Here is a 72,089-nt window from a genome sequence, read left to right on the forward strand (position 1 = left end):
GAAATAGAGGAAAAGAACAGAATGGAAAAGACTAGAGATCTCTTCAAGAAAATTAGAGATACCAAGGGAACATTTCATGCAAAGATGGGCTCAATAAAGACAGAAATGGTCTGGACCTAACAGAAGCAGAAGATATTAAGAAGAGGTGGCAAGAATACAGGGAAGAACTGTACAAAAAATATCTTCACGACCCAGATAATCATGATGATGTGATCACTAATCTAAAGTCCATCTCAAGAACATAAAAATACTTCATGATTGACTCAAGTACTCAAATCCTTAGAAACAGAATGGAGACTGGTGGTTGCCAGGGTGAGGTGACGTGAAAAGAGCACTTGTATAATGGCTGTGGAGTTTCATTTTTGAAAGATGAAAAATTTCTAGAGATCTATTTCACAAGGTGCATATATTTTACATCATTGTACAAGTGAAAATTAAGATGTTATATTTTAACCACATTTTTAAAAAGAATGTCAGACTCTTTGTGACCCCATGGACTGTGCAGCCCACCAGGCGTCTCTGTCCATGGAATTTTCCAGGCAAGAATACTGGAGTGGGTTGCCATTCCCTTCTCCAGGGGATCTTCCTGACCCAGGGATGGAACCCAGATCTCCTGCATTTCAGGAAGATTCTTTACCATCTGAGCCACCAAGGAAGGCCACATGCCTAAAGATTAACACAGATTTGAAAATAAAACAGTGACCTTGATTACAAAACTAAGAATTATTAAGTAAAACAAATAATAAACTCTAAAAAAAGTTGTACTGTACAACTGATGGTAAATAATTAATCTTATTTTATATATGACATTTTAAGATATCATAGAATTAAAGGAACTAGGATTTTATAATAAATCAAAATAATATAGGTGGCTCTGGTTTGCCTTTTTATAGATCTTATAAACGTTTCTTAAAATTAAAATTTTCCCTTTACAAATTTTAATTTCTTACAATTAGCTGTAACAGAAGTCGCTACAGAATTGTTCCAAAATAGTGATGTCAAATTCACCATTTACTAGTTTGTAGGGATTTCTCAATGAAAACAGTGCTTGGAAGAAAAACTGAATAATTTACTTAATATTTATCCATATATGAGAAAAATTATAAAGGGAACAGGTTATTCTAGGCATAATTCCATAACTACCATAGATGAATTATTATAATATGTCAGATGTATCACTTTAGGTTGAAATAGATTTTTTAATTAAAATAATTAAAATGTCAAAAAAATAAAAAGAATAAACTAGAGCAGGATATATTTAAGTAGATGAATCTTTACAACATAACAATGAGTGAAAAAACAAATTTTAGAATAATGGCAATAATATATAGGTACCATCTGTATCAAGTTAAAACTACGCAAAATGTATTTTTTCACAATGTATGAAAAATGAGGAAAGTATTTTTTTAAAATATACAAGGTAGTGATACTCATGGAGTTGATAGTTATTATCTTTGCTATGATAAAATAATTGGATATAGAGGATTGCTTAGAGGTCTTTATTATTTCTAATAATCCACTTTTGTAGTAAAGAGGAATCTGAAATGAATAAGGCAAAATGTTAAAAATTTGATCAAACCACATGCCATATCAGTATCTAGATTAAATTCTACAATCAAAATACTTTATAGGAAAGATATAAATATGTCCAGTGATCTCCAGGGACCTTTCCAACCCTCCTCAAAGTATTTTTTTAAATAAAAATTTAGCGTGAAATATATCAAGCACATATGGCTAGATATTCATTTTTAAAGCACACTTTAGCATATAATTAGTATGGACTGAAAGAAGATCAAACCAATCAGTCCTAAAAGAAATCAACCCTGATGCTGAGGCTGAAGCTGTAATACTTTGGCCACCTGATGTAAAGAGCTGACTCATTAGAAAAGACTTTGATGGTGGGAAAGGAAGGCTAAAGGAAAAGAGGGCACCAGAGAATGAGATGGTTAGATAGCATCACCAACTCAATGGACATGAATTTGAGCAAACTCTGGGAGATAGTGGAGGACAGAGGAGCTTGGCCTGCAGAGAGTCAGATACGACTTAAATGACTGAACAATAACAAATTGTTTAGAGGCAATGAAGAAAAAGTATTGGATAGATGCCCATAATAGGAACACTGGATGTTTGGGGAAAAGCAGAGCATTTGAATTTGATGCCAAAGAGATCATAGAATGTGTTTGTGTTCTAATACCCATGAGCTGTTTATCAAACTTGTAAATTGGCACACTTCATGCAATGCAAGTAGCTTGAATACTTTCTGTTTTATTGTGAAGTAAATAACTGAATATAGAGAGACTTCTTTATTTTTTCCTTTTCCATGTGGATTGAAATAGTACTAATGTTCTTACTTGACTCTTGATAGATATATGAGAACACCTGTGAATACAAACATGAATGATGGAATAAGGGAAAATGAACTGTATGTAACTTTTATGTTAGGGTGGAATTTCTATTTTCCTGAAGAATTAAATATGTGCTTCTTGCCAGCAGATGACTATTATGTGTATTTATCTACTTATAGAAAATTTTCCTTGTCAAAAAAGCAATAATATTATACATATTAGGATATGCAAAATTGTAAGTCTATGTGTGTATGTGCTTGTGAGTTAATACTTTTGTTTGCACATTTGGTCAACTGGAGAATTTAGCTGAAAGATCCCTCATTTTGAATTTAAAAGGGGACCAATTCATACTTGAGTTCTCTTTATTTAATGAAATTTAGTCTTGAATATTTCTGGGTTTCACACTACAGTTAGTGAGTCAGTTTTTTTTTTCTCCTTATTTCTTTATCTAAGAAATTTAATCCCAGCTGAAATGAATTCAATTAAAAATTATTCTCTCAATAAAACAAAATATATCATAGAGATGTGATGATGGAGCATTTGGTAGGTTTAATATACATTATGAATATTGAAAAAACTACAAAAAGACAAATTCAGTCAGTTCAGTTCAGTCGCTCAGTTGTGTCCGACTCTTTGTGACCCCATGAATCACAACACGCCAGGCCTCCCTGTATATCACCAACTCCCAGAGTTCACTCAAACTCATGATCATCGAGTCGGTGATGCCATCCAGCCATCTCATCCTCTGTCATCCCCTTCTCCTCCTGCCCTCAATCAGGGCATCAGAGTCTTTTCCAATGAGTCAACTCTTCACATGAGGTGGCCAAAGTACTGGAGTTTCAGCTTTAGCATCAGTCCTTCCAAAGAACACCCTGGACTGATCACCTTCAGAATGGACTGGTTGGATCTCTTTGCAGTCCAAGGGACTCTCAGGAGTCTTCTCCAACACCACAGTTCAAAAGCATCAATTCTTCTGTGCTCAGCTTTCTTCACAGTCCAACTCTTACATCCATACATGACCACTGGAAAAACCATAGCCTTGACTAGATGGACGTTTAGGTTGGTCATAACTTTCCATCCAAGGAGTAAGCATCTTTTAATTTCATGGCTGAAATCACCATCTGCAATGGTTTTGGAGCCCCAAAAAATAAAGTCTGACCCTGTTTCCACTGTTTCCCCATCTATTTCCCATGAAGTGATGCGACTAGATACCATGATCTTCGTTTTCTGAATGTTGAGCTTTAAGCCAACTTTTTCACTCTCCTCTTTCACTTTTAAGAGGAGCCTCACAAGAGGCTTTTTAGTTCCTCTTCACTTTCTGCCATAAGGGTGGTGTCATCTGCATATCTGAGGTTATTGATATTTCTCCCGGCAGTCTTGATTCCAGCTTGTGCTTCTTCCAGCCCAATTAAAAATTATTCTTTCAATAAAACAAAATATATCATAGAGATGTGATGATGGAGCATTGGTAGGTTTAATATACATTATGAATATTTAAAAAAAAAACTACAAAAAGACAAATTAATACCAACTTATTCCAAGATGTACTATATATGGGTTTTGGTCTAGAAATCTTTGTCATCATGCTAGTTGCCTAGAAGGTCTTTCTGGAGCTCACATGTTGGGTCCTCAGTCTATTCATGGCTGCTTTCATCTCCTGATTCCTCAGAGTATAAATTATGGGGTTCAGTAAAGGTGTGATAACTGAATAAAACACAGAAAGAAATTTATCCACTGAAAAGTTACTAAATGGCCAAGCATAAATGAAGATACATGGCCCAAAGAACAGAGTGACCACTGTAATATGAGCAGATAGTGTGGACAGAGCTTTGGAGAGACCACCAGAGGATTGATGTCGAATGGTTACCAGAATGACAGTGTAGGAAATGAGCAAGAGTATGAAGGAGATGAAAGACAATAGTCCACTGTCAGCAATTACTAGCAACTCCAGAACATAGGTCTCAGTGCAGGCAAGCTTTATAACCAGTGGAAGGTCACAGAAAATATTGTCTACTATATTGGGACCACAGAAGGGCAAGGTGATGGTAAACACCATCTGGCTCATTGTATGCACAAAACCAACAGCCCATGATAGCAGCACAGAGCCTCTGAGTACCCGGTGGTTCATGATGGTTGTGTAATGAAGAGGTTTACATATTGCAAAGTACCTATCAACTGCCATAACTATGAGAAGTGTCATCTCACTACCCCCTAAAAAGTGAAGGAAGAACATCTGAGCCATACAGCCCCATAGAGAAATAGTTTTTTTCTCCCTGACAAAATCTGCAACCATCTTAGGGGTTGTGATTGTAGAAACAGACATGTCAAGAAAGGAGAGGTTTCCAAGAAGGAAGTACATTGGTGTGGAGTGCAGATGAGAGTCCAAGGTTATGGTGACCACAATGAGAAGGTTTCCTGCCATAATCACTGCATAGGCCAATAAAAATATGAAAAAAAAGAAAAGCTCAAGTTCCCAAGTGTTGGTGAGTCCTAACAAAACAAACTCAGATATCATTGAACTATTCATCATTTTCATTGTTTGTTTACGTGTTTTCAGAGAGTCTTTAAAATGAAGGTAATCCAGAAAAAGCGGTTATTTAATCTATGGCAGTTTTGAAGGTATGGGCATACAGAAAGTAGTATTTGATTCCTACAGAAAGTAGTATTTGATTCCTACAGAAAAATAAAAGGTAGATATTTCTGAAAAATACATTTTAATTGACTAATGCAAGCATATTACTTGTAGACACTTTCACATTACTGCATTTATTTTCAAACAGAAAGGCACAAAAGGGAAATTTATTGTAAAATTTTGTAAATATAGTTTGTGGGTATAGATTTTCTCTTCACATTTATTTGTTGTTTTTACCATGAGTTCATGAATTTATGAACCCTGAGTTTAATGGATCACATAATAATCAAATGGTCTTTGGTCATAAGTTAATTCAAGTGGATTAGAATATAGTCATGTAACTTTTTGGCAGCTAGTATTCAACCTTTTACCCTTTACACCTTCCTAATTTGAAATATTCCGATATGTTCATATGAGTTGAATTATATACCCACTTGGCAAATTGTTACAGTACTTTCTTCTCTCACCTATACGATATTCTCACCCTTCCCTTTTATCTCAAATATATATACCAAATGCTTTAACTTATTCCTGAAGGCTTAAACTGGCTATAGTCTGTCATGTGTCCTACCTCCCCCAAATAATAATAAAATAAGCTTCCCAGGACGTTTCTGCACAAGAACATAAATATTTCTGTGTTAATGTTTCTTTCTTCCTTGTTCTTTCCTTCTCCCTCTGTCCCTTCTGCCTTCCTTTTCTCCTTTCCTTCCTTCTATTTTCTTTCTTTTTTTTTTTTTTTTTCTTCAGTAGTGTTCTGTATCTCATACTTTGGTTCGTGAATAAAACTCTTAGCCTCTACTTTTTGTCTATTTCCCTGACTCTCTTGTTGCTGGATTCCTGGCTGGAGTTTTCTTTCTTGTCTCTGCATTCTCTGTGTAAATGGTCTCTAAACAATCATCAAATCTTTCACAAGTAGTGCTTATTTTTTCCCTTGGCTCCTAATTGCTTACTGTTTTCTGATGATTGCTTTCCTCTAACTTTTCCAACTTGTGTCCAGACTGACTCTTGATAATTCCTGGCTCAAATATCCCTGATAGTTGTACTCTGTTTTTCCACAATGAGTGGGCACTATTGGCTTACTTTCATCTACTTTTCTCTTTGATTTAGATCTTTTGGCCCCATCTTCCTGTTTCTTTTTTGCCTTTAAAAAACTATTAATGGCACATACCAACTGCACAGACACAGATACAGAATCACAGATAAACACACATATGCTTATACCAAGTTCTAGTTCTAGAGTACAAGGACAGAATGTGGAGAATTTACTCTGAATTTCCCTTTTTTTCTTTATAATTCATGAAATATTCAGAAGTTATTGCTTAGTCCAGTTATCAAAACTGGAAAACAACAACAACAATAACACTGAACCAAGAGTCAAGCATCAAATTCTAGTCCTGCCCTAACATGTACTAGGGAAATATACTCTTTAACTCTTTTCAACGTTGATTCAATTTTCTATAGAAATAAAATAATATCTACTCTTCAACCTCTCAAATTGTTATAAGACTCTAAAGGGCAACAGGTTGGTTTTGTTGTTCAGTTACTCAGTTTGTTCAACTCTTTGCAACTCCATGGACTGCAAATTCTCCCAGAGCTTGCTCAAACTCATGTCCATTGAATTGATGATGCCATCCAACCATCTCATCCTCTGTCGTCCCCTTCTCCTCCTGCCCTCAATCTTTCCCAGCATCAGTGTCTTTTCCAGTGAGTCAGCTCTTCACATCAAGTGGCCAAAGTACTGGAACTTCAGCTCCAGCATCCGTCCTTCCACTGAACATTCAGAGTCGATTTCCTTTAGGGTTGACTGGTTTGATCTCCTTGCTATCCAAGGGACTTGCAACAGTCTTCTCCAGCACCACAGTCTGAAAGCAGCAATTCTTTGGTGCTTAGCCTTCTTTATGGTCCAACTCTCACATCCATACATGACTACTGGAAAAATCATAGCTTTGACTATATAGACCTTTGTTGGCAAAGTGATGTCTCTGCTTTTTAATACACTGTCTAGGTTTGTCATAGCTTTTCTTCCAAGGAATAAGCATTTTTTAATTTCATGGCTGCAGTCACCACCTGTGTTGATTTTGGAGCCCAAGAAAATAGTCTGTCACTGTTTCCATTTTTTCCCCAAGTATTGGCCATGAGGTGATGGGACCAGATGCCATAATCTTCATTTTTTGAATGTTGAATTTTAATTCAGCTTGTTCACTCTCCTCTTTCACCTTCATCAAGAGGTTCTTTAATTCCTCTGCAATTTCTGCCACTAGGATGGTGTCATTGGCATATCCGAGGTTATTAATTATTCTCCCAGCTATCTTGAGCATTCTACCAGCATGTGCTTCATCCAGCCTGGCATATCGCATGATGTACTCTACATATAAGTTAAATAAGCAGGGTGACAATATGAAGCCTTGATGTACTCCTTTTCCAATTTTGAACCAGTCCATTGTTCCCTGTCCAGTTTTAATTGTTGTTTCTTGATCTGCATACAGCTTTCACAGGAGATGGTTAAGATGGTCTGGTATTCCCATTTCTTTAAGAATTTTCCACAGTTTGTTGTGATCCACACAGCCAAAGGCTTTAGCATAGTCAATGAAGAAGAAGTAGACGTTTTTCTGGAATTCCCTTTCTTTTTCTGTGATTGAATGGATGTTGGCAATTTGATCCCTGGTTCATCTGCCTTTCCTAAATCTAGGTTGTACATCTAGAGGTTCTTGGTTCACATATTGTTAAAGCCTAGCTTGAAGGATTTTGAGCTATATTTGTGTTATTTTATTCTACACATAGGTGCTAAATACCTATGTGCATTCCCCAAATTTTATCTTTAACATTATCTCATTTTCTCGTGATTGTGAGGATACTCAAACCAATAAGGACCACAGAAGGATTTTTACTATGAAAGATTTGGTAAAGTAGACTTAGTGTTAATGGACATGTTTTTCTTCATTAAATATAAGTGATAAAATTACCTAGGCTGTCTTCTTTAAAAGAGTTTTTGTCATCATCATTGGTATTATATTTAATGCAATAATTGAGTCTACATAATAGTTATGAAATTATCAAAATTATGCTGTCCTCGATCTCAAAATACTAACAGAAGAAAACCTTTAGAAGTAATTTTTATAGTTTATTATGTACAATTGGAAAATTAAAAGCAAAAACTATATTTATTAATTTATGCTTTTAAAAAATTTTGAAGGTGTATTTATAAAATATATCCATCTAAATGCACATAAACATAATTCAAATATGTTATAAGAGACAAAATAATTCATTTTGACAATTTTTACATATAATCAAATGTGGAATATTTTAAAAATACTTACTCTTCTACTCAGACACAGGTAAAAATGTTAGAAGCAGAAAAATAATACAGTTATTGTTAACTTGAGGCACAGTTTAAAATTCACATGAAAAAATTTAAATTTTTGAGTGGTATGTATTTATACCAATAATATTGAACTGAAAAGGAATGAAAAAATAATTGAATAACGCTCAATCAGTCAAGGCTTGGTTTTTCTCTAGCAGAAATTTCTGAGACTGGGATAGTTGCCTGAGACTGGGGAGCCTAGCTCTTTCTGTGCTGTTTATGTGACTGAATGAATAAAAATTATTAGTTCAACTGTGGTGCAAACTTGAAGAAAGAAAACTTTGTTTAATATTCTTTGTCTAGGTTCAGTAATAAAGCCTTTCTACACATTTTCATAAAAGCACTTAATGTATGTGGAGATATGCAACTGGAAGCTCTTTTGTTAAGAAAAAATAGTCTGTGAAGTTTCTATTGATCTTGAATTTTTTTAATGATTATTTGTCCTCATAGTGTTAAGCTATGAATGGATTAGATAACCCAGGGGTAATATGCACTCATCACAAAAAGTGTTTGACATTCAGATTTTCTGCCAAAATAACCATTATAACTATTTTCCTAATTAAAAAATAAGATTGTACAGTTGGTAGAAAAAGTGCCAAAATTATATGTGCCCAAAGAACTCTTTTCCCATATATTGATCAAGTTTAACACATTAAAGTTTGTATTTGTTATAAATGTAGATAGAAAGAGTGGTAAGTTTAGAAAAATTGGAAATAGTCCTTAGGTTGCAAAATCACCAAAACAAATATATTAGCAGTATAATTAGACAATCATTTTGAATAGAAGGTTTGTTACTTCAGAAAAATAAATATAGACTAGGGGAAATCTTTTAAATATTGGTTTAAATTAATCACATTTAATTTAGAATTCCATAATTGTTTTCTCAGCTGAAGTAAATATCCAATGTAGGAAAGTAAAAACATGATGAATTAAATGAAAATAAAATAAAATTAGTCAATGTTTTCCATTTTCTTGATATGCAATTTTTATTAGACTACATTTTGGATTTGTCAAAGATGTTAAATGTAGCCAAGGATGAAACTAATTTTTTTTTTACTTTATCATATTCTAAATTATTTTGTCTTTTTATCCAATAGTGGTTAAACAATAAACAGACTCAAATTTATGCTCTCAAAATACAAACTCAAATTATAAAACTGACCCCTTAGATCAGGATATCAGTGGTATTTATCCTTCACAGACTGGCTTTCTTCTTATTAAAACTGGGTAAATTTGTCCAGATGCTATCTGACCCAAGTTGTATTTTACCATTGCCTTCAAGATCAGAATAATCTGATTTTCATTAATTTCTAGGTTTCGTATACAAAGTCTCCTCCTTTATTAAAGTATATGGTTTCTGTATGTTATTAGCATTGCTATTTAAACCTACCAGTTCTAGCTGAGGAATGGTCTCTTCAAAGATACGTAGACAGAGTGAGATTCTGAATAGATATTTATCTTTTTGCCTCTGTGGATATACATGACAATCACTTGCAGGTCAGGAAAAAAAAGACACAAAACACATACATAAGGTGTATACTAGTGATTAACGCCCAGAGGGAATTATTAGAGTAAAGGTGCTAGTTAGTTGTCTCTAGAGTTCAGAGCAAGGACTTAGTCTCTCATTATTTAAGTTGATTATGAATTCACCAAGTATATGAGTTGTGTGGAGTCTCCCTAATAAGTGTTTTCCAGGAAAAAGCATTAACTTAAGTGTTTTGGTTGGTAGAGAGTAAGCAAATTAGAGCTACCATAGATGATGGACTTGAGAAAACTATAATTCTATTCATTTGACTTTACCAGTCTGAATATTTATAATTTGATAATTGAATGCATTTATTCAATTAGAATTAAAATAAATAGACCCACACAGAGCAAGACATATAAGGAAATTCATAGACTATAGACTAGTTCTTAGCACAGAGAAAACTTTCCTTTTACTCTGTAAGGGAATAAGAGAGAGAAAGAAACACACACACTCTTAAGCTAGAACAGCAGAAGAGGCTTTCACCAGTGAAGTGAAGTGAAGACGCTCAGTTGTGTCCGACTCTGCGACGCCATGGGCTGTACCCTACTAGTGTCCTCCATCCATGGGTACTGGAGTGGGTTGCCGTTTCCTTCTCCAGAAGATCTTCCAGATCCAGGAACCGAACCCAGGTCTCCCACATTGTAGGCAGATGCCCTACTGTCTGAGCCACCAGGGAAACCCTGGCCTTCACCAGGGTAATCAATAAATGATTTATGGTACTCAAGAAGTGATTAGTTAGTGGAGTTTAGCAGAGAAGGCACTGGCACCCCACTCCAGTACTCTTGCCTGGAAAATTCCATGGATGGAGGAGCCTGGTGGGCTGCAGTCCATGGGGTCGCACAGAGTCGGACACGACTGAGCAACTTCACTTTCACTTTTCACATGCATTGGAGAAGGAAATGGCAACCCACTCCAGTATTCTTGCCTGGAGAATCCCAAAGACGAGGGAGCCTAGTAGGCTGCCATCTATGGGGTCGCAGAGTCGGACACGACTGAAGTGACTTAGCAGTAGCAGCAGATTTGGAATTTCATGTAGTCTTTTACAATTATGTTTAATTTCATGATAGATCAACAGTATTAAAAGAATATTATGGAGGTTGCTACAGTAAAACTTTTATGGTAAAACATAATTAAGCAGGTAAATTTCTAAGGGCTATCTGAGTAGCAGTACATGACTGCAGAGGATTTCACCTATTTGAGGAATTTTTCTGTCTTTATTCTTTATATGTAACTCTGCCATGTCTCCTCAATTACAATCCTCTTGAAAAGGTTACAAGAAAGTGAGGGTTGTAAATATGTGATAAATATGATTCATTTCCAAAGCCCATAGTAGATATTGCTAATAAATTTCTTATTCTTTCTAACTGAACCTCAGAATTTTTTTCAATATAGTTCTCCAGGCAACTGCTAGCAATTAGAATTGCCATTAAAAAAATATTTCAGCTAAGGTGATATATACCTCAACATAGCATGACCTTTGAAGGGATGTTTGCAAGAGAGCAGAGCATTCTTAAAAATAGAAATTAGAAGGATAATATGAGCACAGTATTGATATCCAGATGAGATTACCCATACCAGTGCTTAAGGATGGTGTGCATATAATTTTTCAGAATAAACTGAAATATTAGGTGCACAATGTCTAAGGTCAGACTAAAACTGGGCAGTGTCTTGCTTCTTATCCTGTTCGTGATGCCAATTGTCTAGCTATTCATACTGTGTGCTCTGTTCCTTGAACCCATGATAGACAAGGTGCAAGTGGGGAAGCTGGAAGAAAACCACAGCACAACCTCTTTCTTGGCTGGCAAGCGGCCGTAACTGTATTCTCTCCTGGCTGATGCGGCAGTGGTATAAGCGGACACGCTACCTTCTCTCCTGTCGTGGCTTACCCAACGGACACAGCTGTGATGTAGCAGTAATGCCACTGCTCTCTAGGTGGAGTTCAGATATCTGTATCACACGAAGTAGCCCACAGGCAAGCAGGACCTGGTGATGTGAATGCGCAGTGCTCCAAGTGATCAGAGCTGTTACATAATCATTATTTGCAAAATGTGGGGCAAGAGCACGAGGCTGTAGGGTGAGAGAGCCTGACCATGTCATCTTGGCTAATTTGCTCTTTCCCTACAGGCAGATACAATCTAACACAGGGGAACAAACAAATAAGATGAAAATAAGGACAGTAAATATGCCTTATTCCAGGTTCCTTGTTTTGCAATATGTTAATAAAATACATGAAAAGAGGTGGTCCCAAAGATGTTTGCATAATTTAGGTTTCCAGTAAGTCTTTAGAGGGACTCTTTGCAATGTTTCCATAAACTCACTGAATCATTAATTAATTCAGATTTGTAACCTGAAATAGCCGACTATTTTCTCTGCATTCATTTCTATAAAATTTATTCTCCACTTAAGAAGACAAACCTTCATGACACTTTAGAAGTATGTTGAATCTATTCTCAAACCTCCCATTCTCAAAACTCTTTAATTGCTTTATATTGCTAAAAACTAGGATTCACAAGGCCTCAATACTCTGGTCTCTACCTTTCTATATAATCTCTGCATAGGTCTTTCTTCCTTTTATTCATCAACCTCCTTCGTAAATGTCTGTATTTGGTACCTAAAATGACTTTCTCACTTTACAATATCCATATAAACTGGCCCATCTGCCTGGAAGGCTCTTTTTCCCACTCAAATATCTATTCTTTAGCTTTCTTAATGTGTTTCTGTGAAGATTTCTCCTTAACATGATCTTCTAACATTACCATGCCTAATATGGATGACTCCTCATTATTATCTGCAAGGCAGAGAGCAGTGTTGTGTGATAACCATGTATGTATATTATGTTTTTTGAACATTCATAAGGGTTCCCTTGAATTCCAAGACAAGGAGGTAAAGGAGGTAGTGAATGCAAGCTTATTTATGTATTACATTTGTGCAAAGAATATTTTCCAATAAAATAAAAAGATATCTTAATATTCCTCACATTTTGTAAGGTGGAAATTTAATATTATTTAACATTTGATTTCAATTATTTGAAGAAATAGTTAAATGGTCTTCCCTGGTGTCTCAGCCATTAGAATCTACCTGCCAGTCTAGGAAACATGGGTTTGATTTAACCCTGGATAAAGATGTCCCAGAGGAGGATTTGGTAACCCACTCTATGGACAGTGGAGCCTCTTGGGCTACCATTCATGGGGCTGCAAAGAGTCGGACAACACTGAGCAACTAAACAATAACAATAACAACCCCCAAATTGCAGAGAACAAAAAACAATCAATAGACAATATTTAGGGGTTGAGCCAGGAACCAATATGCTGGTTGCTCAGTCTCTTAATGGCTGCCTTCATTTCCTGATTCCTCAGAGTGTAAATAAGTGGATTAAGGAGAGGAGTGATGATAGAGTAAAACATAGAAAGAAATTTATCTACAGAGTAACGGTTAAATGGGAAAGCATAGATGAAGATGGCAGGGCCAAAGGAGAGAGTGACCACAGTGATGTGAGCAGAGAGTGTGGACAGAGCCTTAGAGGATGCACTGGAGGAGTGCTGCCAGATGGTGACCAGCATGACAACATAGGATATGAGCAAGAGAATGAAGCAGATCAGGGACAAGAGCCCACTGTTCACGACCACCAGGAGCTCTAGGATGTAAGTTTCAGTGCAGGCAAGCTTGATGACCAGGGGGAGGTCGCAAAAAAAGCTGTCCAATACATTGGGACCACAGAAGGGCAAACCCACCGTAAAAACCATCTGGCTTGTAGTATGGATGAGCCCAATCACCCATGAGAGCAGTAGAGACCCAGTGAGCACCCTGTGACTCATGATGGTCTTGTAGTGCAAGGGTTTGCATATGGCGACATACCTGTCGATGTCCATAGCTATCAGAAGAGCCATCTCTCCACCCCCAAAGAAGTGCATAAAGAACATCTGGGTCATGCAGCCCCACCAGGAGATGGTCTTGTGTTTTCTAAGGAAGTCTGAAATCACTTTGGGAGTTGCAGCAGAAGAAAGACATAAATCAAAAAAGGATAAATTTGCCAGAAAGAAATACATGGGGGAGTGAAGATGGCTATCAACTATCACAGAGATGACAATGAGGAGATTTCCTACTATGATGGCAACATAGAGAAGAAAGAAGATAGCAAAAAAGGATACTTGAATTTCTTGAGAAGCAGAAAGTCCCACAAAAATGAACTCAGAAACGCTTGATCTGTTATTCAGGAGATCCATTCATCCTTCTGCAGAAGCTTTCTGAAAAGGAAAGCAAACAGTATGTGATAGGGACTAGCAGGTCAGGGAATCTAGTCTTAATCATCCTATTTCTTATTCAGAAAAGTAACCCTTTTTATAACATGACTGCTTTGTAGATATGTTACAATTGGAGATATCTTACAGAACCACAAGACCATAAAAGTGTGGTGGGTATGAAACCAACTAGATTACATTTTTCTCTTGGTTAGTGCAAGTCAAGATCAGATAGACATTGAGCAAACTTGTCTTCTTTAGTGTTTCAGCTCCAGATCACACTCGTATAACCACTTAATTTATTAGAGTTTTCAAAAGCATTAGGGGAATAGATTTTTTCTTTTGTGGGTTTCATATAATATATTTACTGACATATTTTCTTACATCCTACATTGGTGCTTCCATGGTGGCACAGTGGTAAAGACTCTGCCTGCCAATTCAGGAGATGCAGGTTTGATCCATGGGTTGGAAAGATCCCCTGAAGCAGGAAAGGGAAAGCCACTCCAGCATTCTTGCCTAGAAAATTCCACTGACAGAGGAGTCTGACAGGCTATAGTCTATGGGATCACACAGAGTCAGACACGACAGAGTGAAAGAGCTTGCATACGCTATGTAGTAAAATGTGTACCATATTAAAGAGATACTGCTAAAGCTGCATGGAAAGTGAAGTCGCTCAGTCGTGTCCGACTCTTTGTGACCCCGTGGACTGTAGCCCACCAGGCTCCTCTGTCCATGGGATTCTCCAGGCAAGAATACTGGAGTGGGTTGCCATTTCCTTCTCCAGGGGATCTTTCCGACCCAGGGATCAATCCCAGGTCTCCTGCATTGCAGGCAGATGCTTTAACCTCTGAGCCACCTGGGAAGCCTGAAGAGGACTAATGATGAGTATGACTGTGACTATATTATGATAGAAAGTTGAGTTATGAGACAGCTATATAATAGTTAATGAAATTTTTGAGATTTTAGTTTGAATGACTTAGATTGACTCTCAAAATATCAGATGTTCATCTCACTTATTTGCCTAACTCTTCAGTCTATGTGGTCAGACAAGTAAGTGTATCTTATTGGTGCATTCTCAGCCAATTGTTACAAAATTGAATCAAATGACCATTTTAACTGATATTTCCTTTCAATTCATATATTTTCACATATAATGAGTCTATAGAAATACCAAAATAACCATCATTAAGACTATAAACTAGTGAAGATTCCATGGTACTCTTGTTCAACTTGTCTGTCTTAAAGAGGTGTAAGGAGTAAGGGGAATACTTTATCATTGTGATTCTAAACTCAAAAAAGTTAATGATGTATTGTTTGAGCAGAGTAGTATTTTCAGGTTAATTTCTTATCCTCTTTGGACCTATGTTCCTCACAGTAATCTACCTTAAGTTTCATTCAAATGACATTTAACCTTGTCAAGGATAGATAGACTCATAATATTGTGTTACTGACTGAGGTGAACTCAGCTAAACTAAATTTAAAAATTTCAAATACACACTTACACGGAAGGGGAAAAGGTCAGTGCTCAGTCCACATAAAGTTACTTATTTCAATGCCTCCCCTGCTTATCTGATTTTAGATACATTTTTCAAATCTTATTCCAGGCTTGTTGATCATCTTCAGTGCTTTTCTGGCCTTCTTCAGAGCCTAGAGCCAAACCTAAGGCCAAAATGAGAACACAAAATAGGGTATATTTGATAATCCATGTACCCTTAGCCTTTCCATCACACTGTTTAAATGTTAGAAGTACAGTATATATAGTTAACCATAATGAACATTTAATTATATACACTTATGTATGTAAGTTTACTTACATTAAGACACACGTTTGATCATAAGTGGCCCGTACTGTAACCATTATGCTTGACTTCATCACTCTGAGTAGCATAAAACTTCTTGTTTTCACATAATAATGGAATGGAAAATGAAAATCTATATTCTTCTTTGTGCTTTGTACTCTTACCACAAGACAATGATTTTATCTTATCCAAGCTACAGTCTTGGATGGCTTTGTTTTTCTAAAGTTTGCAAATAAATAGATTTATAGGTACAATGAGCTGGGCAAAGACAAGATCTCAGACAAGGTGATTTCTCTCAGCTTTTTTTTAACCAATTAATATTTGTTTAAATATATGGCTATTTTCAGACTGTTAGAAGATAGTTGTATATTCCTCTCTAAAATTTCTGACAAGCGTAATGATAGCATCAGTATTTTGGAAGTGGTGACTTTCTATGATTTTTTTCAAGCCATGAATCAGGCGTTTTATCCTTGCAGTTTTCTTAACTCTCGTTTAATAATTGCATCCCTAGAAACAAATATGCAATTTTCTCTACACTATGCAATAATTCAAAGTCTGATAAGTATAACCAGTCTGATAAGTATAGCCAAACAATTTAAGCTTGCCCAGATCCTTTTTCTGTACACATAAATTATTTAGCCCAGATTGCTGTATTATTTTCTTAATTCCCTGTAAACATCATTAGAGTGACTTTTGTATCTTTTTTCCATTTTTATAAAAATCAGTTTTTTTCCAGTTTAAGGTCTCCTTTCCCTCCCTTCTTTCATTTATTATTTTGACATTTGAATTCATCAGTATGGACGGACACAGTTACATTGCAAATGAAATTTGTGATAGGTGTGGTATATAGGCAGGAAAATATGTCAGGATTATGTAACCTACCTGTTGGACTTCAGAGGTAAAGTCAATATGAAATCCTGAATGCTTATCTTCATCATCCAAAGATTTTCCTCTCTGAACTTCAAAAGACAACAGTATATAAAAGTATCCCTTGATGGGTGACATAAAGGAGAAACCTCATTTGGTTGTTTCAGAGTCCTCAGAGACTGGCCATAAGAAGTAATTGGGATTGTTAAAAGACACTTTTGCCACTGCAGAACATAAGAAATATTTTTTCACCTCTCAAATTGACAATACTTTAAAGATATCAATAAATAATCAAGAAAGTATTGAAAGATATCACTAGCTGTGAATTGTGTTTTTTAAGATGATGTTTTGTCTTGGCTGTAGTTTCTTTTCTACAGTAAATATTTATGATTGTTCTATTCAGGCAAAATATGAATATTCAGTTGATAATTTTAATTCTAAATCTTATTAAAAGTGAACTTTTCCCATGTTTTAACTTTAATCTCTTGGAATTTATTGATAAAGGATGTGAGATAATTATTTATATCATTGTAATTAGATAAGTTAATTCCACTGAATTTTATATTTCTTTTTCCATTTAAAGATATGTGTAGACAAGTCTGCTTCAAGCTTACCTATTTTTCTGCTTTTTTAAAAATAAACTTTATTTTTTAGAACAGGTTTAGGTTCACGGCAATATTGAGAAAATGGTATTTTCCATACACATGGTATTTTCCTTCACACATGCATAACCTCCCCTATTATCAACATCTTGCACTATGGTGAATTTGTTACAAATGATGAACCTACGCTGACATATAGCTGTCACTCAAAATCCATACTTCACACTATAGTTAACTCCTGATTGCACATTGGATGGATTGGGACAAATCTATAATGATATATAGACATTATTATAGAATCATATGGGTTAGTTTCATTGCCATAAAATCCCCTCTGTTCCATCTAGTCTTTCTTTTTCCCCCCATTCACTGACAGCTAGAGACCTTTCCCCTGTCTCCATAGTTTTTCCTTTTGCAGAATATCACATGATTAGACTTACACAATATGTAAACTTTTTAGATTGGCTTTTCATTTATCAATATGCATTTTTCTCCAAGCTTTTTCACGGCTTCATAGCTTGTTTAACACTGAATAAAATTCCATTGTCTAGATGTATCATAGTTTATTTAACCATAAGCCTACTGAAGAACATCTTGGTTGATTTCAAGTTTGGGTGCTTATAAAGAAAACTGCTCTGAACATCTGTGTGAACTTTTTTCTGGATAGTTTTCAGTGCATTTGGGTAAATACAAAGGAACATAACTGCTGAAGCATACTGTAAAAATATGCTTAGTTTTGTAAGAAACCACCAATTGTCTTCTGAGGTGGCTGTACCATTAGCATTCCCACCAGCAGTGAATGAGAACTCTTCTGTTTCCACATCCTTGCCAGAACTTGGTGTCATTGGTATTCTGGAATTTGACCATTCTCATAATGGTATAGTAGTGTTTTATTACTGTTTAATTTGCATGATCCTAATGATACATGATGTATGACTTCTTTGGTGAGGTGTTAGTTAAGGTCTTTGCCCATTTTCAGAATAGGATTGTTTATTTTCTTATTTTGAGTTTTAAGAGTTCTTTTTATATTTTGGATAGTGGTCCCTTTCGGATACGTATTTCACAAATCTGTTCTTCATCTGTGGCAAGTGGTTTCATTCTCTTGACATTGCCATTCAGAGAGTAGCATTTTTTTTTTAAATTTTAATCAATCCAGCTTACCAGTTCTGTCAGAGGCTGTGCCTTTAGTGAGATATCTGAGAAGTCATTGCCTAACCCAAGTCATCTAGATTTCCTCCTATGTTATCTTCCATGAATTTTATAATTTTATATTTTATGTTGAATTCTGTGATCTATTTTGAGTTAATTATTGTGACAAGTGTAAAGTTTCTGTTTAGATTTTTTTTGTATGTGAATGTCCATTTGTTGAAAGTCTATCTTGTATTACATCTGCTCACTTGTAAAATAAGTTGACTATATTTATGCGGGTCTATCATATTCCACTGATCTACCTATTCTCTCTCAAATTGTTACCACAAGTTTTCATTTTACTCATTGTATTTTACAGTGCATTTTAATATCAGGAAAGATATGTTGATGCTTTAGTCATTCAGAATTTTCTTAGATATTCTGTATTTTTTAATGAAATAGAATTATTTTCTGAAGTTAAAACAAGTCCCAGTGGGATCAATCAATGCAATATTAGAAACTCATGATAAACATAGGAGAAATGAACAGCTTTACAAAATTGAGCATTTTTATCCCTAAAGAATTTATGTACTTTTAAATCTGTCATCTTTTATAGCTTACAACAAAGTTTTATCATCTTGATTATATGAATAATGCAAAATTTTTATTAAATGAAATGTTACATATTTTGTAACATTTGTTCCTATAAAGTAATCTTTTTCCTTAACAAAAATAGAGTCATATGAAATGTTATTATGTCTATATAACAAGCAAATGTCAGCACACTGAAATTTAATTTTTAATTTTATTTTTATAAGGAAATTCATAGACCACAGGCAGTTGTATCATAGGCAAAAATCTTCTTTACCATATGAAGGCTCTTTGAGAGAGGAAGAGATGGGGGAGGCATGAAAGCTGTGAAGGAAAGAAGGTAGGGAGAAATAGAAAAGTGCAAGAAGAGAGACAAAGAGGCAGAGAGAAAGGAGAAGGAGGAGAAGGCTCTTTTCACCATATTGAAAGCTCTTTATAGATGAATGGCAATTAATTAATGATTAATTAGTGGAGTTGAGTGGTCATCACTCTAAAATTTTCAGATTCTGCTATGTCCTTTGTGTAAATCTTTCAGAGGTTAAAAACTTTTAATGTTCAAAATATTTTAAAAATTCAATCATAAATATCTGAATTTAGTTAAAAGAATATTAGTATTCAAGCTGTCAGGTATAGCAAGATACAATGAGCAGTTTATGATTTTGATCTTCAATATTTCAGATAATATAGTGTTGAGAAAACTATTTGGGTTGCCAAAGAAAGTTTTGAAATATTATTTTCTAACTACATGATACATTCTACTAAAGATGATTAGCTTATTGAAGCTATACAGTGAAAAATTATTTTTCAAATTGTCATTCAAATCATAACTCCTCTGTGAAGCTTCTATATGGTTGACATATATTGGTAGATTAATACCTGGTAAATTACTACATACAACATGAAAACTAAAAGTCACGCTAAACATCATATAATGTGTTTTCATTAAAATTTCATATTTTTATAGATTGATTCACTAAAATATTTTTATAAGAATAATTTTATTCATGGATTTTTATACATAAGAAAATTTATATTATTTAAATATTTACTTATAATATTTTTATATATACCTAAGACTCACTACCCCAAATATATTGCTCTGGAGGAGGAAATTGTAACCCTTACCAGTATTCTTGCCTGGAAAATCCCATGGACAGTGGAGCCTATTGGGCTACAGTCTACGGGGTAGCAAAAAGTTGGACATGACTGAAGCAGCTTACACACAGACACACACACACACAGACAAATAGCAGAGAATATAAAACAATTGTTTGTAACAGACAATATTTAGTGGGCGAGCCCAGCACCAATATGCTGGTTGCCCAGTCTCTTAATGGCTGCCTTCATTTCCTGATTCCTCAGAGTATAAATAATTGGATTAAGGAGAGGAGTGATGATAGAGTAAAACATAGAAAGAAATTTATCTACAGAGTAACGGTTAAATGGGAAAGCATAGATGAAGATGGCAGGGCCAAAGAAGAGAGTGACTACAGTGATGTGAGCAGAGAGTGTGGACAGAGCCTTAGAGGATGCACTGGAGGAGTGCTGCCAGATGGTGACCAGCATGACAACGTAGGATATGAGCAAGAGAATGAAGCAGATCAGGGACAAGAGCCCACTGTTCACGACCACCAGGAGCTCTAGGATGTAAGTTTCAGTGCAGGCAAGCTTGATGACCAGGGGGAGGTCGCAAAAAAAGCTGTCCAATACATTGGGACCACAGAAGGGCAAACCCACCGTAAAAACCATCTGGCTTGTAGTATGGATGAGCCCAATCACCCATGAGAGCAGTAGAGACCCAGTGAGCACCCTGTGACTCATGATGGTCTTGTAGTGCAAGGGTTTGCATATGGCGACATACCTGTCGATGGCCATAGCTATCAGAAGAGCCATCTCTCCACCCCCAAAGAAGTGCATAAAGAACATCTGGGTCATGCAGCCCCGCCAGGAGATGGTCTTGTGTTTTCTAAGGAAGTCTGAAATCACTTTGGGAGTTGCAGCAGAAGAAAGACATAAATCAAAAAAGGATAAATTTGCCAGAAAGAAATACATGGGGGAGTGAAGATGGTTATCAACTATCACAGAGATGACAATGAGGAGGTTTCCTACTATGATGGCGACATAGACAAGAAAGAAGATTGCAAAAAAGAATACTCGAGTTTCTTGAGAAGCAGAAAGTCCCACAAAAATGAACTCAGAAACACTTGATCTGTTATTCAGGAGATCCATTCATCCTTCTGCAGAAGCTGTCTGAAAATGGAAGACAAACAGGGTATGATAGGGACTAACAGGTCAGGGAACTTCATATTTACGTAAGCATTTTGCCTTTTATTCAGGGAAATGACAGTTTGGCAGTAGGACTGCTTTGTAGGTATTTTGCAGTTGGAGGTACTTCACAGGACCATGAGACCATAAAAATGTGATGACTATGGACCAAATTAAATCAAATTTTCTCATGGTTAGTGCAAATCAAGTTCAGTTAGACACAGAAAACATGTCTCCTTTCATGTTCAGTCCAGATCACACTGTGTAGAAACACTTAAACTATTAGAGTGACAAAGGAGAGTTATAAAAATCTCCTGGAGGTAGATTTTTACCTTTTGTGGATCTCAAGAAGTATATTATGATATCCTCAGTATGCAGTAATAAGTTTACCTTACTAAAAAAGATATTATGAAAACCAATTCAAGCCTAAAGCAACATGAAGAAAATAAATAACAAAAATTATAGCAAAAATTAAATGTGGAATTCAGAGAAAGATAACAAAGGAAACCAGTGAAACCAAGACCTGGTTGTTTAAAAAAAAATGAATTAAAGCAATGATACTCTAAATAGGCTAAGAAAAAAGAGAAGATGCAATTAAGCAAAATCAGAAATGAAAGAGAATTCATCACTACTGGTCTACTCATCCTATAAACATTATGAGGATAGTAAATAGAAAATAAATAAAAAATTATTGCCAAAAATCACATTATGTGCATTATGCTTCCTGAAGTATATTGATTAAAGGCATGTATTGTTGATAGAAAGTTAAGTATTGAGACAGCTCCATGGTTTACTTAGATCAAACCCCATTCATTTACACCTGAAACACCAGATTAACTCTCAAAAGTGCAGATACTCATTCACCTATTTTCCTAAATCTTCCCTTTATGTGGCTATGTAAATAAGCTTATTCCATCTGTGCATTCTTACCCTGCATGCTGCATGCTGTCACTTCAGCTGTGTTCAACTCTGTGCGACCCTGTGGACGGTAGCCTGCCAAGCAACAATACTGGAGTGGGTTGCTTTGCCTTCCTCCAGAGGATCTTTCTGATCCAGGGATATCAATTGCATCTCCTGCATTAGCAGGCAAGTGTTGCAAAATCCATGACCATTTTTATCTGATATTTGCTCTTTAACTCACATATTTTCATAAATACAATGAGTATGTAGAAATACCAAAAATACTCTTACTAAGATCATGAGCTAGTGATGTAACCAAGGTAGTCCTGTTCAACTTTTCACTCAAAGAGATGTAAGGAGCAGGGTGACTGAATTATTTACAATTGTGCATCTAAACAAACAAGCTAAAAGTATGATGAACTGTTTGAACAGAGTAGCATCTTTGGATAGCTACTTCTCACCTTTGAAACTGTTTCCTCTCATTGATTTTCCTTAAGGTTCCTTTAACCTTTAACTTTGTTAAGGATAGACAGAAGTCATAGATACTGTAGTGCTGATTGAGGTGGACTCTGCTAAGCTAAATTATTTTTAAAAAATACAAATAAAAGGAAAAGAATATTTCATCTACATAAATTCACTTATTTCATTGCCTCCCCTGTTGATCTGATTTTAGCTCTATTGTTCAAGTTTAATTACAGGCTCAATGATCATCTCTAGTGCTTTTATTGCCTTTTTCAGAGCCTAGAGTCAGACCTAATGCCAAAAAGAGAATAAAATAGAATATATTTGATTATTTGTGTACCTTTAACATGTTAATCACACAGTACAGTTTTCAGAGACATAGTATATCCAGTTGACCATAATGAACATTACGTACACTTAGGTATGTAAGATTAATATCAGTGAGACACACATTTGATAAGTGGCCGTACTCTAACCATTATGTTTGACACCATTACTTAGAGTAGCATAGAAACTTCATTCTTTCACGTGGTAGTCAGATAGAAAATGGAAATCTTTGATATGTGACTCATCATTCCTTCTTTGTGCTTTGTACTCTTAATGCAAGACAGTGATTTTATCTAAGCTACAGCCACTGGATCTTCTGTGTTTTTCTGAAGTATGCAAATAAGTAGATTTGAAGGTGCTCATTGACTTGGCAAACATCACATCCTAGACAGGATGATTCTTCTCTCTCTCTCTTTTTTTTTTTTTTTTACAAACTCAGTTCAGTTCAGTTCAGTTCAGTTCAGTCACTCAGTCGTGTGCGACTCTTTGTGACTCCATGAACCTCAGCATGCCAGGCCTCCCTGTCCATCACCAACTCCCGGAGTTTACCCAAACTCATGTCCATTGAGTCAGTGAAGCGATCCAATCATCTCATCCTCTGTCGACCCCTTCTCCCCCTGGCCTCAATCTTTCCCAACATCAGGGTCTTTTCAAATGAGTCAGCTCTTTGCATCAGGTGGCCAAAGTATTGGAGTTTCAGCTTCAACATCAGTCCTCCCAATGAACACCCAGGACTGATCTCCTTTAGGACGGACTGATTGGATCTCCTTGCAGTCCAACGGACTCTCAAGAGTCTTCTCCAACACCACAGTTCAAAAGTATCAATTCTTTGGTGCTCAGCTTTCTTTATAGTCCAACTCTCATACCCATTCATGACCACTGGAAAAACTATGTTTGTTTAAATACATGGCCATTTTCAGACTGCTGTCACTGGATAGTTTGTCATAAATTCCTCTCCATAATTCTAAACAAGTGTAATGAAACCATCAATATTTTGTATGTGTTGAAACTCTATGATTGTCCAAGCCATGAATCAGGCATTTTATTCTTTCAGTTTTGTTATCTATCTCCCTTAAAAAATAACTGCATCCCTAAAAACAAGTATTCAAATTCCTCTATATTATGTAGTAGCTCAAAGAATAAAGTCATTTAATCTGATCAGGGTAGCCAAACAATTAAAATATCTTGAAAACATAAAAAAGAATAATTGTTCTCTAAGAAGTTATTCTCTAAGAATAATATTCTAAGAATATTATTCTCTAAGAATAATTTCTTTGGCCTGGATTGCTGCCTTGATGCTGCTGCTAAGTTGCTTCAGTCGTGTCAGACTCTGTGCAACCCCATAGACGGCAGCCCACTAGGCTCCTCTGTCCCTGGGATTCTTCAGGCAAGAAAGAATACGGGAGTGGGTTGCCATTTCCTTCTCCAATGCATGAAAGTGAAAAGTGAAAGTGAAGTCGCTCAGTCGTGCCCGACTCTTAGCGACCCCATGGGCTGCAGCCCACCAGGCTCCTCCGTCCATGGGATTTTCCAGGCAAGAGTATTGGAGTGGGTTGCCATTGCCTTCTCTGATTGAAGCCTTGCTGCTGCTGCTGCTAAGTCACTTCAGTCGTGTCCGACTCTGTGAGACCCCATAGATGGCAGCCCATCAGACTCCACCCTCCCTGGGATTCTCCAGGCAAGAGTACTGGAGTGGGTTGGCATTGCCTTCTCCGATCGCTGCCTTAATTCCCAGTAAATATGATTAGAGTGATTTTTATATTTTTTTCCACTTATATAAAGATAAGATTTTTTCCAGTGCAGTTTCACTCTTCAACCCTCACCTGTTATTATCTTGGCATTTAATTTTGTCATTTACTGACACATTTATATCATAAATGAACTAGCGTGATAGGTGTGTTGTGTAAGTAGAGTAACACATCAGGATTATGTAACCTACCAGTTGCACTTGTACTTTAGAAGTAACGTCACTATGAAATCCTGAATGCTCGGTTATTATCCAGTGATTCTATTTTCTGCTCTGGACTTCAAACTGCTCAATATATAAATATATCCCTTAATAGGAGGTATAAAGGAGAAAACTCCCTTGATTGTTTCAGAGTCCTCAGAGACTGGCAGTAAAAAGTAACTGGGATTGTTAAAAGAGACTTTTGCCATTACATAAATTGAGACACCATTTTTCAATTCTCAAATTGACAATTCTTTAAAGGCTGCAGTAGATAATCAAGGGGGTTTTGGAAGCTGTCACTAGTTGTGAAGTGTGGAATTTTTGTATAGTGTTGTTGTTGTTGTTGTTGTACTTTAATGTCTAAAATAAGCGTTAAGAAATGCTATATTTAGGCAAATATATATATTCTAGGTGACTTTAACTGTTGAAAATTATTAAGGTTGAGAATGTCACATTTAAACTCAAATCTGTTGAAATTTATTGAGAAATGATATAAGGAAATTTTCCATCATTCCAATGAAATAGTACTCCACTAACAATTTGTTATGCATGTATACACACACAAATTTGTAGATGGATCAGGTTCTTTTTTGGGTCTGCTCATTTTATTCCTTGTCTTGGCTGGTAACTTTTGAGGAAGTCCTATGCACTTTATTTTAACTCATTATGTTTGATGGTATATTTTAGTGTTAGAAAGCACATGTCCTTTCTTATTGCTTTATTCATTCAAAGAGTTCTTGTATGTTTTTATATCTTTTTATTCTAAATTAAGTTGATTTATTTTCTAAAATTAAAACAAGTTCTACTAGTCATTTTGATATCACAATATTAAACTTATAAAATGTAGAAAAAATAAGGAGAATTACAAAATTGAGTATTCTAGGAAATTCTTACATCCCTTTAAATATTTATTATCATGACACAGCAAAATTTTGTCATATTTGTTATTTCAACACATTTTTTGGTAACACATTTTCATTAAATCTAATTGTGCATATTTCGTACTTAAGTGCTACACTTAATACTGGGTTTTCCTCTAACATGATTGATCTTACTCTTACTGTTTTTGGTTTACATATATAGGTGGTAAATGGTATCATTGCTGACATCTTATTTCTGATAGTTTTTCTACTACTTTCTCTTCTTTGTGTTAGGTTAATGATAAAATGATCTCCAAATATTAATATTTTTTCTATTACTTATCTTGTTAACTAAAATTTTCTAGTAATACTGAATAACAGTGACAACAACTGCTATGGGCAAAACTTGTTAGCTTCCCAACCATGACTTTCTTTTTTCTTGATAATGACACCTCATTTTCTTGGGATTAGTTGCCTATGTACTTCCATGAGGCCTCAAACTCTATAAAAAGCTGCATCTCACTAACCAAGGTCAATCCCACTCGACTATTCTCCTCACCAGTGTCTAGTTTACCCATGACTGTAGACCATGTAGCAGAGACTGCTATTATCTGCTGTGTGGCCTTCTCCTGTTCTTCATTTGTAATGGATACCTGAATTCATGTAGAGACATTGTACAGCCTCCCTTGTAATTAGAATTGGTAAATAGCATGAAATAAAACAATATTATCATCTGGCTACTTGGTTGAAATTCCCTATAAGGGCTGACTCACCAAAAAGTTATGCTCTTTGCCTCTTGCTAACCCTATATAATCCAAGTCTATGACCTGAACAGTAATGCTGAATAAGCTGGAGTTGAATGGTTCTATGAAGATTACAAGACGTTCTAGAATTAACACCCCCAAAAGATGTCCATTTCATTATAGGGGACTTGAATACAAAAGTAGGAAGTCAAGACACACCTGGAGTAACAGGCATTGGCCTGGAAGTACAGAATAAGCAGGGCAAAGGCTAATAGAGTTTTGCCAAGAGAACATACTAGTCATAGAAAACACCCTCTTCCAACAACACAAGAGAAGACTCTCCACATGGACATCACCAGATGGCCAACACCGAAATCAGATTGATTATATTCTTTGCAGCCAAAGATGGAGAAGCTCTATACAGTCATCAAAAACAAGAGCAGGAGCTGACTGTGGCTCAGATCATGAACTCCTTATTGCCAAATTCAGACTTAAATTGAAGAAAGTGGGGAAAACCACTAGACCATTCAGGTATGACCTAAATCAAATCCCTTATGATTATACAGTGGAAGAGAGAAATAGATTTAAGGGACAGAGTGCTTGATGAACTTTAGATGGAGGTTCGTGACATTGTACAGGAGACAGAGATCAAGACCATCCCCAAGAAAAAGAAAGCAAAAAACCAAAATGACTGTCTGAGAAGACCTTACAAATAGCTGTGAAAAGAAGAGAAGCAAAAAGTAAAGGAGAAAAGGAAAGATATACGCATTTGAATGCAGAGTTCCAAAGAATAGCAAGGAGAGATAAGAAAGCCTTCCTCAGTAATCAATGCAAAGAAATAGAGGAAAACAATAGAATGGGAAAGACTAGATATCTCTTCAAGAAAATTAGAGATACCAAGGGAACATTTCATGCAAAGATGGGCTCGATAAAGGACAGAAATGGTATGGACCTAACAGAAGCAGAAGATATTAAGAAGAGGTGGCAAGAATACACAGAAGAACCATACAAAAAGATCTTCATGACCCAGATAATCATGATGGTGTGATCAATCACCTAGAGCCAGACATCTTGGAATGTGAAGTCAAGTGGGCCTTAGGAAGCATCACTATGCACAAAGTTAGTGGAGGTGATGGAATTCCACCTGAGTTATCTCAAATTCTGGAAGATGATGCTGTGAAAGTGCTGCACTCAATATGCCAGCAAATTTGGAAAACTCAGCAGTGCCCACAAGACTGGAAAAGGTCAGTTTTCATTCTAATCGCAAAGAAAGGCAATGCCAAAGAATGCTCAAACTACTGCACAATTGCACTTATCTTACATGCTAATAAAGTAATGCTTAAAATTCTCCATGCCAGGCTTCAGCAGTATGTGAACCATGAACTTCCAGATGTTCAAGCTGGTTTTAGAAAAGGCAGAGGAACCAGAGATCAAATTGCCAACATCTGCTGGATCATCGAAAAAGCAAGAGAATTCCAGAAAAACATCGATTTCTGCTTTATTGACTATGCCAAAGCCTTTGACTGTGTGGATCACAATAAAGTGTGGAAAATTCTGAAAGAGATGGGAATACCAGACCACCTCACCTGCCTCTTGAGAAACCTGTATGCAGGTCAGGAAGCAATAGTTAGAACTGGACATGGAACAACAGACTGGTTCCAAATTGGAAAAGGAGTACGTCAAGGCTGTATATTGTCACCCTGCTCATTTAACTTATATGCAGAGTACATCATGAGAAACACTGGACTGGAAGAAGCAGAAGCTGGAATCAAGATTGCCAGGGGAAATATCAATAACCTCTGATATGCAGATAACACCGCCCTTATGGTAGAAAGTGAGGAAAAACTAAAGAGCTTCTTGATGAAAGTGAAAGAGGAGAGTGCAACAGTTGGCTTAAAGCTCAACATTCAGAAAATGAAGATCATGGCATCCAGTCCCATTATTTCATGGTAAATAGATTAGAAAACAGTGGAAACAGTGTCAGACTTTATTTTGGGGGGCTCCAAAATCACTGCAGATGGTGACTGCAGCCATGAAATTAAAAGACGCTTACTCCTTGGAAGGAAAGTTATGACCAACCTAGACAGCATATTCAAAAGCAAAGACATTACTTTGTCAACAAAGGTCCTTCTAGTCAAGGCTATGGTTTTTCCAGTAGTCATGTATGGATGTGAGAGTTGTACTATAAAGAAAGCTGAGCATCAAAGAATTGATGCTTTTGAACTGTGATGTTGGAGAAGACAAGATCTTGAGAGTCCCTTGGACTGCAAAGAGATCCAATCAGTCTATCCTAAAGGAGATCAGTCCTGGGTGTTCATTGGAAGGACTGATGTTGAAGCTGAAAGCAATACTTTGGCCACCTGATACAAAGAACTGACTCATTTGAAAAGACCCTGATGCTGGGAAAGACTGAGGGCAGGAGGAAAAGGGGTGACAGAGGATGAGATGGTTGGATTGCATCACCAACTGAATGGACATGAGTTTGGGTAAACTCCGTGAGTTGTTGACGGACAGAGAGGCCTGGCTTGCTGAGGTTCACGGGATTGCAGAGAGTCGGAAATGACTGAACAAATGAACTGAATTGAACCCTGTTTTCTCAGGTCTAATTTGGAAAAGTGTTTGTCTTAAAGCTAATCTGAAACACTGTAAATATTTATAGTCAAATAATGTTAATAAATATTTTAAGCAGAATTAATTTGATTACTCAAGTGGCACAATGACTGAGATGATAAGAGACTTTGACCATCATTACTCTTGAGGACATATGAAATGTTCAAAATAAGACGAGTTTTATTATGATATGTTAGTTAGTTAAGCTTAGTTTTCAGCAAGAGATTCAAGAGTTGACTAATGAGCAGATATCTACTGGCCTTATCATTTACTGCATAACAGAGAAGGTACTGTGCTGGCTGGTAGAGCATTAGAGTAATCATTTGCTATCACATTTTATTTATTTATTTATTTATTTTTGCTATCACATTTGAACCATCCATTTCTATATTGCATCCCGCTGTCTTGGGATAGCATTCTCTAACATACACTCTTAACCAGTGATTATTATGTCATTTTGTCCTAAGTTCCCCTATAGGAAGAATCTGTAGAATTTGTATTTTTTCCCCCCACAACTTTAGACTCTGTAGTTCTGGAAGCTCTGGGACATGCTTTCACCAGAAGATGCATTAAGATTTCTCTTAACTTCAACTTATTGCTGCCACTCAGTAACTACATTTTCCTTTCCCAAAGACTCAAAGGCAAGGAAAGGTGCCACAGCCTTATAAAGAGTAATTTACCTTGGTCATCAAGAGAAGCAGTAGTACTACAGTATAAATGGTTGAGTCATTGAGGATATTCAAAAAGTCCTAATTGAAACATGGGATTGAACTATTCTGTTTGTGAGATGGAAATGCATTGAATGGTATTAATGACAGAGATGACATTTCAGAAAAAAGATTAGTGCACTTGAAATTACCAATAGAACTATAACATGGAGAGAATAAAAGATAATTTTTATTATATGTCTCTTTAAAAAGTAAATAATTTTGCAAAGAAAAAGTAATAATAATGTGTTGTTGAATGTATTAGCTCAGTAAGAAAATAGTAGACATTGAATATACAACACAATTATAAAAGCAGTGAGGAGGTAAATGGAAGTATACTGCTGTAACTTTCTTATATGACACACAGAAATATATAATTTCCAAATTAGACAATGATAAGATGTACAGTATATATTTATAATCCCAAATAACCACTAAAAACCACAGGAAAAAGATAACTAAGTCAACATTATTAATATGAATAAATATAAATTAATAATAGAAAATACTTAAATATTTCCCCCAAAACAGAAAGGACAAAATCAGAATAAATGGGTGAAACAAATACAAAATAGAATGTTTTGTTAGTTTTAACCAAACTGCACCTATAATCATAATATATATAAATGGCTTCAGTTCAGTTCAGTTCAGTTCAGTCCCTCAGTCGTGTCCGACTCTTTGCGACCCCATGAGTTGCAGCACGCAAGGCCTCCCTGTCCATCATCAACTCCTGGAGTTCACTCAAACTCACATCCATCAAGTCGGTGATGCCATCCAGCCATCTCATCCTCTATTGTCCCCTTCTCCTCCTGCCCCCAATCCCTCTCAGCATCAGTCTTTTCCAATGAGTCAACACTTTGCATGAGGTGGCCAAAGTACTGGAGTTTTGGCTTTAACACCATTCCTTCCAAAGAACACCCAGGACTGATCTCCAGAATGGACTGGTTGGACCTCCTTGCAGTCCAAGGGACTCTCAAGAGTCTTCTCCAACACCACAGTTCAAAAGCATCAATTCTTTGGGGCTCAGCTTTCTTCACAGTCCAACAAATGGCTTAATAACCCAATTAAACACAGAGATTGTCATATTGGATAAAATATATGTTACAGACAAGAAGCCATCATTAAAATAAAGATACATAGATTAAAAGTAAAAGGACAGAAAAAGAAAACTATACTAATATGTTATTATTTAATTAAACTGTGATGTGCTGCTTTACTCCTGCTGCTATAAAAAATTACCACAGACTTAGCAACTTAAAATAGCCATAACTGATTATCTTACAATTTTTAGGTCAGAAATCTGATGCAGTTTCACTGGGTTAAATTCATAGGGTTGGCAGAGTTGCATTTCTTTCTGTAAGATATAGGAGAGAATTCATTTCCTTGTGTGTGTGTGTGTCTGTGTGTGTGTGTGTGTGTGTGTGTGTGTGTGTGTGTGTGTTAGTAACTCAGTCTGACTCTTTGCCACCCAAGGACAGTAGCCCTCCAGGCCTCAGCCTCTCTGTCCATGGAATTCTCCAGTCATAATACTGGAGTGGGTTACCATTCCTTTCTCCAAAGGATCTATCTTCCCCACCCAGGGGTCGAATGCATTCTCCCACATTGCAGGCAGATTCTTTACCATCTGAGCTGCCAGGGAAGCCCTCATTTCTTTGCCTTTTTCAATTAAACCAAAAGAAAGCAGAAAAAATAGAGCAAAAACAACAACAACAAAAAAACATCTGGCAGGAAAACAAATTGTAATCTAACCATATCAATAATAATATCATTAAATATAAGTGATCTTTCATTTTTCACTATTGTACTGCATTTATACATGTATATACATATGTTGTGTATATAAGTCCCATGAGATAGCTACTACTTTTTATACAGTCAGTTTTTAGTGTGTACTTATTTTAACATGTATCAACATAGTTGACAATCTGCTTCTATATCCCCCAGCTTTATAATTGTTATGAGCACAGTATCTTGTTTTATATAGCAATTTGTTGGCAATGTTTTGGGATTATCACTGAGTACCATACCAAAATATACCTTTACAGCACTTTCCATGATTTTGTAAGCACCTAATCCCTTATATTACCTTATTTAAAATATAACCAGAAAAGTTAATTATCTGTAACCAAATAATGACTTATACACCAAATACCTATCATTATTGCATTAAGTGAAAAGATTTTGCATGAACTCAAATTCCTTTCTAAGATTAAAAAAAAAAAACCATTATTAATAACCACAAAACTTTCCAAAACTTTGAAATATGAAGTTAAACTGTTTCGTGACCATTTTCCATAGGATATAACAGCTTTCGTTACTTCACTCCACCAAATTAGGAACAAAAAACTACATCTTTAAGTGTCCATTAAAATCATGTAACAGCATGATACTTTGTACTTAATGATATTTTACTACACAAAACTCTCTATAGAATCACGAGAATCCTGCTTTAAATCAAATAGGAAACATTAGTCACTTTTTTACTTAATACATTTTTTGGCCTCTCTTTGAAATTTGAATAGATTGAACATCTTTTTATCACTTAAAATATGTGATTTTCTTGTACCAATCTCTCTAGCTTCAATTTCTGCCACTTTCACACTAACTATGCTACAGCTGGTCTATTTTTCTTTATGATTTTCAAATGTATCAGACTTATAAGATCTTTGTGTCCTTGTATTAGTCATCCTCTCTGCCTAAAAATATTTAGTCCCCATGGTTATTGCATGGTTGTTTCTTTCAGATCATCTGGATATCAGCTAAATAACACTCAATATCTTGCTTAACAACCAAAAATAAAGTAACTATCATCTCTCAGTCAAACTCTAACATGACATTATTTTTAATTAGCTTCACAGTATTATATCTTTCAGATATTGTGTTTGTTTTTTTTTTTCAGTTTAATAGTATAACCTATCTTTATCCACTCAAATATAGTCCCAGCAGATCTGGAATCTTACCTCTCCTGTTCATATACTTAGAATAAAGCCTGAAACCTGAAAGTGTCTAAAAAATTCATTATTTGCTAAATGATTGATTGATTCTGTGCATTAATAAATAAATAACTTATTTAATTCCAAATGAACTTACTCCCCTCCTTGGTTTTCCAGTCTTTCCATTGCATTCAGCAAACCATGTGATGACTCAACAACTTTCTCATGGAAGCCTTTACTTCCTGATTGCGAAGGGTATAAATCACAGGGTTCATCAAAGGAAAGATTACGGTGTGAAAGAGAGAAACCACTTTGTCAGCTGGGAAGGCTCTGAAGGGGCGGGTGTAGATGAAGATGGCAGGTCCAAACATGAGAAACACGATGATAATGTGTGTGGTGCACGTGGACAACGCCTTGCTCTTCCCCTCAGAGGAGTGCCCCTTTACACGGCAGAGGATGACTGCATAGGAGGCCAGAAGGCCCAGAAAGCACAGCAGGGTGAGCAGGCCACTGTTGGAGACCATCAGGAGCTCCACCACAAAGGTGTCCGTGCAGGCCAGCTTGATGACCTGTGGCACGTCGCAGAAGAAGTTGTCCAGTCGGTTTGGGCCACAGAAGGGCAAGTGGATAATGAGAGCCACTTGAACAATGGAATGAGTAAATCCCCCAAGCCACAGAGCCAACAGCAAGGCATAGCAGGCTCTAGGGTTCATGACAGTCGAATAGTGTAAAGGACGACAGATGGCAATGTAGCGGTCAAAGGCCATCACAACAAGAAGGAACATCTCCCCTGCCCCAAGAAAGTGCAAAAAAAACAGCTGAGTGATGCAGCCTCTATAGGAGATCACCTTCATCTCTGAGAGGAAGTCCACCAGCATCCTGGGAGCCACAATGAAGGAGTAGGATGCATCCAAGAAGGCCAGGTTGCCCAGGAAGAAGTAGAGGGGGGCCGTGAGGCCGGGGTCTGACCTGATGGTGAGGATGATGAGGACATTTCCAGGGAGGATGATGAGGTAGAAAATTAAGACTAGTGTGAAGACCAGGAGCTGAACATCTTGAGACTGGGTCAGACCAAGTAGGATGAATTCTGTCACCTCAGTGCTGTTCTCCCTCTCCATCACTCCTCAGTCTGTGGAACAACAAAGAGGAGAATAGCATCTGTTATAACCACCTTTTCATCTATCCCCTAGCTCTTCTCCAAATAAAAATAATATTTTCCACACCCAGCACTTTGCCAGCTGAATGCACTTCACACATCATAGCTCTCCTGTGTTTTCAGTTAAACTTCCTACCTTTCATTTTCCTGATTCTCCAAGACACTGATCTTATGGCCACACCACTTGCACTCCTATTTAAGCATGTGTTTCTATATATTGTGTTCCTAAGCTATTTTGCTTGAAGTATACTAGAAAATTCCTGATTAAAGCAAAACTGTCATTATTAAGGTTGTCAGATTGTTGCGGCTCTTGTTGTTGTCGGTGGTGCACTGTCTCTAATGCTTAGATTAGTTGCTGAGTTTTTGTCCCCTTCTTCATCTCCACAGAGCAAAGATATTATGCAGATGCTTCTTTCCTCCAGTTCCTGTAGAATTCCCAGTTCCTGATTTGCAGCTATGTGCTTCACTTTCTCTTTTTACCTTCATGCATTGGAGAAGGAAATGGCAACCCACTCCAGTGTTCTTGCCTGGAGAATCCCAGGGACGGGAAGTCTGGTGGGCTGCCGTCTATGGGCACTCACAGAGTTGGACACGACTGAAGCGACTTAGCAGCAGCAGCCTTGTTTTCAGAATTTGTTCCGCCTTAGTTCCATCACAGTGTTTTGCTTTGGTGCCCTTGTGTAACCTTACTCCATTTAGTCACCTGGATCTCAGCAAGTACACTACATTACATCTAACTTAGAAGTATCCCCTTAGTTGGGGCATCCCAGGTGACTCAGTGGTAACGAATTCACCTGCCAATGCAGGAAATACTGGAGATGCAAATTCAGTCCCTGGATCAGAAAGATCCCCTGGAGGAGGTAATGGCAACCCACTCCAGCTTTCTTGCCTGGATAATTCCATGGACAGAGGAGCTACAATCCACTGGGTCACAAAGAGTCAGACATGACTGAGCAACTAAGCACACATTCCCCTATTTACACCTCTGATTGGTCCCCAACCCTGCATGTGTTCCACACCCTGTCCTTAAATCCTAATTGATACTAGTCCAGTCTTACTTGCTCACCATATATATCTACAGTCTACTTTTCCCTCAGATCTCAGGATGATAGCCAAATGCTATTCCCACAAATATTTTCTTGTAATGTAAAGCTTACTAGAATATATAAAATATTTTGACTATCTCAACTAATAAAATCACAGCTAGATCTGGAAATGACCATATAGAACAGGTAGTCTAATATATCATTTAGCAGATGAGAAAAATAGAGTAATTTCAGTTAAGATTCTTAAATTTGCAATGACTTTTCTTTTTAATTCTAATTAGTAAGTGATAGGGGTGAAAAGGTATGTGTTCCTCTGTTTAAACAGATTGTGTGTGTGTGTGTTCAGCTATGTCTGATTCTTTGCAACCCCATGGACTGTAGCCCATCAGGCTCCTCTGTCTATGGGACTTTCTATGTGATAAAGTTACTAATTAGTCCCCCCATCAACTTGTATGATTTTATTTAGGCGCTTAAATAATTACTATCTGCTTATGTAAATACTTCGTCCTTGTGGGCTATAATCTGATCTAAAGAAGAATTCTGTTCATGACATCCAGAATTAAGGTTTAGTCTATATAGGGGTCTCCAAAATGGAGTATGCTCATCGCAGTGGATAAACAAGATAATCCATTAGGGTGCATAAAAACAATGGAACTTCTCCTTTTATTATTATAAATCATGCTTTGAATTTTTAAAAGTATTTGTGATTGCTTTCTAAGTGTTACATTAGTATAATTGTAGAATATCCTATAAATAAACATTCATTATGTGATATTTGTGCATATTTGGTGAGGTGAATGATGTGAAAGAAGGTTGTTGACTATAACAAAATATTATAATGTGACATATAGCAATATTTCCCTTGATTTTAAATTATACACAATGTTGATTTTCAAAAATGCTATGCATACAGTGGAATGCAATTTAGCAATGAAAAGGAATGGAGTACTGATATATGTTACAACATGGATATAACTCAAAACCATTATGCTATATAAAAGGAGCCAGTCACAAAGGACCACATATTTTATAATTCAATTTATGCAAAATGTCCAGACAAGGCAAATCTGTAGATATACAAAGTAAAAGAGTGGTTGCCAAGGAATAGGGATGGGATAGGACTGACTGTTAATGAGTATGAGATTTCTTGGGGAGTGACAGAATGTTTTAAAATTATATCATTTTATGCTTACATAGCTCATTAAATACACTTAGCACTGAATAATATGGTCTAAATGGTAAATTTTATAATATGTTTTTTATATCTCAATAAATATTATTTGCACCGTGCTCAATCGCTCTAGTTGTGTCTGACTCTGTGACCCCATGGACTGTAGCCTGCCAGGCTCCTCTGTCCATGGGATTTTCCCAGCAAGAATACTGGAGTGGGTTGCCATTTCCTTCTCCAAATTTCTTTAACTATTATTTAATGTGGCAAAGAAGAGTAAAGAGGAAAATTTTCTAATTGAAATTTGACATAATTATTACTAGCATCCCTGGAAAGAGGACAAGACAAAAAGAGTACAGGAAGATCAGCCTTAACAAGTCTGTATAGGGAACTCAAGGGAAATTCACACAATCCACCAGTATTTTAGGCATACTTATTAGGCAACATCAGAACATGTGTTCTGTGTGATTAGTAACATCTGTAAGGAGCAGCCAAATGTGACAAAGAAGTTGTTTATAACTCATGGATGGGCTTCCCTCATAGCTCAATCGGTAAAGAATCTGCCTGCTAATGCAGGAGACCTGGGTTCGATTCCTGGGTCAGGAAGATCCCCAGAGAAGGAATGGCAACCCACTCCCATATTCTTGCTTGGAGAATCCTATGGACAGAGGAGCCTGGCAGGCTACAGTCTGTGGGTCGCAAGAGTCGGATACGACTTAGGAACTAAACCAACCATACCATAACTCATGGGCGCATGTTTGTGCATAAAAATACATATTCACACATTGTGAGTCTAAGAAAATTGAAATAGAAAAAAAAATATCTTTGGTGACCTTCAAATTAGTTTAGGAGCTTCTTTCTTTCTTTTATCCACTTAAACACTGATTTGTCTCCACATTCATTCCTCGTTCTGCCTGTAGAAACCTACTCTTAGGAAAGTAAGTCAACAGCTACCTCTATCTTTTCTTAAGTTTTGTGCATTTCAGGTGCTCAAGGTTATTTCTTTGGGTTCCAGGAGAGAGGGATCACTATGAGTTACAGGCTCTTCCACTCTACCTTTGCTTTTATTTTCTATCATCCACCTCTACTCCCTATTTGTTATTAACAAATGAAAATCTATACCATTTAATACTTTAAATTCACTACTCTTGTCCCATTCTCATGTACATACCTTTTATTCCAGTGATTCTCAAATTCTGCTCTTCATAGAGATAAAGGACAGACGTGCCTTGGATGACTATTTCTCTGTGGAAAAAAAAAGAAAAAAGAATGAATTCTGAAAAGAAAAAAAAAAGCCCCAAACAATGGATCTTAGATGGACAAGCTTTTGTCCTAATCCTATAAAGCAAAGAAGTAACTGTCAGTGTAGGCTAAGATGTAGATCTGAATGCTCTCATCTCTAATATTCCTTGTTATTTCAGCTGGTACAAAAACACACCTAGAACTGAAGATGCATGGGTAGAGATGTCTATTTCTTTTCCTTCTTTCTGCGAGTGCAGACCCGCAACATCCATCCACAAGCAATATCGAGCATGCCTAGTTTCCAGCTGCTATCAGATCAGCTCCCCTCTGGGGGCCTGATTACCATCCTGGCATCTCACTCGTTAATCTTTCCCCATTTATTTCCTGCTCTTGTTTTTTATAATTTCCCATTTTCTTCCTGTTAATTCTACCTTAATACATTCATTTTCTCAATTATTCTTTTTATATTTATATTTTCTTTAGCTTCTTTTATTTTCAATTTTATTCTTTTATTTTTTCTTGCAATTTCTCTTCCTTGTTATATCTCTTGCTTTCCCATCTTCCTTGCTTCCTTTCTTATCATTCTCTTTCTTTTCCCTCTTTTTGCCCAAATTCTTTCAGTGTTAAATCTTTCTCACCTTCTTCTCTATATGTATTCTATTTCATCGTGTTCCATGCCTGTCTTTCCATTAATTCTGAGGTAGTAGATTGTTTTTCTCATTCCATGGTAGAGGGAGCATGGTAGGTGCTTCCTATATGTTCACTTAGAGTGGATTTTCTACAGACTGAAAATTCTTAACTTGGTCTTCAGTGCTATGCCTTTTCTCCTGAATACTATCCTCTGAAATTTACTCAGTCTCAATCACACATTAGTCACTCAGTCACAGATTCTCTCACATATTTTGTCTGCTTTTAACTCATTCTGATATATATGAAATGACTTTGTGCTCTAAAACTAATCTCCTTGATACCACCCTTACCAAGATGAAAGTTCAAATATGACAATGTGGTTTCTGATAATGTATTGATTTCTATATTTTATTACAATATATTGTTACTATTACCACAAGTTTTAAAAAATTTGGATCAGGCAGAAAAATAAGAACATTTAATTGATAGTAGAGTTGTTCAGTTCAGTTCAGTTCAGTTCAGTTGCTCAGTCGTGTCCGACTCTTTGAGACCCCATGAATCACAGCACACCAGGCCTCCCTGTCCATCACCAACTCCCGAAGTTCACTCAGACTCATGTCCATTGAGTCAGTGATGCCATCTAGCCATCTCATCCTCTGTCATCCCCTTCTCCTTCCGCCCCCAATCCTTCCCAGCATCAGAGTCTTTTTCAATGAGTCAACTCTTCACATGAGGTGGCCAAAGTACTGGAGCTTCAGCTTTAGCATCATTCCTTCCAAAGAAATCCCAGGGCTGATCTTCTTCAAAATGGACGGGTTGGATCTGCTTGCAGTCCAAGGGACTCTCAAGAGTCTTCCCCAACACCACAGGTCAAATGCATCAGTTCTTCGGCACTCAGCCTTCTTCACAGTCCAACTCTCACATCCATACATTGACCACTGGAAAAACCATAGCCTTGACTAGATGGACCTTAGTCGGCAAAGTAATGTCTCTGCTTTTGAATATGCTATCTAGGTTGATCATAACTTTTTTTCCAAGGAGTAAGTGTCTTTTAATTTCATGGCTGCAATCACCATCTGCAGTGATTTTGGAGCCCCCCAAAATAAAGTCTGACACTGTTTCCACTGTTTCCCCATCTATTTGCCATGAAGTGGTGGGACCAGATGCCATCATCTTAGTTTTCTGAATGTTGAGCTTTAAGCCAACTTTTTCACTCTCCACTTTCACTTTCATCAAGAGGTTTTTTAGTTCCTCTTCACTTTCTGGCATAAGGGTGGTATCATCCACATATCTGAGGTTATTGATAAGAGGATTATGTAAAATTTTATTCAGTTGCACAAATCTTCACCCATACAATATCTTATAAATTAAATGAAATAGTTAAATTAGATAATAGAAATTTGTATTTTCTTTTAATACTCCAAGATTTTATATAGTATTAGGAATATTATTTGAAGATATTTTACTTAATATAAGTGACTATTTCTATAGTTTGGTAACTGTATAACCTTGGGCAAGTTATTTAGTGTTTTAAAATCATTTTTTTTTATCTAAAAAGGAGAAATAATATATCCCATCTTTTTGTTCCACAGGGTCAAATGAGATGATCAGTAGCCAGTTCACATCTACTTAGACTGAACTAAAACACCCAGTAATTAGACAAATGTAGATCTCACCTTTTCTCTGTTCCTGCAACATTATCCTATTAGCATGCATTTTCAGGCAGCAAATGTCCCAGACAGTTATAATGTGAATTGTTTTCTATTTTCTTCTTCCTTTCAATTTCTTTCAAATATGAAGACTGAGCAAAATTTTCACCTCACCAGGTGTTCAGTGTGACTCTCAAACAAATGGCTATTATCTTCCTCCTGATAAAAAGGGGATTAACTGATCATTCCAGAATTTTTCCTTAAATATATATTCTCATGGTGAAACATGATGAATTCTAAATCTGTTCTACAACTTATAATGCAATAAGGGGTGTATGGGGTATTATAGCTACTTTAAGCCTACAGAGTACTTCCAGTGGGAATATTAGAATGTCATCTAGAACTAGAGGAAAAGATGAGAATACTTTAAGGATTAATTGTTCAAAAAACTGTACCAGCTAGGGCCACACAGGTCTTGTTAGGATTTAGAATTTGACAGTTTATTAGTGACAGTGATAATGGAATGGCACATATGTTTATTAAGCATAATGAAAGTAGAAAGTCTAGGGAGATTATTTTAGATCTTATTATACAATTCATACAAGTGATGAAAATGCATGGTTGGTTAATAAGAAATTAAATAGTGAAAATAAATCAATGATAAGTATGTTACTACCTTCATTTCTTTGTATAGAAGAGTTTGATAGAGAATATATTATGCTCAAAATGTTTTTCAAGAATAATTCTCCTTAAATAAGAGACCTTCATGATGTCTTGTAGAATAGTCTCTCTAGGGATATGCTGTCTCAAATAAAAGAATTATTATTCTGTGATTTTTGTATCTATAGTTATTCACTTTTTTGAATGTGTGTTCAGCTGTAGCAAAATGAAGAATTTTTAGTTTCTAAATTAATGTTATATGGAAGAAAAAATACTTAATTGTAAGAAATTAATTTGACTTTTTGTTTAAGAAGTGAAATAAATCTATCACATTAAAATTAAAATAACAAACATCTTTTTCAAAAGGAAAACAATATATGATCAAGTGTACTTTCATTCAAATTTATATCCAATTCAGCCAGAGATGCAGTAGGAGATAAAAAGTTGGAGAAAGAGGTAAAGAGATGAAAATAATGTTATTTATTTTTTCCTATTATAATCTGTGCTGCAAATAAATAACTTTGAATATATGTCATTTTGCTTGGATAAAATTAATATAACAATATAAATTTCCAGAAAGACAGATTGAAATGTAATTGGAAACTACAGGAGAAAAGAGGGAAAAAAATGGAAAGACATAATGGAAAAAAAGAGAAGAAAAGATGTAGAGACAAACAAACCATGCCCACAGAGATGCCTGTGCCACAAAGTCATGTATGCAGATACAAGAAAAGGAGGAGAGAGAGGACAAAGAGAGAGGAGAGAGTGTCAAGAGAGAGGAAATATCCCTGGAAATGCAGTGCCTTTTATTGTGATTTTTGGGTTTTATTGTTTTTTTTATATAATTACAGATTTCTCAGGGATTTCAGTTTTCAGTAGTGATTGATAAGATAGATTCTATTTCTTTGAGAAGCCTCTGAGAAGTTGAGGTGTTAGGTGCATGTATTGATTCTTTCCCTCCCCAGGGAGAAATGAGAGTTAAGGTTTTTAATCACCAAGTAGTATTCTTTTTTAAAAATATATAAATTTATTTATTTTAATTGGAGGTTAATTACTTTACAATATTGTATTGGTTTTGCCATACATCAACATGAATCTGACACAGGTATACACGTGTTCCCCATCCTGAACCCCCCTCCCTCCTCCCTCCCTGTACCATCCCTCTGGGTCATCTCAGTGCACCAGCCCCAAGCATCCAGTATCATGCATCAAACCTGGACTGGTGATTCGTTTCTTACATGATATTACACATGTTTCAATGCCATTCTCCCAAATCATCCCACCCTCTTCCTCTCCCACAGAGTCCAAAAGACTATTCTATACATCTGTGTCTCCTTTGCTTTCTCGCATACAGGGTTATCATTACCATCTTTCTAAATTACATATATATGCATTAGTATACTGTATTGGTGTTTTTCTTTCTGGCTTACTTCACTCTGTATAGTCGGCTCCAGTTTCATCCACCTCATTAGAACTGATTCAAATGTATTCTTTTTAATGGCTGAGTAATACTCCATTGTGTAGATGTACCACAGCTTTCTTAAACATTCATCTGCTGATGGACATCTAGGTTGTTTCCATGTCCTGGCTATTATAAACAGTGCTGTGATGAACATTGGGGTACACATGTCTCTTTCAATTCTGGTTTCCTCGATGTGTATGCCCAGCAGTGGGATTGCTGGGTCATAAGGCAGTTCTATTTTCAGTTTTTAAAGGAATCTCCACACTGTTCTCCATAGTGGCTGTACTAGTTTGCATTCCCACCAACAGTGTAAGAGGGTTCCCTTTTCTCCACACCCAGCTTCATGTTCATCTCACTCATAGTATCTTTCTGGCAGATGAGCTTTTCTACCTGACATGAATTGTTTAATAAGCCAATTAGATCTGCAAATTTACTCAGTTGAATTTTGTATTTTAACAGGTGTTTCAAACCACAGTATTTTCAGTGAACATGTGTTTTCTTCTACCAAATACTCAAGCCCATCACTTTGAAGTTGCAAGTTAAAAGAAAATTATCACCTTGATGTTTCAGGACATACAAAGAATTTGATGACAAGCCAAACCCTTGTTAGGGAAGCACTTATTTTCATCTCCACTAAAAATCAAGTTTGAGAGACTTTTTTTTTTTTTTCCTTGCTGCCTGCTTCTGCTGGGCAAGCTTTCTTCTGATTTTTTCTCTTTTTTTTCCCAGACTCTGAGCTCTCATTCAGGTGAAGTCTGAGCCATCCCTGTTCAGGCTTAAAGTCTAGTCCATAGTGCTCTCCCAAATTCAGTTTTACTAGCAGGCTCTAGGCAGTGGTATTCTATAGATGTTCTCAAAGTAGGCAATGGTTCCATGGTGGTGTATTTTTCTGGAATGCCATTGAAAGTTCAAACTAGAGTTCAGGTGTGATTTTTTAAAATTTCTTTTTAAAATCATTAATTTTAAAAATATTTTAAATGATTTTGACAATTCTATATGTTTTGTCAGCCGAGGGACTGAACAAATGACATACAATTCATCTACCACTGAATGTATACTTTACCTTGCAATTAGTTAAGATTCCTTTAATATCAGGTGTGCTATATTGTAGGGCTGAGATATTTTTGTTTACTATGGAGAAATAGAGTTGAATATAATTCTTATGGCAAATATTCTTAAATTATGATATATAACATAAAATCAAACAGTGTACTTCTTTTTTTTAATTTATGTTTGAAAGTCAACTCTTTATACTTATGAGCATGTGGTTTCAAGGCTGCTCTTTGTAGTTCTATTGAAATTGTCCTTCCATTTTTTCTTTTTCCTTTCTGGTATCTTATATTCCTTCTGTCATCTTATATTAACTATACTATCAAATTTATTTATCTCATTGGTTCAAGAGGTTGGAATTAAATTTTTGCCTTTGCTGTTAGCATTCTTTAAATCATGATTTATTCAGGGTACCACATTTATGGTAATATAAATTAGTGATAATCATTAGCAATCTATATTAAAATAAGCTCTAATAGTACCACTACATATTTTTAAAATTATCTCTTCACTAATAAATAAATATTGACTATATCATAAAGTATTTAATGACATTATATGTCTGTTTTGCTGTAAATAACTATCATTATGTGTTATAACAGCATTAACTGTGAATTTAAAGCATTTTATCATTAATTTTTTCTGCACCCAGTTATGATTCTAAAATAAAAGAGTAAAACCATGTATTACATATAACATATTCAAATTATGTTAGCCTTATATTTGAAAGCTGGATTACTTACACAGTTCTAAAATCTAAAAGTTCTATGTGGAGCTAACATTTTGGAACCTTAATTTTTTCATGGCCTCTTGCATTTTCTGATTTCTCAAGGTGTAAATAATAGGATTCAGTAAGGGTGTGATAACAGTGTAAAATACAGCAAGCACTTTATTTCTGGCAAAACTCTTGAAAGGCCAGGCATAGATGAAGATACACGGCCCAAATGACCACAGTGATGTGGGCAGACAGTGTAGACAGAGCTTTGGAGAGGCCTCCAGATGATCTTCGTTGCACAGTGGCCAGGATGACCATGTAGGAGACAAGCAGGAGGAGGAAACACATGAGGGACAACAGCCCACTGTCAGCAATGACAAATAGTTCCAGGGTGTATGTCTCTACACACGCAAGCTTAATCACAAGGGGAAGGTCACAGAATATACTGTCTATGATGCGGGGGCCACAGAAAGGCAGGTGTACCGTTAATACCATCTGACTCATGGTGTGTGTAAAACCAATTGTCCATGAGAGTACAACAAACCCGTTCAGCAACCTGTGGTTCATGATTTTCCTGTAGTGCAGGGGTTTACATACGGCCACATATCTGTCAAAAGCCATGGCTACCAGCAGAGTCATCTCAGCACCTCCAAACAAGTGCATAAAGAACATCTGAGCCGTGCATCCCCTTATAGAGATGGTCTTGTGTTCAGTGAGCAAGTCTCTGATCATCTTGGGTGTGGTGACCGAGGAGAGACACATGTCCAAAAAGGAGAGGTTTCCAAGGAGGAAGTACATGGGAGAATGAAGGGTGGGACTGCATGTCACTGTGACCATAATGAGAGTGTTTCCCAGTACAGTAGCCCCATAGATCAAGGAGAATGTCATGAAGAAGACAATCTGAAGTCCCCATCCTGCAGAAAATCCTTGTAAAATAAACTCAGTCACTTCAGATCCATTTTTCAGATCCATTTACTCAACTCAAAAGAAGTTCCAGAAGTTCTTTCTTATCTCGGATATTTTCAAGAAATGATTAGTGCCTACAAATTAGAGAAAATAAAATGAAAATAATGTTCCTGTAAGTTAGCCTCCAGAAGTATACAGAGTGTATACTAAAATGTTGACGGTGGACCTGGGAGTACACAGAAGACAGAACCACACTTAGCCTTCTATGAAGAGTTGTGCTACACAAATAACATGTAAATGAGCAGAAATATTACTGTTGACACTTTTGTGACAGTAAATGCAATAATTACATGCACTATGGAGAAACGACAAAGCTTGACAACTATTAACATGAAAACCAACTATAATTTGGGGACGATTGCCTTTGTCACATGGATTTATTTTTTTTTACTTCCAGAATTATATTTTCTTATTTTTTAAAACTAAACATAAAGATAAGTTTCTATTGTAAATGCTACTGTTAATGAGAAAGGGACTATACCTCACATAGTTCCTATGGTACATGGAATTTTACAACCCATGATACAATTAACAAAAGAAAAATCTGAATATGAAATTAATTCAATTAAGCAGAAATTGATTAAAAAGACTGATTTTGGCCTTTTACTTTATTTCAGAGGGAAAGATGGCATTCATTTAAGTTGATGACTTTCCCAGCGCTTGTGTCTCTTATTCTTCTTCCTGACCAAGTCTTCTCAAAATATTTATTTCTACACTTAATAGACCTGTTCTTCTATTATGAATACAAAGGCAATTTAAATGAAAGGAAAGAAATTATTTTATAGCTTAGACAACAAAATGTATTGGTAAAGAATCTTTTATTCCTCTTGAATAATTAATTGCCAATAAGATTTTATTGCTTTCACTCAATTTATTATCCACTTTGGAGAAAATTGAAGGTAGAAAAATAATACATTAGCACTAGGATAGAACTTTCTAATCATTTTTTCTCCAAATCTTATTTAGTAAATGATTTCCCTGAGTCCTAAAGGCAAGACCACTCCCAAGAATGTGTAGTGAGTATTAGATCGGATAGCATATGTATAAGCTCCTGGTTTGGCACAGAATGAGCGCCGAGAAGGCATATATTGAGTCAGTTATTCATGTAAATCCAAGATTAAAGTCTGAGAATAATTTACATAAATCCCTGTTAGAAAAGTAATAAAACAAGGCTTGTTTTATTAAGTTATCAGATATGAACATTTCCACTCTTGCTCATGTGTATACAATACAGATTACTTAATGTAACAAGTAAATCTTTTCTTTCCCTTTCATATAGACATTTTAAGAAAACAAACATAATTTCAGTATTGATGGATTTTATACTTTTTAAAACCTATGCACACATCCTAGACAAACCTCAAAAACTAAGTAAAAGAGACCTAACACAAAAGACCACATGTTATATAATTTCATTTATATGAAATATTTAAAATAAAAAATCCATAAAGACAGAAATTATATTAGTAGTCCCCTTGAGTTGAGATGTGAATGCCAATGAGCACTGCTGATGATAATGACTTAAATCAGATTGTGGTGATAGGTACACAAATATATGAGCGTAATAATAATCACTTACGTGTGTACTTAAAAAGGGTAAATGTATACTATGTGAATTATATTCAATAAAATGTAAACCATTATACATTTTTAACTTTTATTCATGTTAAAATTTGGTGTTTGTAAATTATAGTTTTCTAGTACTGTACAGCTGCTAATACTAAAATATACTTCATTGTGAGATAATTAATGACCTACTGGAGTCCAATCGAATCTACTTATAAATGTATTAATACCCCTATTTGAATTTATATTTTTGGCTATGTTTAGTATTTGGAAACTTGCTCTTCTCTGTTCTTGCTAAACAGTTTTCTTCATACTTTTCATACTATTTTGAATACTCATAATTAGTTTCCTGGAATATTCAAAATTTCCTTCAATCCAGAGTTCCAAAGAAAAGCAAGGAGAGATAAGAAAGCCTTCCTCAGAGATCAATGCAAAGAAATAGAGGAAAACAAGAGAATGGGAAAAACTAGAGATCTCTTCAAGAAAATTAGAGACACCAAGGGAACACTTATTCAGAGATGGGCTCAGTAAAGGACAGAAATAGTAGGGACCTAATGGAAGCAGAAGATATTAAGAAGAGGTGGCAAGAATACACAAAAGAACTGTACAAAAAAGATATTCACAACCCAGATAATCAAGATGGTGTGATCACTCACCTAGAGCCAGACATGTGAAGTCAAGTGGGCCTTAGAAAGCATCACTATGAACAAAACTAGTGGAGGTGATGGAATTCCTGTCGAACTATTTCAAATCCTGAAAGATGATGCTGTGAAAGTGCTGCACACAATATGCCAGCAAATTTGGAAAACTCAGCAGTGGCCACAGGACTGGAAAAGGTCAGTTTTCATTCCAATCCCAAAGAAAGGCAATGCCAAAGAATGCTCAAACTACTGCACAACTGCACTCATCTCACATGCTAGTAAAGTAATGCTAAAAATTCTCCATGCCAGGCTTCAGCAATATGTGAACCATGAACTCCCTGATGTTCAAGCTGGTTTTAGAAAAGACAGAGGAACCAGAGATCAAATTGCCAACACCTGTTGGATCATGGAAAAGGCAAGAGAATTCCAGAAAAACATCTCTTTCTGCTTTATTGACTATGCCAAAGCCTTTGACAGTGTGGGTCACAATAAACTGTGGAAAATTCTGAAAGAGATGGGAATGCCAGACCACCTGACCTGCCTCTTGAGAAACCTGTAGGCAGGTCAGGAAGCAACAGTTAGAACTAGACAGGGAACAACAGACTGGTTCCAAATAGGAAAAGGAGTACATCAAGGCTGTATATTGTCACCCTGCTTATTTAACTTACATGCAGAGTACCTCATGAGAAACACTAGGCTGGAGGAAGCACAAGCTGGAATCAAGATTGCCGGGAGAAATATCAATAACCTCAGATATGAAGATGACACCACTCATGGCAGAAAGTGAAGAGGAACTAAAGAGCTTCTTGATGAAAGTGAAAGAGGAGAGTGAAAAAGTTGGCTTAAAGCTCAGCATTCAGAAAACGAAGATCATGGCATCTGGCCCCATCACTTCATGGGAAATAGATGGGGAAACAGTGGAAACAGTGGCTGACTTTATTTTTCTGGGCTCCAAAATCACTGCAGATGGTGATTGCAGCCATGAAATTAAAAGACACTTAGTCCTTGGAAAGAAAGTTATGACAAACCTAGACAGTATATTCAAAAGCAGAGACATTACTTTGCCAACAAAGGTCCGTCTAGTCAAGCCTATGGTTTTTCCAGTGGTCATGTATGGATGTGATAGTTGGACTATAAAGACAGCTGAGCACTGAAGAATTGATGCTTTTGACCTGTGGTGTTGGAGAAGACTCTTGAGAGTCCCTTAGACTGCAAGGAGATCCAACCAGTCCATCCTAAAGAGATCAGTCCTGGGTGTCCATTGTAAGGACTGATGTTGAAGCTGAAACTCCAATACTTTGGCCACCTGATGCGAAAAGCTGACTCACTGGAAAAGACCCTGATGCTGGGGAAGATTGAGGGCAGGAGGAGAAGGGGTCAACAGAGGATGAGATGATTGCATGGCATCACTGACTCAATGGACATGGGTTTGGGTCGACTCCGGGAGTTGGTGATGGACAGGGAGGCCCAGTGTACTGCAGTTCATGGGGTCACAAAGAGTCGAATACGACTGAGTGACTGAAATGAACTGAACTACACTCTTGAATATGAAGGGTTTTCCTGGTGGCTCAGACAGTAAAAAAAATCTTCCTGCAATGCAGGAGACCCTGGTTCCATCCCTCAGTCAAGATGAGCCCCTGGAGAATGAAATGGCAACCCACTCCAGTATTCTTGCCTGAAGAATCCCATGGACAGAGGAGCCTGGCAGGCTGCAGTTCATAGGGTTGCAGAGAGCTGGACACTACTGAAGCGACTTCGCACTTTAATACAAACATCCTGTAGGGACTTCTCACTCTTTCAGATTTATTTAAAATCTCATTGTATTAATGGTACGTTTTATACAGAGATTTTCTAAATACCTAGTTTGTCTACCTAACTCTACCTTGCCAACTCCTGCTTCAACTGTCATTATGTATGCATATTTACATTTTCTGCCAACACTTGAAACTTGATCCCTATTCTGCAGAAAATGTCATGAGTTTCTAGGTTTTCCTTTATTTTATTTGATAGTATGAATTATTTGGATACTCAGGATTTACTTTGGAGAAGGTGATGGCACCCCACTCTATTTTCTTGCCTGGAAAATCCCATGGACGGAGGAGCCTGGTGGGCTGCAGTCCATGGGGTCGTGAAGAGTCGGACATGACTGAGCGACTTCACTTTCGCTTTTCACTTTCATGCATTGGAGAAGTAAATGGCAACCCACTCCGGTGTTCTTGCCTGGAGAATCCCAGGGACGGGGGAGCCTGGTGGGCTGCCGACTATGGGGTCGCACAGAGTCAGACATGACTGAAGCGACTTAGCAAGCAAGCAAGCAAGCAAGCAAGCAGGATTTACTTTTCTTAATTTTAGTCATGATTCCTAATCACATCATCTATTGCCATATCTTACTTTGCAATATCATTTTAAGAATATATACCTTTTAAATTTTCATGAAAATTGCTGGTTATATTTCAGTGTGAAATAGGTATGTGATTTCATATCTTAAAATCCATAGCCTTTTCCTTTCAGCCAACACAGAATTAATTAAAATACCATTTTCAGTGTATGAACCTTGCAATGAATTAGCTCTCTGTAACATTTTCTCTTACCTGTTCTAAAGGCACAGTATTAGGAACAGCATGTTCAGGAGTTTACTCAAAATGACAAATCTACTTTTCACTCTCTGTGAGTCCCTTCATATGATTCTGGGTGCTATTTTAGGCCTGTTTTATAAAGATGTGACCCACATTGGAGGCAGATTTGTTGGATCTCTGGGAATCCAAATTTTAGTGGAAGTAGTTAAACACCGAGGCTTCTACCATAGTGTGACCAGGAAAGATGTTCACACTTAATTTCTGATCCTGGAATATGAAGTCACTCTCTGGTCATTTCCTGGAGTATTCAAATTTTCCTTTATTCTCTTGAATATGAGGGGCTTCCCTGGTGGGAAGTTGGAATGATTAAAATAGGCATGAGAGTGTTGGTGGATTGTGATATAGTAAGCGTAGACAGCTTTGATTTAACACAGACTTCATTTTCCTCACTTTACTCCCAAGAAATTTTCTTACATTCCTTCTAAGAACTCTGCAGTAATTTTTGAGATGAATAATTGAAAAACCTTTCTGTCCACCAAAACCTTAATATAAAAATGGATCTACACATATTGCATAAAAGTACATCTTATGTATATGTTTACATATTCCAGAAGTAGAAATTTTAAAAAATAAAATTGAAATAAATTATGTTAAATTATTTAAAATTGATAAAGAGTCAGACATGATTGAGCGACTGAACTGAACTGATATGCACATCATATAGAAATGATGCTAAAGCTGAAACTCCAGTATTTCGGCCACCTCATGCGAAGAGTTGACTCATTGGAAAAGACTCTGATGCTGGGAGGGATTGGGGGCAGGAGGAGAAGGGGACGACAGAGGATGAGATGTCTGGACGGCATCACTGACTCTACGGATGTGAGTCTGAGTGAACTCCAGGAGTTGGTGATGGACAGGGAGGCCTGGCGTGCTGCGAAGAGTCGAACACAACTGAGCAACTGAACTGAACTGAACTGAATGATATTTCTGCTTTAAGCTAACTAAAATATAGCTATTTTCGTTATCCAGGTATCTTTCTATGAGATTTTAAGAGAATATTTGTACTTGGCACAAAATAGTTTCATAATCATTTCTGGTGCTTCTGTGTTGTGTGCTCGGTTGTGCCTGACTCTGTGACCCCATGGACTGTATGCTGCCAGGTTTCTATGTCCGTGGAATCTTCCAGGCAAGAATACTGGAGTGGGTGCCATTTCCTACTTGGGGATCTCCCAGACCCAGGGATCAAACATGCATCTCTTGCTTTGACAGGGGGATTCTTACCACTGTGCCACCTAGGAAACCCTTTCATAATCATTATCTTTTTAAAAATAAAATATAATAAATTCTTGTTTTGTAAGTTGTTCCTTTTGCTAAAGTAATCATATTGATATTTCTGGTATACTCTGCAACACAGGCTTCAAATTCTGTTTTGATAACTTGACAACAAGGGATGCTCTGAATAACTTTTGAATTGGTTGACATCTCTGTTCCTTATCTCCAAATCTTTATTTAATTCTAGTCAAATTCATCATTTAACCCATGGTTTAATACAGAGTTTTTGCATGCTGCTGCTGCTGCTAAGTCGCTTCAGTCGTGTCCGACTCTGTGCAACCCCATAGACAGCAGCCCACTAGGCTCCTCTGTCCCTGGGATTCTCCAGGCAAGAATACTGGAGTGGGTTGCCATTTCCTTCTCCAATGCATGAAAGTGAAAAGTGAAAGTGAAGTCGCTCAGTCGTGCCCGACTCTTAGCGACCCCATGGACTACAGCCTACCAGGCTCCTCCGTCCATGGAATTTTCCAGGCAAGAGTATTGGAGTGGGGTGCCATTGCCTTCTCCAAGAGTTTTTGCATAGATATTGCTTTTTTCCAAGAGTCATTGTGGTTGATGGGAATTTCTCATATACAGATGTTAAAATCTCCCATAGTCTTACAATGAGCAAAATTCCTTTCCACAAGACTTAATTTATTCTATCACTATATTTGCAAGCATTAGAAATGGTTTGTGTTCACCTTTCCATGGTGTTTGCTGATAAAGAATGCATTTTATTTATTGTCATATTGTTCATCTTACCCATGTTTACAGAATAGCAGAAAAACAAGTATTTTCTCAGTGAAATATGGCTTTGTTAATTTGCTATTAATAAGAAACATTCTAAAACACTTTTTATTATATAAAGTGAAAAATTTAAAGCCTTCCATTGATTATTATATGACTATTAATATTCCAAAGAAATATCAGTAGTTTCATTATGGCATTATTGGAAAAGGTGTTTGATATATTTTAAATCTTCTTATGTTTATTGAGACTTATTTTATTGCCTAACTTGATATCTACCCTAGAGAGTGTTCTATGTGAAATTGAAAAAATATATATTCTATTGATCTTGGATGGAATGTTCAATAAATATCTGTTAAGTTTTTCTGTTCTAATTTGTCATTAAAGACCAATATTTCTTTATGATTTTCTGTCTGGAAGAAAATCCCCTGATATAAGTAGTGTGTTAAAGGCCCCCTACCATTATTGTACTGTCCTTTTATGTCTGTTATTATTTGCTTTACGTATTTAGAAGTTCCTATGCTGAGTGCATAAGTACTTACAAGTGCTATTTCTATTTTGAAAAATGAATGATTTTCATTTTTACAAGATGTAATACTAGTCAATCTTGTTTATATCCAGGTTAGCAAATAAGGCATGAATAGCTGCAAAGAGATTTTAATATTTTAGTAAATTCACAGAGTACTTGATAGTGTAACACAACTTGTAACTTAAAACTGTATTTCATTTAAGCATAAATTTCTGATATTTAAAGCAGAAGATAATCAGCAGCTTAGAAAATAACAGAGAAGAAACCAAAAAAAAAATAAAAATTTAAAGGAGAGACAGGGGACATAGAGGGGCTACTTGGTAAGTTTGGTGTCTCAGTGGCAAGTTTACTGGATGACTTGAAGGCAGAAATACAAAATAAAAAGCAGCCATGAGATTGTTCTCTGATACCTGTTTCTCCTGCACTACCCTGCTTTTTCAAAGCTTCTGCTCCAGCCATGTCTTCCATGATTCAGGCTTGCTCGTTGTTTCCTAACATTCCAGAAACTTATTTCTCTTTCTTCTATTTTAGTTCCTAAATTTATGTTATTTTAAACTTAGAAATATTTCATTACTCTGCAATTATTTGCTTGTTCTTGTTTATTCCTAGCTGAAATTTTTGAAGAAAATATTCCTCTGTAGTAGCATTCAGTTCAGTTCAGTTACTCAGTTGTGTCCTACCCTTTGTAACCCCATGAATCGCAGCACACCAGGCCTCCCCGTCCATCACCAACTCCCAGAGTTCACTCAGACTCACGTCCATCGAGTCAGTGATACCATCCAACCATCTCATCCTCTATCATCCCCTTCTCTTCCTGCCCCAATCCCTCCCAGCATCAGAGTCTTTTCCAATGAGTCAACTCTTCGCATGAGGTAGCCAAAGTACTGGAGTTTCAGCTTTAGCATCATTCCCTCCAAAGAAATCGCAGGGCTGATCTCCTTCAGAATGGACTGGTTGGATCTCCTTGCAGTCCAAGTGACTCTCAAGAGTCTTCTCCAACACCACAGTTCAAAAGCATCAATTCTTCAGTGCTCAGCTTTCTTCACAATCCAACTCTCACATCCATACATGACCACTGGAAAAACCATAGCCTTGACTAGTAGCATTACACTAGTTCAATTCAGTTCCATTACTCAGTGATGTCTGACTCTCTGCAACCTCATGGACTGCAGCACTCCAGGCTTCTCTGTCCATCGCCAACTCCTGAAGCCTGTTCATGTCCATCAATTTGGTCATGCCATCCAATCATCTCATCCTCTGTCATCCCCTTCTCCTCCTGCCTTCAATCTTTCCCAGCATCAGGGTCTTTTCCAGTGAGTCAGCTCTTCACATCAGGTGGCCAAAGAACTGGAGTTTCAGCTTCAGCATCAGTCCTTCCAGTGAATATTCAAGACTGATTTCCTTTAGGATGGACTGGTTGGATCTCCTTACTGTCCAAAGGACTCTCAAGAGTTTTCTCCAAGACCACAGTTCAAAAGCATCAATTGTTTGGCACTCAGCCTTCTTTATGGTCCACCTCTCACATCTGTACATGACTTACTGGAAAAACCATGGCTTTGACTATATGGACCTTTGTCGGCAAAGTGATGTCTCTGCTTTATAATACAATGTCTAGGTTTGTCGTAGCTTTTCTTTCAAGGAGCAAGCGCTTTTATATTTTGTGGCTGCAGTCACCATCCACAGTGATATTGGAGCCCAATAAAATAAAGTGTCTCACTGTTTCCATTGTTTCCCCATCTATTTGCCATGAAGTGATGGGACTGGATGCCATGATCTTAGTTTTTTGAATGTTGAATTTTAGGCCAGCTTTTTCACTGTCCTCTTTCATCCTCATCAAGAGGCTATTTAGTTCCTCTTGCTTCCTGATATTAGAGTGACTATCATCTGCATTTCTGAGGTTGTTATTTCTCCTAGCAATCTTGATTCCAGCCTGTGAGTCATCCAGCCTGGCATTTCAAATGATGTATTCTGCATAGAAGTTAAATAAGCAGGATGACAGTATACAGCCTTCACATATTCTGTTCCAAGTTTTGAACCAATCAGCTGTTCCATGTAAGGTTAGAAATACTGCTTCTTGTCCTGCATACAAGTTTCTCAGAAGACAGGTAAGGTGATCTGTTATCTCATCTCTTTAAGAATTCTCCACAGTTTTGTTATGATCCACATGGTCAAAGGCTTATATTGAGGAAATAAGCAGATCATCAAAGGAGATAATTCAGTATAAAAAAAGAACCCTATATACCACCATTCATCATTGGATCTTGATTGCCAACTATGTTCTCAATTAATAACTTGATACTTTAAAATAAATGGAACCCTTGGGATACTTCTTATTAAACAGTCAAAGAAAAACGCTGAAGCTCTCTCTCATCACATGAAATAGCCCACGTCTTTGATGACTAATTTTCTTCAGTTTGAACTGAGAAGTTCATATATACATACTAATATAATCTAAAAGTCAAATGTTCTAAACTATGTTTTAATTTAAAAAAGATGGTCACTTATGGTGCTCTTAGTGTTTGGGAAAAGGAAAGAATAAGGCAATAAGTAATTTACTAGTGAATTACATCTATTTTTCTGAAAAAAATAGAAAACTTGAAAAGCTATTAATTTTAGTGCACTACTAGTTTAATTTTAACATAATAGGAAAAATTAGAGACAAATATAACATACAAAAATGCCAAAAAGTAGAGAATATAAAAAAAGCAATAAAATATCTATTAGGACCAGTAAAACCAGAGCTTCTCTCTGCCATGCCTACTTTTACCTTGGAAAATGAATTAGACATTGGCTTTAAGAGCTTATAGCTGCATCCCAGGAGAAGGAGAAAAAGGGTTTTGGTAAGAAAACAAATCAAGATACTGCTCTATTATAATTAATATTATTTCCATAAAGCACTCTCAAATTTTCTTTTATTAACTATTGAAAGAATACCATACCCAATAACTTTATTTGATATTTTTGCTATTTTTTAAAGCCAATCTTTAAATTCTGTTATCTACATGATAAATAATTTATAGATGTTAAGATGAACAAATCTTAAATGTGTAGTTTGAAAATTTTGTTTCCCTTTTGCAGGCATCTATGAAACTACCACACTTGTCAAATTTCTAAATATTTTTCTCACACCAAAAATTTCCCTTCGACTGCTTTGCAATAAACATTCACCAGCAGAGATAAGGACTATTCTCATTTCTCTCGCATAATATCAGTTTTGTCTATTGCTGAATTTCTTTTAAATAAAATCTTACAATGTGTATGCTTTTGAGTATCTTCTCTCTAAAATAAGTCTTTAAGAGATGTATCCAGAGTGTTTAATGTACAAGTTTGAAATTTTTTAAATGTATTACCGAGTTTTATTCCACTATGTGAATGTACTATGAATGTAACCTCATCTTGGTATCCATTTCTCAGAAGACCTAAATTAACATAGTTGGTACCAGGAGTGGTCTGAGAAACAGATGAAAATGGGGATTTGTAGCTGGCTCATCACCTGGTGGCCAATAAGATTCCACTGCAAATGGTAGGGTTCCCACGTGGCTCAGTGATAAAGAATCCACCTGCCAATGCAGGAGACACAGGCTCAATTCCTGGCTCAGGATGATCTCCTGGAGGAGGAAATGGCAACCCTCTCCAGTATTCTTGCCTGGAAATTTACATGGACAGAAGAGCCTGGCAGGCTAGAGTCCATGGGGTCGTAAAGAATTGGCTATGACTTAGTGAGTGAGCATGCATTCACACAAGGGGTAGATGGGACACAGGTCCTGGCTTAGAGTAGTTGGCTGATGGCTAAATATTTCATGGGTGGTGATCTGGGAATACAACCTGTTGGAAAGGAATGCTATCGCAGGTGAATGATTCTTTTATTTGAAAGAAAGAGAAGAGAAGTTCCTACAAAGAGAGCAGTTGTTTGCTTATTGTAAGTTGCATTGATGCCTTGAAATAAAAAGAAATTGAAAGCCATTAACTAGCAGACGTTAAAGGTTAGGTATTTAAAAGATTTAAAAACTCTTTGGTAGTTTTCAAAGAGTTCCTTGTCTCCTGATTAAGTAGACACAGACAAGCAAGACTCTGAAGATCTAACAGAGTTAGAGTACCTATAGAGTTAGTATACCTATAGAAGATCCTTCATCTTTGAAACTGTTAGTTTCTCAGTAGTGTCTGACTCTGCAACCCCATGGACTGTTGCCCACCAGCCTCCTCTGCCCATGGAATTCTCTAGGCAAGAATACTGAAGTGTGTTGCCATTCCCTTCTCTAGGGGATCTTCCACAGCTACAGAGATCCAAACAAGTGCAAACACTCTAGGCATGTGTGTCATGATAAGGTCAGAGCACTGGTAGGGAAAAATTTAGAACCCTGAAATATGGAATGAGTACATCTGGATAAATGCCCTGGCAGACTTTAGCTCTACAGAGTCGTCAACATCAGTAAGAACTTGAACTTTCTCCTGCTCAAGGAGCTTCAGAGGCCTCGCCTCTGCAAGGAAATAGGTCATCTTTTAGGCCTGGACTAACTTCCTCTTGTACATAATAACTAGAGTAGAAGCTCAGCATAATCCCTGGGATACGCTGGGCCTGAAAAAAATGAAAGAGACTATATACTAAAGTAATTGTGACATTTCACTGTCATGTTCTGGCAGGAGCCATGAGACTATTATTGAAGGGAGTATTCATGCATTGTTCTCTTCATTCCAAAGGGAATCTTTATGACAGTTATTTTTAATTCTCAGTCAGGTAAATCATGAACTCTGTTTCGTTAGTGTCAGTTTCTGGAGATTTACCTTGCTTCTTTATTTAGAACATCTTTGCCTGGTTCTCTGTTGATGCTCTGTGTTGGTCTCTAAACATTACACCATGCAGGCACCTCTGACAGTCTTCACAAATTGGCCTTGTAGAGGAGGGGGCCCTCACCAATGAACCTGAACAGAGGTTCTGGAGACCTCTGCCAATGGTTTCCCACCTCAGGAGGAAGCATTCCTCTTGGCAGTGATTTTTGTTTTCTCACTCTGTGGACAGATTGTGGTGGGGTATGTGGTGAAGCTCTGGCAACTAGAAGCCCAAACTGCCAACCCAGTTGTTCATCTGACTCTATCAGAACCATCACAGCCCCTGCCTGATGAGATAAGTACTAGTTCTTTGGGAATCTTCTGTGAAGTCGGGATGCTAGATCCATAAATTGACTCTTTTCCTTTACAGGTGGAAGCTGAGAGCTGGAATTTTTTATCCACTCATTCTTTGCTGAGTTATGGAGAATCAATTATATAGCTGGCCCAGCTAACTGCCTCTGTCTTCCCCCAGACAGCCAGACTGTGACAGACCTGACAGAGCTCCAAGACTAGCAAGACTTGAATCTCTTTGCCTGATTTGGTGAGTCTAATTTTTCATCCCCCAGGGGTAAAAGAGACTTTCAATTGGTTTCAAAGTTCTCGCAAAGAAAATCTATCACAAATTGCTGTTAAATTGGTGTGTTTGTTGGAGAGCAATGGTCCAGGGATTCCTCCTCTCACGTTGCTCATGTCACTCTTAGCATCAAGAAGTGAGGTAAGCTGTGATGTGAATGAGTCTTGAAAACATCCAAGAGAAGCCAGGCTATAAAGACCACATCCTTGCTTCCCTCACACTCCTGGCTCTAGGCAACCATTAGTCCACTTTCTACTTCTAAGGTTTTGCCTATAAAGGACATTTCATACAAATGGACTCATGTAAGGTGTAGTTTTTAGAGACTTATTTCTTTAACTTAGCCAAGTGTTTTCAAGATTCATACATAGTGCAGCATATACCGTGGTGTTGGAGAAGACTCTTGAGAGTCCCTTGGACTGCAAGGAGATCCAACCAGTCCATTCTGAAGGAGATCAGCCCTGGGATTTCTTTGGAAGGAATGATGCTAAAGATGAAACTCCAGAACTTTGGCCACCTCATGTGAAGAGTTGACTCATTGGAAAAGACTCTGATGCTGGGAAGGATTGGGGGCAGGAGGAGAAGGGGACGACAGAGGATGAGATGGGTGGATGGTATCACTGACTCGTTGGATGTGAGTCTGAGTGAACTTCCGGAGTTGGTGATGGACAGGGAGGCCTGGCGTGCTGCAATTCATGGGGTCGCAAAGAGTTAGACACGACTGAGCAACTGAACTGAACTGTAGCATACACCAGTACCTGATTCATTTTTACTGCCAAATAATATTCCAATGTTTGGATATAACATGTTTTATTTATCCATTCCTTAGTTGAAGAACATTTGGGTTGTTTTAATATTTTTACTAGTATGATGAAAGTTGCTACCATCATTTTTTATAACTTTGGGGGTGTACATGTGCCTTAATTTCTTTCGAGGGTGTATTTGAAATGAAGTAACTAGGGCAAGTGGAGAGTGAAAAAGTTGGCTTAAAGCTCAACATTCAAAAAATGAAGATCATGGCATCTGGTCCCATCACTTCATGGGAAATAGATGGGGAAACAGTGGAAACAGTGTCAGACTTTATTTTGGGGGGCTCCAAAATCACTGCAGATGGTGACTGCAGCCATGAAATTAAAAGATGCTTACTCCTTGGAAGAAAAGTTATGACCAACCTAGATAGCATGTTGAAAAGCAGAGACATTACTTTGCCAACAAAGGTCCGTCTAGTCAGGGCTATGGTTTTTCCAGTAGTCATGTATGGATGTGAGAGTTGGACTGTGAAGAAAGCTGAGCACCAAAGAATTGATGCTTTTGAACTGTGGTGTTGGAGAAGATTCTTGAGAGTCCCTTGGACTGCAAGGAGATCCAACCAGTCCATTCCGAAGGAGATCAGCCCTGCGATTTCTTTGGAAGGAATGATGCTAAAGCTGAAACTCCAGTACTTTGGCCACCTCATGCGAAGAGTTGACTCATTGGAAAAAACTCTGATGCTGGGAAGGATTGGGGGCAGGAGGAGAAGGGGACGACAGAGGATGAGATGGCTGGATGGCATCACAGACTCTATGGACGTGAGTCTGAGTGAACTCCGGGAGTTGGTGATGGACAGGGAGGCCTGGTGTGCTGCGACTCATGGGGTTGCAAAGAGTCTGACACGACTGAGCGACTGAACTGAACTGCACTGACCTGAACTAGGGCACATGGTAATTCTATATTTAACATTTTTGAGGAACTGCCAAAATTCTCTCCAAAATGGTTACACCATTTTGTATTCCGTCAGCAGTATATGAGGGTTCCAATTATTCTACATCCTTGTCAACCCTTGTTATTTGTCACCTTTTTGATTATAGCCATCTTTGAGAAATAATCATAATTTTTATGGGACAATTTTAGGTATAGTATAGAACTTTTTCACTGGTAATTTTTTATGAGCATTCTGGTCAATAATGTGTTTAGGTTATTTTGACATTTGTGAACTACTAAGCATGAATTTAGCATGTCATACAGTTTAAAGAAACAAGCTACCAACATGCTGTAAAGAATCCAAGCAATGTGTTTTAACAGCATCACTCTGGATGAACTTGAGGATACACTGAATGGAGAAGAAAGTCTATATGCTTCTTTAGGATTAACTTCAAAACTATTGCCTAGAACAAGAAGAAATATTTAGTCTCTTGAATTGGGGAAGAATACTTAAGATTAGCCATCAATAAGTTTAGGATTCTGAATTCAGCAAGAAATGCCCCCTACCCCTTAACACTAACAAGCAAATGTTAATTTGCTTATAATTACAATAAAAATTGCAAGCTTAACAAAGACAATTAAACCATAGTTTAAGCACTTGGAAAAAACAAGTTACGTGGTATATTACATAAAATTTAAAAAGTGTGCTACTACTTTAATTTCCTTAGGTTTGAAAGTCAACTGTGCATACAGATGGAATTTCTTAGAGCATTTGACTTCAAGGCTGCTCTGTGCAGTTCTATTGAAATTGCCCTTCTATTTGTTTTTCCCTTTGGCATATTATGTTCTATCTAGCATTTCATATTTATGATGCTGTCAAATATAATTTTTTATTCTTACATTTTCTCTCATTGGTTCAAATTCTTTCAATCATTTGTTCAGGGTGTCTCATTTAATGATAATATAAATGACTGTCATTTGTACAAATGACTGAGAATAAATGATAGTATTATGACTGTCATTAACAACCCATTTCAATTGAAGTAATCTCTTAACAGTAATCACTGTGTTTTCATATTTATTTCTTCACTAACAAATATATTGCCTGTATCATAAAGTATTTAATGATTTTTATATGTCTGTTTTGCTGAGATCACCAATTATCATATGTTATAACAGCACTGTATAAATTTAAAATATATTATCATTAATTTTTATGCATCAGTTATGATTCTAAAAGGAGTAAAACCATGTATTGCATATATATTCAAATTATATTTGCATTATATTTGCATTATATTTGAAAGCTGGATTACTTGTACAATTCTAAAATCTAAAAGTTCTATGTGGAGCTAACATTTTGGAACCTTAATTTTTTCATGGCCTCTTGCATTTTCTGATTTCTCAAGGTGTAAATAATAGGATTCAATAAGGGTGTGATAACAGTGTAAAATACAGCAAGCACTTTATTTCTGGCAAAACTCTTGAAAGGCCAGGCATAGATGAAGATACACGGCCCAAAGAACAGACTGACCACAGTGATGTGGGCAGACAGTGTGGACAGAGCTTTGGAGAGGCCTCCAGATGACCTTCGTTGCACAGTGGCCAGGATGACCGTGTAGGAGACAAGCAGGAGGAGAAAACACGTGAGGGACAACAGCCCACTGTCAGCAATGACAAATAGTTCCAGGGTGTATGTCTCTACACACGCAAGCTTAATCACAAGGGGAAGGTCACAGAATATACTGTCTATGACACAGGGGCCACAGAAAGGCAGGTTTACAGTTAATACCATCTGACTCATGGTGTGTGTAAAACCAATTGTCCATGAGAGTACAACAAACCCGTTCAGTAACCTGTGGTTCATGATTTTCCTGTAGTGCAGGGGTTTACATACGGCCACATATCTGTCAAAAGCCATGGCTACCAGAAGAGTCATCTCAGCACCTCCAAACAAGTGCATAAAGAACATCTGAGCCATGCATCCCCTTATAGAGATGGTCTTGTGTTCAGTGAGCAAGTCTCTGATCATCTTGGGTGTGGTGACCGAGGAGAGACACATGTCCAAAAAGGAGAGGTTTCCAAGGAGGAAGTACATGGGAGAATGAAGGGTGGGACTGCATGTCACTGTGACCATAATGAGAGCGTTGCCCAGCACAGTAGCCCCATAGATCAAGGAGAATGTCACGAAGAAGACAATCTGAAGTCCCCATCCTGCAGAAAATCCTTGTAAAATAAACTCAGTCACTACAGATCCATTTTTCAGATCCATTTACTCAACTCAGGAAGATTCTAGATGTTCTTTATATACAAAGAGAATTTTTTTAAAAGCCACAGTTAGCACTGACATGGGGTCACAGAGTCAAACACGACTTATCAAATGAACTTCAACAAAAACACCAACATTTTTTGATTTCTATTTGATGAGTAACTATTGGTGCTATGAGAATAGATAGTCTTAAATCTCAGATCTTAATTGGAGATGTTTTCCCAAATCCTTTTATCATCATTGTTCACAGTGAAAAGTTTGTGTGTTGTGTGCAAACTTTTGGTATGTTGTGGTTTAGAAGTAAATAGTGAAATGATTCATTCCTAATGTATAGATATTGCTTTGGTTGCAATATATCACACTAAATTTTCTTTGCTGAGCTTTTTAGATTTCATTCTTAGGATGTAGAGTGATCAAAATTAGTTATAATTATATGATCACTACGTGATAAGCTGTGTTGTATTTCACATATGTTAACAAGCTTTACTGTTATGGGCATAACAATCCCATTATTATAATTATCCTAATTTTGTATTAAAGGAAACTTGGCATAGATGTTTTAAATGACTTACTCACACCAGTATCTGGGCTTATAGCAAAACACCATATTTCCTCCAAACATAAAGGAATGTATATTTATGGTCAGATTATTAAATATTGATTGAAGTAATATGTTCCATTTATATGAGCATAACAGATATGATTCAACAAGTATTTGTAATCCTTCTAGGTAATTAACTGCACTTTTTTTTCTTATACAAAAAGAATCAGAACCTGGTATCTCAGGAGTTTACCATCTAGAGATTAATTGTCAATCAAAAATTAGCAATGAGACATGTAACAAAATATTTAATTTAGCACATGATTTGTGAAAAATGTTGTAAGATTTTTTTAAATTGGCAACCAATTCCAAGTGTCACTTTTAAGACACAGCTTCAAGCTTGTTTGTTATTTATCTTCAAATCATTTTAAAAAATTTAAAAAAAAGTATTCATGGTCAGTAAATAAAAAGGACAAGGCATAAAGACTGAAGATTTATAAGAAGAATTGATAACAGTGAGTAGAAAGAGTGGTGTATTTGGAAAAGTGACTGAATTAAGTTTTAAAGATGCTTAGGAAATATTTGTTTTCCAATGACCTGTAAATCTCTCCTTGTTTTCAGCTCTGCTCGGTCTTTTGTCAAAACTTCTTATCACCGTTATACAACCTTAATTATCTCAATTGTTATCCTACCTCTGATATTTTTAAGAAATAGTCAGTGTCTACAAACTAGGGGAAATAAAAGTGAAAAATGATGTAGTTCCTGTAGGTCATCCTCCAGGAGTGTACAGAGTGGATGCTAAATGGTGTACTGCGGGCCTGGAGGGGCATGCAGAGGACAGTCTCCACACCATGCCTTCTATAACGACTGTGTTACATGACTATCATGAGAGTGACCAGAAATATTGCTGTTGAGACTTTTGTGACAGAAACTGCAATAACTGCATGCACTCTGGAGAAGTGACATGGCTTGATAACTGTTAGAAAATAATGAATATGCCAGCTATAATTTGGGAACCAATACCCTTGAATTTTATTTCCCACAATAAAGTAAAAACAGAACAACATGCAAATGAAATTAATTTAGTTAAACATAATTGATTAAGAAAGATTTATTTTGGCCTTTTATGTCAGAGGGAAAGCTGGAATTTACTGTGTTGATGACTTTCCCTGCATTTCTGTCTCTTAGTCCTCTCTTTCACTTTTAAGCAAGCTTTCTGAAAATATTTATTTGGTTCTGCACTTAGTATACCTGCTTCTATATTATGAAGGTAAAAAGACTATGCAAATGAAAAGAAATAAGTTATCATATAGGTTAGACAAAAATCCTATCAATGAAGAAAATTGTCTTCCTCTTAAATAATTGCACATTTTGTGTTAGTTACCTTTACTCGATTTATGATGCACTTTGCAGGAATTTGAAGACAAAATCACAGTATATTAGAGTTAGGATGGAACTTTGTAATTAGTTGTTCTCTTTAGTAAATGAAAAATCAAGACTCCCATAATTAATTAAATTTTCCCAAGTCTTAGAGGTAGGACCACCCTGAGGAAATGTAGTGATTATTAGGTGAGATGGTGTATGTATAAGCTCATGGCTGGACACAGAATGGGCACAGAGAGGGAATGTGTTGAATCTGAGTCACTCATATAAATCTTATATAACCCTGAGACTTTTCCATATAAATCTCTATTAGGAAAGGAAGGAGTCAAGACTTGTTTTAGTAAATTGTGGAAAATAAATATTTCTACTCTTGCTCATGTGTGTATAAGACATAAATTACTTAATATAACAAAAAAAGAAGGGGGTAGCAGAGGATGAGATGGTTAAATAGCATCACCAAATCAATAGACATGAATCTGAGCAAACTTTAGGAGATAGTGAAGAACAGGGGAGCCCTGTGTGCCGTGTGCGACAGGGTCGCAAGAGTCAGACACAACTTAGCAGCTGAACAACAAGCACTATAAGCAAAACTAACTCAAGTAAATATGTTCCCCCATTTTCATTATAGACATTTAAATAAACTAAGCATAATTTCTACCTTGACTAATTTCACCTTTTTCTAAAACTATACATATTTATCTTAAAATACAGATGAAATCAAAAAATATGCTTAATAAAAGAAGCTGGACACGAAAGACTATATGCTTTGTAACTTCACTTATATTAAATGTCTAGAAAAAGCAAATCTTTGAAAAAAGAATGCATATTGGTGGCCCTTCAGCTGAGGATCGATTGGAGATGGGCGTGAATTTTCTTTTTGCAGTGGTGAAAATGATTTAAAATAAGATTGTGTAAAATAAGATTGTGGTGATCCTTGCATAGCTATGTGAATAGAATAATAATCATTAAAATGTGTATTAAATGGGTGATTTTATATAAGGTGATTATATTCGATAAAACTATTATGCATTTTTGCTTTTATTATTGAATTAAAATTATCTTTAATATTTTAATTTAGTGTTTTTAAATAGGGTTTTCTAGTACTGTCTAGCTGCTTGTCCTCAAATTTATTTTACCAGGAGACAGTTATTGTCACACTGCAATCCAGTACAATCTAGCTTTAAACTTTTCTTAAAGTCTCCTATTTAAATTTATGGTTTTGAATGACATCTATTTGGAAGCTTGCTCTTCTCTATTTTGTTAAATAGTTTTCTTGATTATTGTTACTATTTTGAATACTCATAATGAGATTCCTGAAGTATTCACTTTTTCCTTCATTCTCCTGAATATGAACATCCTGTAAGAGCTTATTTGTCTTTATTCTTTAAAATGCCCTATGTATATATGGAATAACCATAAGTTTCAAACAGTGATTTTCTAAATACCTAGTTCTAAATACCTAAATATCTAGTTCATTAATTCTCCCTTGTCAGCTTCTTTTCCAACTGTAATCATGCTATTCTTATTTATATGTCCTGGGTATACCTGAAATTTATTAAAAGAAATCTATCACTATACTACAAAAAATAATATGAGTTTCTAGCTTTTCCACTATTTTCAATGATAGTATGAATTATCTGGATGCTCAGGAATTTATGTTTCTTAATTTTATTCATTATTCTTAATCATTTACCATATACCACCAAAATTATTTGCAATATCATTTTGAGAGCATATACCTTTTCAATTTTCATGGAAATTGTTGATTATAGTCCATTGTAAAATAAGTATGTAATTCCATGTCTTGAAAACCATAGTATTTTCCTTCCAGTCAACACAGAATTAATTAAAATACCATCTTCAGTACACTAAATTTGTAATGAATTAATCCTCTATAATGTTTTCACTTACTTGCTGTAAAGGCGCATTATGAGAAACAATGTGTTCAAGACGTTATTTGAAATTATAAATCTAATGTTCACTCTCCGTGATGCCCTTCATGTGGTTCTGGATACTGTTTTCTGCATCTTTTATAAAGATGTGAACCAGTTTGGAGGCAGATTTTTTGGAGCTCTGGGAATCCAAATTTCAGTGGGAGTAGTTACAACACTGGGGCTGCTGTGATAGCATAACCAGGAGAGATGTTCACTCTTAATTTCTGGTCCTGTAATATGCTTTGCTTTCCTTGAGTACTGGAATGATTAAAATAGTCATGAGAGTATTGGGTTTTTGTGATATAATAAGTACAGACAGCTTTGATTTAATGGACGCTTCCTTTTCCTCACATTATTCCCAAACTACATTCTTAGCTTCCTTCTAACCATTTTATGGTATCATTTCAGATAAATAATCTCTAGACCTTTATGACCATTACATCTTTAATAGAACTATACATGTTACACAATTACTCCTAAAAGTGCATATTATGTGCACACTAATATATTTAGAAATAGAAAATTGTAAAGATATACTAAGAATAATTCACATTAAATTACTTCAAACTTCATATTATACGTTAATGTTACAACTAACTGTTTTATGGTCATTAAAATACTAATTTTTTTTAAAATTTATTTACCTTGCTATGAGAGTTTCAGAGAATATTTATATGGCAAAATATGTTTTCATTGTCATTGCCCTTTTTACTATAAAATCTTACAGTAAATTATTCTTTTATAAGAGTTTACTTTTATACAGTTTATCATATTGATCATCCTAATGTACTTTGCACAGCAGGCTTCACAGTCTGTTTCAATAACTTGCCAACAATGTCATGAGTAACTTTCGAATTGGTTGACATATCTGTATCTTATCTGCAAGTTCTTATTTAATTCCAGTCAAATTCACTATTCAACCAAGGGCTTAATGTAAATTTTTGTCATAGACTAGCTTTTATTATGAGTCAGTATTATTGATGAGAATTTTTATTTACAAGTGTTAAAATCTTTCAACTCATATAAGGCAAAACTCCTCCCAAGATATAATTTATTCTATCACTTAATTTGCAGATAATAGAAATAGTTTCTGTGTGCTTTTCAATAGCATTTGCTGATAAGGAATATATTTTATTTATTGTCATACTGCTCATCTTAGTCATTTTTATAGAATGGCAGAAAATACAAGTAACTTCTCTGTGGAATGTGGCTTTTGTTCTTTTGGTATTAGTAAGAAATGGAAACACTTTTTACTACATTTCGTTAAAATTTAAAGCCTTCCACTGGTTATCATTGACTATTAATATTGCAAGTAAAATTGTAGAGGTTTATTTTATGTTTTATATATTTAGTTTTTGGTGTTTTACTAATTTTGATGACTAGCTAATTTATCAAGGTACAATATGTATTGTCACATTCACTGTTAATAAAGATGGAAGTAAATCCATGTTGTGAAATAATTTTTCTTAACTTTAAATATTTTGGCCAGTTTACTGTATCTTGTATTTGTCAGTTATGTATCTCATTGTTCTTTTATTAATACTTTGTGATTTAGCTAAGGAAAAGTTCATATTGTGGGTATAATTATCAGTTCTGTCATTTTATAATCATTTACATGAATTTTAAAAACAAGAATGATCTTCGATCCAAGGTTTATTCACAGAAACATTTTTAAAGCCCTAATGAAGTTGTGGAGGATGAATTGAGCTAACATGAGATAATATAATCTTTTAGCATTCCCTCTCCTTCACTTTAGCACACCTAAGCTATTATACAGAGAGACAGCTGTTTATTGAATGACAATTTGTTCAAAGCAAATGACCTTGAAGAGAACTGCTTTTGATCCCCCTCTGTCTTTGGTTACTCACATCTTCTCCAGAAACTTTAAATGCCATATATCATGACCAGGCAACACAGATTAATTGAATACCTAAAATAATCTGTGTAGTAAATAATAACAAAACTTACTTGTCATTTAATGTTAAAAGACATAAATAGATGTTCTCATTTTTTTGTACCTAATTAAATGATTACAGTTAGCTTAAAATGCATGCACCCTCCTTAAAACAATGGGTTTAAATAACTATTTAAAATAACTGCTTAATTCAGGCTTCTCTTTTGTTTCAACTATGAATTTTGACCCAATAAAATATTCCTCCAGATTCTTCATTACTTATATAATATCCTTTATTCTTGATTAAATATGTACCCTAAGTTACTGGTCAGGGTAAAATTCTGTGATTCTCGATACATGCCTTCTCTCTTCTCAAATGTTTAATACTCTCATTCTATCTTTATTTAAACTGCCGAGGAACAACAGTTGTCTTAGCCTAAAGATTTATACAAATCAAGACATTCACCCTCTTTTCTCCAAATGGAAAGACAAAATTCTGTAGGTTACTCTGTTCATCTCAGTGAGGTATTGGTATTTCCTCTAATTTAGTCATAATCCCACATGAATATCCCATATCTTAGAGACAAAATTCTAAAGTTAACCTCCAACAACTCCTTGATAATGAACAACAACAAAAAATTGAAATTTGTCAACAAATACTATACATACACAATGACCATAAATATTTTAGGAAGGAAACAGTCTTAGTTTCTATAATCATCATTCTACTAATGTTAAACTATTGTAATATTTATTTATGGCTATCTTCTTTTACTACCAATTGCATTCTTCTTTTGTCTTCATCCAAGATCTCCATTGATGGTGATTCTTTTCTTGGTGGAGTGAATCAAATTCTAATTTGTACTAAGTTGTGTAATTTTCATATTTTTACTACTTGATATGCAAATACTGTGAGGCACCACAGAGAATCACATGGGTTTCAAATATGATTTTTCCTACCCTGCTGTGTAACAGTAGTACTGGTACACCTTGCTCAATGGGTCAACCTTCTTAGCTGTTTTAATAAACTCTTTTCATTGAATCAGAGGCATAAGGAAACAGAAATTGGTTTCTCTTTACTTTCAGATCAAAGGAAAATCATTTTAACCTATTTTTGGGGAGATTTAATTATTGGGAACTACGATATGTAAAGGAGAGGACAAGAAAACAAAATGTATGAATACTAATTAAAATATAGATAAAATATTTTTTGTTATAAAAGCATAGATTTTGTAGTTACATGTAGGATCTGATTCTAGGTCTACTACTTAACAATTTCTGTGACAAGTTTGTTAAATTTTATAATGTGCAATTTTCTGGTGGTAAATATAAATAATATTCTCTATTTTCACTGTGTGAGGTTAAGAGTAAATGCATGCAAAGTGCCTTAGACATGGTTAGAACTCAACCAACAGTATTTTAAAATCTAAGAATTTATAGAAAAATTTAAAATTACAACTTAAATGGATGATAATATGTTGGAATGATTTTGCACTTGGATGTGCAATTCAGAATGCTTTGTTGCATATATGCTTGTGTAGGGAAAAGTAATAATTTCCCAAAATATGACTTCTGTTCAGTGTAAAATCTTATACCTCTGTCTCTGGATGATGATTACAATGACAACAACAATGATGATGCCTTTGAGGATTGTAATATTTAAGTTAAAAGGCTGATCTGGAACTCACATTCTTGGTCTTTATTTTTATTATTGCTTTCTTCATGTCTTTATTCCTAAATGAGTAAATGATTGGATTTAAAAGGGGAGTAAAAATCGTATAAAACACAGAGAAGATCTTACCTATGAAAACATGGCTGAATGGCCATATATAGATAAAGAGGCAAGGTCCAAAGAATAGTACCACCACGGTGATGTGGGCTGAAAGAGTGGACATGGCCTTGGAATATCCACTGGAGGAGTGATGATGGACAGTTATCAGGATGATGCTATAGGAAATGAACAGAAATATGAAACAGAACAAAGAAAGTAGTCCACTAAATGCAATGACTAATAGGTCTAAGACATAGGTGTCAGTGCAGGCAAGTTTGATCACCTGAGGCAGGTCACAGAAAAAACTATCCACAACATTGGGGGCACAAAATGGTAAAGTCACTATAAAAACCATTTGGCTAACAGAATGCACAAATCCAGCAGTCCAGGAGAAAAGTGCAAGTCTGATGCAAATACGGTGGCTCATAATATTTTTGTAATGAAGGGGTTTGCATATGGCAATTAATCTATCAATTGCCATGGCTACAAGCAACATCATCTCACTTCCACCTAAAAGGTGAAGGAAAAAAATCTGGGCCATGCATCCTTCATAAGAAATGGCCTTATTTTCACTAATTAAGTCACCAATCATTTTAGGAGTAGCAAAGGAAGCCAGAGACATATCAATAAAGGACAAGTTGACCAGTAGGAAGTACATTGGAGACTGTAATTGAGGGTCCAATTTCACTACCAAGATTATAATGAGGTTACTTAATAAAATGGCTACGTAAATAATGGAAAAAAAGTAAAAAAAGAAAATCTGTAACTCATGAGACTCTGTGAGTCCCAGCAAAATAAATTCAGCCACTACAGAGTGATTTTGTTTCTCCATTTGTTTGGCTGTTGGCAAATGTTACCTAAAACAAAACCAAAATAGAAAGTCTGTTAGTTGAATTTGAAAGATAAGTGCATAGTCACTTAACTTTTTTTTCCTAAAATTCACTGAATGCTTAAAAAGGATAAAAAAGAATTAACACTAAATCCAGTTTTTTGAAAGAGATAGACACAATTTCTTAACAAAAATTATGAGGAATATCTGCCATAAACCAAGATATTTGAAGGAAATTGAAACTATCAATATGTAACTCATATTTGGGCTTAACAAAAGTGATGATCTCAGCTGGTGGGAGAATATGCAAGCTCTTTGACATCTCTTTTAGAGTTTGAGAAATAGATTTATTCTTCCTCCATAGACAAAAAAAATAAGGTCTACCATCTTGAACTCTAATAATAGTAAGGGTCATGTAAGTGAAAGACTTCCCTGGTGGCTTAGATGGTAAAGCGGCTGTCTACAATGCGGGACACCCAGGTTCTATCCCTGGGTTGGGAAGATCCCCTGGAGAAGGAAATGGCAATCCACTCCAATGCTATTGCCTGGAAAATCCCATGGACAGAGGAGCCTGGTAGCTACAGATCATGGGGTCGCAAAGAGTTGGACACCACTGAGCGACTTCACTTTCTTTCTTTCACTTTCAAGTGAAAGAAAGGCCAAATGGTTTTCTAATTATAAGCAGGACTAAGAGAAATGAAACTGGGTAACTGGAATATAGAGCATTAACAATCTAGAAGTCGTTCTGTAGTTGCTGCTAAAAGTCAGATGAACAGAGAGATAATAAACATTATCAGTTTTGAGACAAATGAATCTATGTTTGGCAAATTGAGATAGCTTCCCATTTTATTTTTGTCTGAGATGGAAGAAGTGTCCAGATATTTGGGCCTGATTTCCTTTGGGCCTATGCATTTAGTAGATTGAGAAGTACAGTGCAGAGATAGCCTAAACGGATGCTTGCTGCTGGCTTCAGATCCCTGATAAACAAAAGGAAATCTCATGTACACCCGTGGCAGATTCATGTCAATGTATGGCAAAATCAATACAGTATTGTAAAGCAAAATAAAGTAAAAATAAAATTTTTTTAAAAAAGGAAATCTGTTTATCTGGGAAAACATCCATGTTGCTCTGAATGTGTAAAGCAGACCTTTGTGGAATGACATCCATTTACACATGAATAGTCCATTCTGAAGGAGATCAGCCCTAGGAGTTGTTTGGAAGGAATGATGCTAAAGCTGAAGCTCCAGTACTTTGGCCACCTCATGCGAAGAGTTGACTCATTGGAAAAGACTCTGATGCTGGGAGGGATTGGGGGCAGGAGAGAAGGGGACGACAGAGGATGAGATGGCTGGATGGCATCACCGACTCGATGGATGTGAGTCTGAGTGAACTCCGGGAGTTGGTGATGGACAGGGAGGCCTGGCGTGCTGCGATTCATGGGGTCGCAAAGAGTCGGACACGACTGAGTGACTGAACTGAAGGGAAATAGTAAATGATAATGGGGCAACTTAGCAATCAGGAATGGCAAGATCAAACCTCTAATTTCACTTCGCTTTTGAAAATAAGTCTCAGAAGTATAAAAGATTCAGATTTGTAAAAATACAGCTATGAAAACATTAAAGGCAAACATAGGTACATATTTTAACCCATTAAAATAGCTCATTAAAAATGTTTTAGATATGATGCAAAAACTAAACTCTAGGAAGATATAGACTAGTAGATTTGATTTTACTAAATGTAAAAAATAAAAAAGTGATCATAAAAAAGAGATGAGAATATACTGTCAACAAATGAAACTAAGAAATGTTTCAAACTAAGAACTTTGATTAGTAAGAAAAGGTTAAAGAAACAGTGGAAAAGTGGAAAAACCATATGCTTATCACATTTTAAAATAAATTTAATTTTGACAGAATGTGAGATAGAGTTTAATAATTCTCTTTTTGATATTGGCTCTATATATATTTTGGGAGGGGGAGTCGGCACTATATCTTAGATTTAAAGGTTTTGCGACAGTTTAATGGAGAACCTCCACTTAGGGGATTTATAGGCTAAGTGTTCAAAGAAACATAATTGCTGCTCTTTGTATCATTGTCTTTGATAACCAAAAATCAAGAACCTCCTCAAAGTCCCACTATTAGTGGGATTATTCTAAAATGGAAATGTATATGTGCTGATCTGGAAAAATATATGACATTAAATTTGTAAATGTTATATTTTAAATTGCTGCAATATTTTAATGAAATATTTCATACAAATTTCAGAGAACTATCAATTCACTAAACTACCGAACTGCTTACCTCTGACATATTAAAATATAAACTTTAATAAAGATTCTAAATTTTATAAGTTCAAATTCTGTATAATTTAATAAAATTGAATTAGAGTCTAGTCCTGGATACACACTCTCAAAAATGTAGTTGGCATTTA

General features: G+C 36.1%; 7 protein-coding genes across 7 annotated transcripts; all 7 read right to left on the reverse strand.

Moving 5' to 3' along the window:
• Window positions 1-3,939: 3,939 nt before the first annotated feature.
• On the reverse strand, window positions 3,940-4,881 carry LOC138072975 (olfactory receptor 4L1-like). Its single transcript, XM_068964339.1, has one exon. The coding sequence runs from the start codon at window positions 4,879-4,881 to the stop codon at window positions 3,940-3,942; it is 942 nt and encodes a 313-aa protein (XP_068820440.1).
• Window positions 4,882-13,150: 8,269 nt separating this feature from the next.
• On the reverse strand, window positions 13,151-14,092 carry LOC138073196 (olfactory receptor 4K13-like). The gene has a single exon (XM_068964756.1). The coding sequence runs from the start codon at window positions 14,090-14,092 to the stop codon at window positions 13,151-13,153; it is 942 nt and encodes a 313-aa protein (XP_068820857.1).
• A 6,289-nt stretch (window positions 14,093-20,381) lies between these two features.
• LOC138073040 (olfactory receptor 4K13-like) lies at window positions 20,382-21,323 on the reverse strand. The gene has a single exon (XM_068964449.1). It carries the CDS (start codon window positions 21,321-21,323, stop codon window positions 20,382-20,384), a length of 942 nt encoding a protein of 313 aa, XP_068820550.1.
• Window positions 21,324-33,040: 11,717 nt separating this feature from the next.
• Window positions 33,041-33,967, reverse strand: LOC138073515 (olfactory receptor 4N5). The gene has a single exon (XM_068965292.1). It carries the CDS (start codon window positions 33,965-33,967, stop codon window positions 33,041-33,043), a length of 927 nt encoding a protein of 308 aa, XP_068821393.1.
• A 9,710-nt stretch (window positions 33,968-43,677) lies between these two features.
• On the reverse strand, window positions 43,678-44,602 carry LOC138073341 (olfactory receptor 4L1-like). The gene is given in 2 exon segments (XM_068965003.1): window positions 43,678-43,858; window positions 43,860-44,602. Coding segments are annotated over 2 exon segments (921 nt in total). The 5' UTR covers window positions 44,600-44,602.
• A 15,781-nt stretch (window positions 44,603-60,383) lies between these two features.
• LOC138072989 (olfactory receptor 4L1-like) lies at window positions 60,384-61,334 on the reverse strand. Its single transcript, XM_068964355.1, has one exon. It carries the CDS (start codon window positions 61,311-61,313, stop codon window positions 60,384-60,386), a length of 930 nt encoding a protein of 309 aa, XP_068820456.1. The 5' UTR covers window positions 61,314-61,334.
• Window positions 61,335-68,726: 7,392 nt separating this feature from the next.
• LOC138073269 (olfactory receptor 4K13-like) lies at window positions 68,727-69,665 on the reverse strand. Its single transcript, XM_068964878.1, has one exon. It carries the CDS (start codon window positions 69,663-69,665, stop codon window positions 68,727-68,729), a length of 939 nt encoding a protein of 312 aa, XP_068820979.1.
• Between the last annotated feature and the right edge of the window lie 2,424 nt (window positions 69,666-72,089).

The sequence above is a fragment of the Capricornis sumatraensis genome, chromosome 2, assembly GCF_032405125.1.
Source record: "Capricornis sumatraensis isolate serow.1 chromosome 2, serow.2, whole genome shotgun sequence".
Classification (NCBI taxonomy): domain Eukaryota; kingdom Metazoa; phylum Chordata; class Mammalia; order Artiodactyla; family Bovidae; genus Capricornis; species Capricornis sumatraensis.

Bases quoted from the DNA above. Each gene is read 5' to 3' on its own strand.
- LOC138072989 (XM_068964355.1), bottom strand. From the start codon at position 61,313: ATGGATCTGAAAAATGGATCTGTAGTGACTGAGTTTATTTTACAAGGA.
- LOC138073196 (XM_068964756.1), bottom strand. From the start codon at position 14,092: ATGGATCTCCTGAATAACAGATCAAGCGTTTCTGAGTTCATTTTTGTG.
- LOC138072975 (XM_068964339.1), bottom strand. From the start codon at position 4,881: ATGAAAATGATGAATAGTTCAATGATATCTGAGTTTGTTTTGTTAGGA.
- LOC138073515 (XM_068965292.1), bottom strand. From the start codon at position 33,967: ATGGAGAGGGAGAACAGCACTGAGGTGACAGAATTCATCCTACTTGGT.
- LOC138073040 (XM_068964449.1), bottom strand. From the start codon at position 21,323: ATGGATCTCCTGAATAACAGATCAAGTGTTTCTGAGTTCATTTTTGTG.
- LOC138073269 (XM_068964878.1), bottom strand. From the start codon at position 69,665: ATGGAGAAACAAAATCACTCTGTAGTGGCTGAATTTATTTTGCTGGGA.